General features: G+C 41.2%; 1 protein-coding gene across 1 annotated transcript; it reads right to left on the bottom strand.

Moving 5' to 3' along the window:
• Positions 1 to 17,602: 17,602 nt before the first annotated feature.
• LOC126100380 (mediator of RNA polymerase II transcription subunit 31-A) lies at positions 17,603 to 50,499 on the bottom strand. The gene is made up of 4 exons (XM_049910988.1): positions 50,264 to 50,499; positions 49,894 to 49,986; positions 34,651 to 34,747; positions 17,603 to 18,432 (listed from the first exon to the last, which is right to left on the bottom strand). Exons 1-4 carry the CDS (start codon positions 50,292 to 50,294, stop codon positions 18,192 to 18,194), a joined length of 462 nt encoding a protein of 153 aa, XP_049766945.1. The 5' UTR covers positions 50,295 to 50,499; the 3' UTR covers positions 17,603 to 18,191.
• Between the last annotated feature and the right edge of the window lie 21,590 nt (positions 50,500 to 72,089).

Here is a 72,089-nt window from a genome sequence, read left to right as displayed (position 1 = left end):
CCCCCCATGTTGATAAACATTCCTCCTCTCTCGCACACCAACCATGTGACTCGGTGGCCATCAGTGTTCCCCATGCAATGTCAATGCCTCTCCCGCCAATGCCTGTTATCCAAGGCAAGGCTGACAACAGACAGTTGCTGCGCGGCCCGACCTGCTCCGTGCTGCACACACTGCCAACCTCTCCAAACAGGTGCATGCCGTGCTCACGTAATAGGCATGCGATTATGTGATTTTCATGCTACCTTTTTCCACCTGTGCTAACGGTTACGCCTCGTCGTGCCCCACTTATCCAAAAACTTCACGTCAGGATGTTACACAGTCTCGTGTGCAGTTCTTAGTTTCTTCCATCACCGACAGAATGACACACAAGATAATTGCCACTGCCAGCCCTCCTATTAGGCACAGGATTAGGTGCCTCAACCCCATTAAGTTGTGCGTGGCTCAGCAGCACATCAACGAACTTTTGGAGGCAGGTACTCTATCACCGTTGGACAGCAACTGGTCTTCACTGACACACCTCGTCCCCAAACACAATGGTTCTTTTTGAATGTGCAGTGATTACAGATGCTTAAACGCTCCTACCATCATGGACAATTACCCTGTGCCAAACATAAAGGATTTCACTCATATGTTATCGGGTGCCACAATCTTCAGTGTGATTGACTGTAAATGTGCCTATCACCAGATTCCCCTAGTGCTGGAAGGCATTCCAAAGACAGCTATTATCATGCCGCTCGGTTTGTTCCAAAACAACTTCATGCTGTTCAGCCTGAAAAATGCGACACAAACATGGCAATGTTTCACCAACTCAATCTTACGACAGTTCAAGTTTTGCTTTGTATTTTCAGCAAATCAGCTGAGGAACACAAAAATCATTTATACAAGGTCCTCCAGACCTTGAATTCCAATGGCGTCGAGGTTAACAAGGACAAATTCCAATTGCGCCAGTCCTCTGTCACATTTTTGGGTTATACCGTCTCCACAGGTGGAATACAGCCTCCCAAATCTCGCATGCAGGCCATCACATCACTGCCCCCTCCGGCTACTTACAAAGAACTCCGACGTTTCTTGGGTACAAAAAATTACTACCATCGGCATCTGCCTTCTGCCGCCATCGCGCAGGCCCCGCTGACAGACTCACTGTTGGACAAAAACAGACTTCAGGCCTTAAACCAGTTCACTGGACTGAACTTATGCTGGAGGCCTTCAAGGCTTTAAAAACTTCCTTAGCTCATGACGTGGCACTCGTCCATCCCGACCCGTCATCCAAGCTGTTCATCACTATGGACACCAGCGACATCGCGGTGGGGGCTGTACTACAGCAACACAAGGGCAACACGGTTTCTCCCCTTCATTTCTTCTCTAAAAAACTGTCTACAGCTCAGAAGAAATATTCCGCTTTTGATAGGGAACTTCTGGTGGTCTATGAAGCCATCGAACACTTTCACCTCAACGTCAAAGGCCACTCTTTCTTCATCCTCACCGATCACAAACTACTAGCAGACGCTTTCTGCAACCCTACCGAGAACCCACCCCCTTGGTGTTTCCGCCACTTTGATTTAGTCTCTAACATGGCCAAGAGTTTTGTCTTCTCATGGATTGCCAGGTTCGGTTGCCCGACTACCATCACCACCAACAAAGGTCGGCAGTTTGAGTCTGCCCTGTTCACCATTTTCTGTAACATCTGTGACATTAAAAAAAATTCATACAGCAGCCTACCACCCACAAAGCAACAGGTTAGTTGAACAGTGACACCACACTCTCAAGACTGCTCTCAGTTGCCATGACTGCCTCTGGTCTGAGGTACTTCCATGGGTGTTACTCAGTCTCCGTTCAGCCTTTAAACCAGACTTACAGGGAACCATCTGTGAATTCATTTTTGGGGAGAACCCAGTCCTACCAGGGGAACTTATCCTGCCTCAAGTATCTGAGGATTTTTCCCCCTCCCCAGATTTCATTAGCTGTATGCACACTCACTTCAAACATGCACGGCTACAGCCGCCTATCAGCCATTCCCTGCCGGACACTTACATGCCAACTGCACTCAACACTTGCTCCTATGTTATGCTCAGGGATGATTCCATTAGACAACCCCTGCAATCACCTCACTTCGGCCCCTTTAAAGTATTCCAGTGGGGCGAGACAACATTTGACATTATGGTTAAAGATCGTCCTCAAACTGTTTCATTGCACAGGCTCAAACCTGCTTTCGTAGACTCCGACACCCCTCTGACGTCTGAGTCGGCCCCTCCTGATGACTTTTCCACCGCTGATCCTGAAAATGCTTTGTCTCATCTCACATTACTATTTTCTCCAACCCATGATTTGTTGTTGCCATTCGCAGGTTTCCCAGGCATGTCGCCATCCACCCCACGTGCGGGTTTCGCCACCACTTCACCGTCTGAGGAGACTCACTCTCCCACATTCAACCTGTGCTGCAACGTGCCACCACACCATGTGGACAACACGTCGATCATCACCTTCGATAACCAGGTGCTCGTGCTCCTAAGAGACACTGCAGCCTCGCCATCCAACGGGCAGTTAAATGTCAGGGTGGTGCACATCCCATCCCTCTCCTGCGAGTGTGACTCGTCAGAAATCCGCCTGTTCATCTCGTTGGACAGCTCGATCTGCATACAGGGCAGACATGCCTGCACCACGCCACAGGCCGTTCCACATACCTGCTCTCGGGCCGGTCGACGCATCATCCGGCCCTGCTGGTTAACCTACTACGAGGTGGACCTGCCGCCGGTCTCTCCGCCTCCGCACTCCGCCTCGACCGAGATGGAAATCCTGGTTGTGTTCTTCCCAACTCCCCCGACTACTACTGCTGCTGATGCCCACATGACTTCCACTCAAGCCTCACCAGTAGTACGTCATATCGACCACAATTAACACCATCTTTGGACTCTGATTGCTCTGCTGAGCTCCATGTTAGTTTTTAGTTCTGTTCTGTATCACAAACTGTATACACATGTATGACTTAATGCGAAATATATCTCTAAGTGGAATTTAATGGGGATAGTTATAGCATTCAACCGATAATTGTATCCCATCCCCATACACTTTACTATGCACAAAAATTGTACAGTATTAACAACACAGTCACACTAGGAAGTCACAGTCCTTTTTCTTTTTCTTTTTCTTTTTTTTTTTTTTTTACTACAATATTAACAGAACACAGTGACTGTGTAGAATTGGAACAGTGCACATGTTCAAAAGAAGTTTGAACAAAATCATACAGCATATCAAAGTTAATATGCTGACTCACACGTATATCTTGAGTGAATGGTACTGGTGACCAATTGCTACACAATGGCTACAAACTCGGACTCTTGTGAATATGTTACTCAGGTGTTACTTGATTGCTTGCTGGTCATGGACTGACTATTTTGGGGTATATGAGACACACAAAGATTGGTGTAGGAACATATTGCGATTTTGTAAACTATATTTTGATTTGAGAAACAGCTAGGTTAGATTTTACTAATTCAGATGCACTACATATTGTGATAGTAATTTCGTTTACAGGGTATGTAGTGGTTTAGGAAAGTATGAAAGATCATGCAACCATGTTATGCATTTGCATTGGGAATAAGAATAATCCATTTACAAGTACAGGTGGCATATTTAGATGTACAACCATTTACGCCAATTTACCCAATTCTTAATTAATAGCTTAATTACTTAGTTCAGGGCATTATTCAGTCCAGTAAATATAGCGACGAAAGCATCATGGTAAAAGTTCGAATCTAACAAGATTAATGGCTAAATTTGCAATGGAAAATATAGAAGTATTTGAACTTCAATACTTATTATCAATTAAGTTAGTTGGTTTCAGCAAAATACCTTACTATAAAGTTGGGATGTTGATATTTCTAGTGAGTGGTGTCATCATTATTAAATCTATCTATTAGCTCCAACTGTTTTTGCCATTGCATACTATAGTAGAATTATCAGTTAAGCATAACTAAACAAACATGATTTTTAAAAAAAACTGCTTACATCTTTGCAGTCCACTGAACTACGAATATAACTGGAATGTAACTGAATGGAATTGGTGTACATAATAATTGGATATATTTGTGTCAACTTGGTACTATGTATATGTTATAGAAAACCAGAATCAAATACCAACTAACAAAAAATTAATTATTGGTAGGTGTGCAATAAAAACATATTGGAGATTCCAGCTTGCTCTGTTTCAAAGCATTGGTGGCATATCAGCAAGAATTCTATCAGTTTCCCCTATTAGAACCAATTTTTTATTCTGAATGTTTTGATACAATCAATCACCAGTTTCCAGAATGAAATTTTCACTCTGCAATGGAGTATGCACAGGTATGAATCTTACTGGTCGATTAAAACTATGTGCTGGACCGAGACTTGAACTCAGGACATTTGCCTTCCATGGGCAAGTGCTCTACCAAATGAGCTACCCAAGTGCCACTCGTGACCCTTCCTCACAGCTTTACTTCCCCAAGTAACTTGTCTTCCACCTCTCAAACCTCATAGACGCTTTCCAGTGAAACTTGGAAGACTAGCACTCCTGGAAGAAATGATACTGTGGAGACCTGGCTTAGCCACAGCCTCGGGGATGTTTTGAGAATGAAATCTTCACTCTACTGCAGACCAAAATAGCTTGCTCATTTCCAAGAAACATTGCATATTGAAGTCACGGCCTGCCTCTGACTGAAATGTATCGAGCATGTGACTCTCGAGGTAGAAAATATGGATACTGTAAATAGTCATCATGGGATTGCTGCCAGATGAAATTGTGCAAATTCCGTAATATTTCCTCGGAGCAATTGTCTGACATCTTCAGGTGGTTCAACCTTGCTGGTGGCTAGGTGCGGCTGACAGTATCCGCACATTGATGCCCTGTATACAGAACACGCACACGAAAAATGCACAGGCATGGAAATCACACATGTGCTATGATTTGCACATAGATGGCGCCATACTAAAACACCCTCCGCTGAAAATCGCGTAGCAGCCCTCCTGCATGCGCGCTGTACACTATGTTTACTAACACTGCGGCCAGACATCACTCACTAAATACTGTATTAGACCAATGTTATGACGGATCTGTTATTGAAAAATCTTAGCTTCCTCATCGTGATTTAATAGCAGTCAAACTAGGGTTCCAGGCTGTACTCAGTTGGAATCCCACATCCCTATTGATGAGATTATTGGCTGTATAGATATGTATTGCTTCCTTAATAATGAAATCCCAGAAAGATGATGCTGGGGATAACAGACCCATCATAAAATTGGTCTAGTATAGTTTTTAGTGAGTGACTTCTGGCTGCACTGTAGTAAACATAGCATACAGCATGTGCAGGAGGACTGCTCTGTGATTTGGAATTTTAGTATGGCGCCATCAATCTGCAAATCATAATGCATGTGTGATTTCCACACCTGTGCATTTTTCACATGTCTATTCTATATAGAGGGCATCGACACATGGATACCATCAGTCACATCTAACTACCAGAAACATTGAACCACCTAAATGTCGGACAGTTGCTCCAAGGAAATATTGTGGAATTTGCATAATGTTATCTGGTGTCAAACCTATGAAGACTATTTACAACATGTAGTTGTTATTGTGGTCTTCAGTCCTGAGACTGGTTTGATGCAGCTCTCCATGCTACCCTATCCTGTGCAAGCTTCTTCATCTCCCAGTAGCCCGGGGTCCCGGGTTCGATTCCCGGCGGGGTCAGGGATTTTCACCTGCCTCGAGATGACTGGGTGTTTGTGTTGTCCTCATCATTTCATCATCATCCAGGAAAGTGGCGAAATTGGACTGAGCAAAGATTGGATAATTGTACGGGCGCTGATAACCACGCAGTTGAGCGCCCCACAAACCAAACATCATCATCATCATCATCATCATCACCATCATCTCCCAGTACTTATTGCAACCAACGTCCTTCTGAATCTGTTTAGTGTATTCATCTCTTGGTCACCCTCTATGATTTTTACCCTCCATGCTTCCCTCCAATACTAAATTGGTGATCCCTTGATGCCTCAGAACATGTCCTACCAACTGATCCCTTCTTCTAGTCAAGCTGTGCCATAAACTTCTCTTCTCCCCAATCCTACTCAATTTACAACATATCCACTGCTAAAACTTGAAGGGTCAAATATGGATACTGTTTACAGTGGACATGAGAAATGACAAAGCAGGAATATTTTATAACAAAGTTATTTATGAAAGAACCTAGTAATTTCATTTTCTTTACTTGTCAGTCACATCTTCAGCATGGACAGCCATGGGTGGTGTAAGAGAACAGAAAAAAATCCTTTTTTTTCCATAGACAGGATATATTCTTAATATGTCCCTCAGAAATCTTGGAGAGTGTCATTTGAAACAGTTTTTCAGAAAACTGAAAATTGTGCAAGTGTAGATACTGGAATACACACAGTCTCCTGTTCATTTCTTTCTCTTAATTGAGAATTTCAAAGATTTCCATTTCCATAGCATTTGTCAGAAGAAACAAATTCAATGGCACAATTCAAAAATTCGTGACCTATGCCTTCTTTAAAGTTCTACAAGACTTCCAGCCATCATTAATAACTTTGGCACCTGGCAAAATGAAGTGCTTTATAAAGGGCACTAAGAGTGTAGTATGAAGCACTTCTTAAACTCCCATTAAATTACTCCAAAAACCCATATATGCTCTATCCTGTGTTTTAGAAGACATCCTCCCCCGTACTTCCGAGTGGTGGTTTGTAAGTCATTAACTTCTACAAGTTAGCTCTCACCACTGACAGCGACACTTTCATTCATGACAACAGCAGCACACTTCATGACAAAAACCACAGTAGTCGCTAACACTATTATTCACAGCTCAGTTTGTGATGCAATGGCTTCTAAAGTGCACTCTATTTCACAGCATGACACTATAAACATACGTTCATTTCGAAGATGTCGGACCATGTGTTTTTCCTGATGGAGGTCCTTTTCGTGCATTCTGTGCAGTACAATTGAAAAGGGAAGTACATCAATGACCTTCTTAAAGAGTATCACACAAGTGACTCCATGACAGTCGACACAGTTCTGCAGTTCATGTTTTGGCGACAAGCCATATGCCCAACAAAACTTTAAACAACTGTCTACGCTACACAACTTCAGAATTAACTTCTGCCACATTAGATTATTTGAACTATATACTCTACTGTCAATGCAGGAAACAATATCCATATTTGCCATCTCGAGAGTTGTGCATTTGATACATGTCGGCTGGAGGCAGGTTGCAATTTTGATAAGCAGTGCTTCTTGGAAGTTACCAATAGCTTTTATTGAATTACCAATAAAATTATTGCTGATTGAAATTCTACCCAGAGTAACAGTGACTCCAGCAAAAAACCATACAAGAAATGTAGCTGTTCACATAAATGACTATGATTACAGTTATAAGAATTGATCTTACCCACTTACTTGATGTCTTCAGGATACTGCCCTTGAGGCAGTGATGTCAGGCTATGCCTTACCTGCTTGCACACTGCTGAAAGTTACATAAGAAAGATGGTCATGCTTATAGTTTGCAATGCAATGTCATTTTTAAAATTTGGGGCTATTTTGAATATTAGTCATGGCATTTGTAAGAAATAGCGTGGCCTAGTAAATGACAATTATTATATCTTAAATGTGCAACAGGCTACTAAACAATTATGTACATGTAGAAGGCAGTTGCAGGTAACTCCACATCATCTATAACTTAGATAACTTAAGGCAGTGCTCATTGACTTCTGTACCACTCCTGACTGGGTGCCACATCTTTGGCTGAGGTAAGAGCAAAGCAACTCATGATTTCTTCGTAAACTTTGCCACACTCAGGAACCTGCAGAGGACAGTGTATTTTGTAATGAGCCAGTGCACTAGGCGAAACTTTCTTCTCTATTTAAGAACGGTTTATGATGCATTTACACAAACTCATAATTTCCATAACTGTCTTCTTTTCCATGATTTCCCTTTGGCCTTAACTTATAATACTATATAGTTACAAACAGTTCTTGCAGATTGTGGTAATGATACTACTGTTTTTTGTTATGTTAAGCAGGAGTCAGTGGGTGGAGCTTCCACTATAATACCACAAGGAACAGAGCTCCACTCAGCAGTATTCCACACACTTCTTTCCATGCAATTGTCCCCCCCCCCTCCCTGCCCACCCCTGGCCCCCTCCAGCTCTCAGAGAAAGGAAAAAAATATAGTGTAGTCAGATGTCTTTCTTTCAATGATGTGTATTCTTGTACACTGAGGACTAGTATTTTAGTATGAGGACAAAGTTTTTAACAGGGCTGGAACTGAAACTCTTATGGCTACTCACAATTTGCTATTCATCTTCCATCATATTAAAAATATTCTATAACCCCAGGTCTAGCATCCCCCACCCACTCTCTACAAACTGTTATGTGGGCACCTTTCATGCCACCAGTTCCTGCCATTTATTTTATGTTGTTTTACTTCTGTGATTATATTCATTCCTCAACAACTTACAATACATAAGAGTAAAGAAATTCCGATGGTGGTCTTATAAGAGACTAAAACCAGGCACCAAGTGAAAGATATACAACTTACATATGATCTAGACTGTTTTGTTGAAATAATTTTCATACTGCCACAGCTGCTGTAAAGCTGCCACAGATGTCAGTAGGCATAAAGTGGGCCAAAGCACCATTACACCAGAAGCAGCAATACCTCCAGCTGGTTTCCACATTGCAGGCTAGGGGCCAGAAAGCAGGTTGACCAGCAAAGAGCAGGACAGTTGCCACAACTTATGGCCGCCACCTTGTTTTGGTGTACGAGATGGGAAGTGATGCCTTGGCTGAAATGGGCACCGAATCTGTATAAATACCCATCATTTTGAGCCAAAGGCATCTATCTGGCAGCACCTGCTATGAGGGGAGGTGCACACCATGGGACAGAGTGACATGATTGGGCTCCACTACTGATAAGTTGACTTCTTATTCTAAATCCACTCCCATGGACTTGAGGCCTTCCAGCTGGTTGACCATCTTCGGGCTCACTTTAGCTGCAGCTGGGCCTCTTCCTCGTCCCATGAAGGGCAGCCTTTCATTACCAGTGCAGAGCTTCCAGTTAACCCCTCTGTACTTGTGCAAGCAAACAGGTGCTGTACACCTCCGGTCGCAAGGGCTGACACTGCAGTTGGGGGCTGGCCTCCTTTGCAAGAATCACAGAGTGTTTCTGCATCTGCAGGTGCAACCTGCCCTTAGCTGTGCTGGAACGACAACACTATGAGAGCTGTAGCTCATTTTCTAATAAAATGTGTGGTGGCTGTTAATGATATTTTTTTGAGTTAACATCAGACAACACCCTGATGACAACCTGTTATCTCAACCCATCCTGAGCCTCTACAGCAAAATCACATTAAGTTGCTGACAAATTTACAGTTGGGATCTTCCATATAAAGCTTAGACATTAAACGTCTATTTGTCTCATGTTTCTGGCTGGAGTCTCCCAATCTGGCAGTTGATCTCTCACCAACGATGGCAGCCAGAAGGTGCGCATTGTTCGATACCAAGACGTGTTGTGGCACCCCACTAATGCCTCCACTGTTGCAGCAGATCGCTCTCCTTGTACTGTGCCAGTATCTCAACCAACCTCACAGCAGCATCTCTTTTGTTAGTAACATGCCATAGTGTTACTTTCTCCACCCACTCACCCACCAAGGGCACTACCATTGGTCAGTTTTTGACCTCTTAATTATATATATATTTTTTATCGCTTGCATGTTCAGAAAATTATGTACACCTAGCACCTGCAACCAGTGATTAATATCTACTATTTCCCTGTTTTTCCTTCTTAAATTTAATATTATAGGTACTCATGATTTACTACAAAACAGTGCTGGTTGAATCTCTCTTTCTACTTCTGCTCCAATGACAGCCATCTTGCTTGTTGCTGGGTACACCTTTCCCTGCCTTGGTTCATGAGCAAAAGCTATAGAGGCATCCATCTTCCAATCATTGGATGTCATATTGCACAACATTCATAATTTTTGTGAAAAATTTCTTCTAGCCACATATCTCAATTACTACAAGTGGTCATCTGAAACTAGCTTAGAACCAATCACAAGGATGTATGTTTGATAAAACTGTATGGTGATTGTATGTGGACCAGGGAAGAGCTTAACAATGGAACCTCAGGTACGTAATAGTTGTGCAAAGCAGTATGTTAACAATTATTGAAATGCAGGGATATAGAGAGATTAGAGGAGATAAAAGACAGAACTATAGCAATATGAGAATGTCCAAAATGTAAGTTAAATTTGGTAATAAAGATGAGTAGAGATACAGAAAAACTATTTACTGGAAAATAATCCAAATCTTAAACTATCTTTCTATGTAGCTCTCACCATTCTGTAGACACTTGCTATAGCAAAGAACAATTTTTTGTATGTTTTCCTCATAGAGTATTGTCAACCACGTGATAACATGTTCTTTGAGCTCATTGTCGCCAAATTTCAGACCATCAAGACAAGTTTTCAGGTGCAGAAATAGATGAAGCCACATGGGTGATAGGGCTGTACAGGGGGTAGTCAAACTAATTCCAGTCAAAGGCTGTAAGAGGTGCCATTTCTTGTTCGCATTGAGAGATCAAGCATTGTCATGAAGCAAAACAATACTGTCAGTGTGTTTTCTGCAGTGATTATTCCATATTGTGTGACAGTTTTATTAGCACCTCAACTGTTTCAACAGTAGTAAGCTGTGTCTGCAAAAAAAACTTGTGTAAATGACTTATCAAGGTGTCAAAAAATTGTTTATCATTAGTCTTTACTGGTGACGCCAAGTGCCTCCACACTGCACTAATTGTCATTTCAATGAACGGGTTTCGTAAGTGACTAAAGTGTCAACCTTGATCACTATCCAGCTTACAAAATCACCACCACTTTTCATGTGACATGTGAAAAAGCATAGTGCACTGCCCAGACAGTTTTTGCATCACTCTCTAAGAATTTTTGGCTTTGAACACGCACATAGTTTTTCCAAAAACAATTTTGTAAACAAGTGATCACAAAATTTGTGGGAAGTTCTTAAAACCATCAGATACTCTGAACTCAAAGTTTCCTTTCACGAGTTCAGCTGCATGAACTGTCAGACCTACCTCCTTACCACTGGACACTTCTTGTACTTCCTCTGTATACCTCTCAAAACTGCTGTTGAATGTCAATTAAATTTTTTATAAAACTTAACACAGTTTATTACTTCACTAGAAAAATTCTTTCTTGGTGTTCAGCAATTCACATTTATTGACATATTTTGAGATAAACTCATCATCAGACCATCTAAGAAGAAAGATGGAATTCTTCATACTCAGTTTAGTGTAATGCATAGCTAACTATGAAAGCTGCATTAGATGGCAGTATGTTGCATTTTAGGTAGTAAGGCATTTTGTCTTCTTACAGATCCAATCTCACAAATGGTGAGATTTCCAACCAACTCCACTATTATGAACAAGCACTACACCCTGTAAACGACACACAGAGAACCAAAATGGTGTGATGGTCTCCTCGACTCAAAACAGCTGTCGTGCATGTGCTGAACTGTGATTGTAGTGCTGGCATGGAAAGAAAGAAATACAAACGGAACTTACTTTCTGGACTGGCCTAATTTTTAAGCGAAGGAAGAGCTTGTGGAAATTTTGCTCTAGGACATTCTGGATTAGTTATTTGCCCTAGAAATTTAGTACAATGCAAAGGTGAGATTAGTGCATAATAGGACTACAGGACAGCATCTACAGCTGCCACCGTTATAGGATCATCAAATTTCATAAAGCTCTCGAACTGAAATCCATCAATAGCCTGCCATTTCTATTCAACCTTGCAACTTCAGTATGCTTATTCTGACCGAGTGAGGTAGTACACTGATTAGGACACTGGACTCATATTCGGGAGGACAACAGTTCAAACCTGCGTCCAGACATCCAGATTTAGGTTTCCTGTGATTTCCCTAAATCATTCCAGCTACATGTCGGGATGGTTCCTTTGAAAGGGCACAGCCAATTTCTTTCCCCATCCTTGTCACAATCCGTGCTTGTGCTTTCTCTCTAAAGACATCGATGTCAACGGGACGTTAGATCCAACCTTCCTTCTATTTATTCTGTAAGCCTTCCACTAATCATCTGAATTTTTACTTTACACTTACTTCAAGTGTTTCCAGCTTCTAAGTATGATCTAATGAGCTACACAGGAAAGAAAGGAGAAGGTTCTCCGAGAAACCCTGCAAATTATTCTTTAATAAAAAGTCTGTTATAATCCATAAATACATGGAAAAGAATCAATGTTAGGCATGAATTAGGAAATATGTTTTTGTCTTTATAGAACATGTTTGTCAGGCTCATAAGTAAATAAAAGAGTGAAAACAAAACAAAAAAGTGTACAGACATCTATAAAAGTTGGACTAAAGTACATAACTTTGCTGGAGGTCAAGCTCTTAATAAATATTACTTTAATAATGCTTTTCAAGCACTGCTACATGAAAGTTAAACCAATTAAAAAGGGAAAATTTGGTGTTCATTACAAATGAAAAGGATAATTATAAAGTTGTTTGGGAAAACTATTGTTGAATCTCTGTGACAATGCTCACTTAAGCAGATAATATATACTGATACAAATTTCATGATTTGTTAGCACAAAATACGTAATATTGAAGCAATCTTAGGTATTTATGGTATATTCTTTTTAAACAGTCAATGATGTGTGAGGAAGATGACGGAATGGGATGGTACACACTGGTATGTGCCTCTTGGCTGAATGTTTAGAGGGGGAAGGCGGAGGATGATGTACAATAGCTGCTTCTTAGGACAGCAGATGATATAGAGGACAGAGATTGCCAGTTCCACACACCACGCAAGTTCTTCCTTACTGCGAAACTTGACACACACTAAATCATCTGTCATTCCTGTGGGAGCAACGTAGCTATGACATCAATTGGGTTGGCATCCATTGAGGAGCCAGTGCAGAAAATTAGAAAAGTCAGAATGTCAAAAAAGATACACCAGCACATTCTTAGACACTGCTAAAGATGGGATGTACCATGCAGCCATCTCCATGAAGGGTGTGCATCTGTTCCCAACACGGGTCCCTGTACCACGTCACTGTCACTACAACAGACACACCAGTGTGCAGATAAACTGAGCGTAACCTGTGCACAGAAATGCATTATTTTACCATGATTCTTGTGTTTATAAGTTACTTTCTATGACCAGACTGCTAGTCTGCTTTTTTATGTTCTTGCTCCATCCATCTTGGATTATTTTGCTGCCTAGGTAGCAGAATTTCTTAACTTTGTGATCATCAATCCTGATGTTAAGTTTCTCATAGTTCTCATGCCTGATACTTCTCATCGCTTTCGGCTTTCTTCGATTTACTCTCAATTAATATTCTGTCTTCATCAGACCATTCATTCTATTCAGCAGATCATGTAATTCTTCTTCACTTTCACTGAGGATAACAATGTCATCAGTGGATCTTATCACTGATCTCCTTTCACCTTGAATTTAATTCCACTCTTGAATCGTTATTTTATTTCCATCATTGCTTTTTCATTGTTTATACGGAACAGTAAATGTGAAAGATTAGACCTCTGTCTTACAGCCTTTTTTACTCTGGGCACTTCGTTCTTGGTCTTCCACTCTTGTTATTCCCTCCTGGCTCTTGTACATATTGTATATTACCCATATCTCCCCAAAGTTTAATCCCATTTTTTTCATAATTTCAAACATCTTGCACCACCTGACACTGTCGAACACTTTCTTCAAGTTGACAAATCCTGTGATCTTTTCTTGATTTTCCTTAAGTCTCACTTCCATTACCAACATCAGTACTGACTCTCTGGTTCCTTTACCTTCCGTAAAGCCAAACTGATCATCATCTAAGGCATCTTCAATTTTATTTTCCATTCTTCTGTATATTATTCTTGTCAGCAACTTTGATACACGAGCTGTTAAGCTGATTGTGCAATAATTCTCACTCGTCAGCTCTTTAAGACTTCGGACTTGTGAGGATGTTATTTTTCTGAAAGTCAGATGGTACATTGCCAGACCCTCACATTCTACACGCCAACATGAATAGTCATTTTTCTGCCACTTTCTCAACGGTTTTAGAAATTCTGTGGGAATTTTATCGATCCCTTTTGTCTTATAAGATCTTAAGTCTTTCAAGTATTTCAATCAATTATTTCAACAACCCATGCAGGTGCAGTATGTGCAAGGAGTTCGAATTTGGTCTCTGGCAGAAATTGGCAGAGGGGTACTAAAACCAACAGAACAAACAATGTAGGCAACAATACCATCCATTCATTTTAAGTTACAGTGCTCCATCTCCACAAATAAAATAGTCTATATCTTTTTGTCACAAGCCCCTCATTTTCATGTATGGTGATTCAATATTTACTGTTCTCACTGTAATAATGTCGAAAAACATCCATGTCAATGTCAATGTCAGCAGCAAATGATGTGAAGGGATAAGTCAGTTGAACAAAACAATAAACACGTGTAATACTATTTACTAATGCACAAAAAATTCTCAGGCTTTATTGGAATATGAAGTTAGTTTGCCACAAAGCCTTGTGCAATTTTGATTGTTTTGTAGGGAACTAACAAAACCAGACTTCAAGCTACAAGAAGTGGTTGACTCTCACATTCTGCTACCCATGCACCTATGAGAATTGTGAATTTCATTGCAAGATAAGGCCACATCACATTATCACTACAATATAAAAGTTTACATCAATAGAAATGTCTCAGGACATAAAAAATATACAGCACAGGATCACAGTTACATGTTCTGTCAATGATAAAATCTGAGATAGAGCACACCTTTGGATTAGACTGGATTTGGTGTAACTAGTTAAAGGCAGACACTGGAAATTAAAATCTGCTGCACAGGCTTTTGAATCCGCTCCTCTCACAAAGAAACAAATGGCGTTCTGTGAGAATCAAAGTAGACGTTGAGAAATGGAACTAGAACAGCAGTTCACTCTATTCTGGGGTGGGAACACTAGTCTGTCACATGTTTTCAGGCAACAAATTGACGGGAACTGCTACTTTGGGGGGGGGGGGGGGATCATTATGAACAACAGTGCAAGTTCCAAGACTGGTACTCATTGTCGTGTTAGCATGACTTTAATATCATGTTACAGTTATTTCTTGTCCAGTAATGCAACTTCACACTCTGATGGACACACCATGGCATATTCACCACAAATTTTAGATTTCTGAGTGTCCACTGGCTGGTGCTAGTAGTAGGCTTGCATGGCACCTAGTATGCTATCTTCATTGAAGATGGGGCGTGTGTGACCTCATTTGAAACCACATTGGCCATTGTTTAGTTACAATATCACTGTTAACTTCAGTTCAGTATTTGATGTGTGATTACTGCCACATGCCTAATCCTGTAAGTATTTTTCAACTTTAAATGCTTACGATTTGTTTCATTATGGATACATTCATTCCAGGAAAAGTGATGATGTAAGGGATCCTGAAGAGATTGCTAGTGGACATTTTGGAAGATGAGTTGATGTGTGATGAATCTGATGAAGATTTTGATATAGAAGAGGAAATTATTGAAGCTGATGAACACAATAGTGAATTTAAACAGTTGCAGGTGGGAGACGACAATTGGGAAACTGCTGCACATGAAGTTACAGCAGGTAACTACAAATTTTATATTGGAAAAGACAATGAAACTCTTTGGATTAGTCAGCTCCTAACTACAGGAGAAACAAGTGCTAGGAACATTACTAGAATTTCAACTAGGAGAAAAGGGTCCGCCAAAAATGCACTTACACATTCAGATGCCTTTTATCTGTTCATCATTGAAAACATGATAGACGACATATCTTGTACTAGCAGATCAGTTGGAAGAAAAGGCAGTGGTACTAACCACTCTCGAGCTCATGATTGTAAAGACAGTACTGTAGAAGAAATTCAAGCACTTTTTGGGGCATTGTTTTTAATTGGCAGAAAGGAAATCATGCAAATTGCTGTGAACTGGGAGCATTCAGTTGCACTGGTATGACTTATCTTACAGGCAGAATGAGATTTTCACTCTGCAGTGGCATGTGCGCTGATAAGAAACTTCCTAGCAGATTAAAACTGTGTGCCCGACCGAGACTCGGGACCTTTGCCTTTCAAGGGTAAGTGCTCTACCATCTGAGATACCGAAGCACGACTCACGCCCGGTCCTCACAGCTTTACTTCTGCCAGAATCTCGTCTCCTACCTTCCAAACTTTACAGAAGCTCTCCTGCGAATCTTGCAGAACTAGCACTCCTGAAAGAAAGGATACTGCGGAGACATGGCTTAGCCACAGCCTGAGGGATGTTTCCAGAATGAGATTTTCACTCTGCAGTCTCAGTCGGGCACACAGTTTTAATCTGCCAGGAAGTTTCATATCTTACGGTCACTTTTCAGTACCAAATGTCACCAAAAATTTGTAAGTAACTGTATTCCTCTTTATAAAGTCAGTGAATTTGTTACAATTGATGAAATGCTGCAAGTTTTTAGAGGGTGTTGTGGGTTTGTACAGTGCATTCCAATTAAGCCGGCGAAGTATGGTATCAAAATATATACCCTTACTGACATGAAGACATGTACACCCTAAATTTTGAAGTGTAGTGTGGCAAACAGTTGACTGGGCAATACGTAAAATCAAATAAACCTGAAGATGTTGTCAGAAGACTGGTAACTCCCATAAAGGGTACAAACAGGAATGTTACAACTGACAGCACTCAATGGCTTTCAGTACAATTTCTGTTTATGTACGACTGTCACAAAAAAGACCTGTGATCCTCCTGTCTACAATGCATGACACAAATGTAATTGACATTTAAACTGAAGAATTGGCAGTAAATTTGCACAACAGAACCAAGGGAGGGTTGGATACTGTGGATCAGATGTATTATAGACACCAGCCAGAACAACCATGAGACAGCCGATCACATTACTTCACCACCATCTTTGTATTGCTGGACTAAATTCGAGTATCATCTTTACTCACAACAGCCCAGATAATAGAGATAGGTGACAGTTTTTTCTTAAAAACCTATCATACTGTCTTATGGGCACTCATCTAATACAGAGAGCAAAGCTGACAAACCTTCCTAAAGATGTACAACTACTTCTAGAAATATTCAGAGAAGGTGGGACCATTCATAAAAAACCTAAACCTGGAATATGTCACATACGTTGACACAAAAATGTCATGACAAACATCATGCAGCAGATGTGGACATAATGTTCCCAAGAAGCATTCTCGTCAGAAGGTTGTGTGTTTCTCCTGTGATGCCAATGACCAGCAGATGGACATTTGTTCTGATTGATGATGTTTACTGATGTGAACTACTTTAAAAAGTTTATATCTTTCTTACTTTTTTTACCTGAAAAATCACAGCTACAGGCTGTTTTATTTCAGTTTTTACCCTATGGTTTGTCTATAAATGATACTTACGTGAAGACGAAATTTTGGTGTAAATGTCACGGCATGCCACTCACGTGAAACGAGGAGATGCACCAACCATATGGTTAGTACATAGAAGGATGCAAAGTTTGATAATGACAAAACATCTGAGAATGCCAATGAAACAGAACATTTATTTCTCATTATAAGCTATGTAACAATGGAACATTCTCATTATACGTGGTGTGAAAAATAAAATAAATGTCATTTGAGCACTGAAAATGTAATAAATGTATGTTACAAAAATACATTTATTTTCATACTGACTCCCACACACAGAATTATTAGAGTTTTTGCAATTCATACACACAGATAAAAAGGAGCATAAAAGGTAACTCCACATTCCCAGTCACATAGGAATGTTCAGTAGGATGTGCAAGGTCTTAACATAATCACAAAATACTTAAAAATAACTTCTGAACTAACAGGAATCATAATTTACCTCCATAACTTAAGTCTCTGTCATTATATAAATAAAAAAGAAAGCATGTTCGACCACACTGAAAAATGGCTGTATTAAACACAGGTACGTACTTTGTCTGCAAAAGAACTTACACAAAATCCACACACGCTCTTCACTTCCTCTAACAAATTCTCTTATTTACAAACATTCACAGGAAAGGTCCTCCGACTAGTGAGTGGCCAAGTAAAGCCTCAATCTGGGGCCACGACGGGTGCCACATGGTCACACAAGGACCAGCCGTCACGCCTTCTGTGTCTGCCCCTGCCCGTTGGCCGCGATGGCTGCCGAGGGTGGCTGCTGACCTGCCACTTGCTGGGCATGTTCCGCCTGAGTCTGCAGAAGACGCGTACGCCGCCGTGTGTAGTGCTGCCACAGCAGGATCTGCTGGTCATCGATGAACTTGGCACACTGTGCACTCACAACTTCACGGCGGAAGTGTTCGTACTGTAGGAGATCTAGGAAGTGCAGGCACATTGGGTACCTGAAAATAAATTTATATATTACTTCATATGGAACACAGAAATCTTAACATATGCAACTGAAATGTTTCGAACCTTACTTCCTATTCTTTTGTTGCTAAGACGTAGCACATATTTACAGCAGTAGCAATAGTGAAATATTCCATTTCACTCTCCTGTTACCAAGAAATAAATGATACAGTTGAAGCGACATCAAGTTTAACTTCAGTCATCACTTTGCCAGTGTTATTTTACTAACATTGTCTTCAGAACATTCTCATACATTAATATTCTTACTGAATGGGAGCAGTTTCATACCAACAGAAACTGCATTGCAGCAACAGCAGGAATCAAATGTGGAACTTGGATGATCCAATGAAGAGGTAGAAAAACTAAAGTTATCAGATGTGAAGCAAGGAAGAAAATACAACATCAATGTGACCATCAGTCAAAAGCCTTAAAAACTACATTTTGCAGTACAGATTGCTGTTAGACATGCAGGAAGAGAGTTAGTGAGATTCTGGGTGGTACCGACAAGAATATGCAGCCATGCCAACTCCAGTGCCATGGCAATCTGTGCTTGGTTGCGGATCCACCGCACAAACAGCGCAATCAAGGTAGTACCACAGAATCTCAACTGGGTTTAAATATGGAGGGTCTGGTGGCCAGGGGCATACAGTAAATTCATCCTGGTGCTCCTTTCAACAACACATGTATAATGTGAGCTGTGTGACATGCTTCATTGTCCTGCCAATAGATGCCATGGTGCTGAAGGAAAACAAATGGTAGTACACCAATGAAAGTAAATTTTTGAAGCTGTAATGTAATTGGGCAGATAAAAAACAAAATCTACTCACCAAGCAGTCACAGGAGAACATAATAAAAATATTGAAATTTAGAAGCTTTTGGAACCAGTGGCTCCTTCTGGCAGAAAAAGCTGATGGGGAAGGAAGAGGGATGAAGGGAATGGCCTGGTGAGGTCTAGGAAATGGGGAGAGTTTGGAATAATCAACCAGAGCCCCAGGTCAGGGGAGACTTACCCAAAGGGCTGAGAAGGAAAGACATGATTGCTGGGTCCTTCACTTTATGAGATTTGAAACCAAGAGAGCCTGGAGGTGGAAGATAGGGTAATACACAAGTCAGAGATTACTGACAAAAACTGTGCAAAAGTTAGTAAGAGCAGAAAGCAAAGTGCACCATATGTGGTAGAGCTGGGGTGGGGCAGTAGTAGTAGTAGTAGTAGTAGTGGTGGTGGTGGTGGAACAGGCCATAACATGAAAGATACATAAAATTAAAAGGGAGTGAAGAAAAGAACAGTTACAGAGAAAAAAAATTCTGAGATCAAAGAAATTACCATACATTAAGGACAGGTAGGTGGCCAGAACCAAGGCCATGACGTAATGCCGTTTTCCACCTGTGCAGTTTTGAGAGACTTTTGTCTGACAGAATAATACAGATGGCACATGTGGTAAAACAGGCACTGAGGTCTTTATTCATGTTGTAGAGCATACTCTGCAACAGAATGTTTTGTGTTGGCAGTATATCCCTCCACCTATGAACAACCATTCTAACTGACAATTTGGTGGTAGTCATGCCAATATGAAAGGCCGAACAAGAGTCTCACCCCATCTGGTAAGTCTGCCCTGACCTGGGGTTCTGGGTGGCTTTTCAGAATTGTATCCCTTTCCCTAAACCTCTCAAGTTTTTTTCCTTCATCTCTCTTCCTTCCCCTTCAACTCTTCTGCCAATAGGAGCCACTGGCTCCAAAAGCTTGTAAACATTAAATCCTTTTGTGTGTATTCCCCTGTTGTCACTTGGTGATTAGATTTTTTTTTTTGTCTATCCATCTGCATTATAATTACATAAGAGCTGGTACACAACAGGAGTTGTTTCACATGTTGCTCTAACTTTGACAGCACATGTTTTACCAGTTACAGGGCTGGTATGGGGAATAATAGGAAAGTGCATAGGGCAAGTGTTACTGTGGGGACAGCACAGATGAAGTTATAGGTTAGGGAAATACGTGCAGAAGGAGTATAGGGTTCGACACAGATAATGCAGAGACTGGGAGGCTAACAGATGGTTGGTTGGTTGGGGTTTAAGGGACCAAACAGCAAGGTCATCAGTCCCTTGTTTCAAATAGGCTCCATTCCGCTAATGGGACATCTCAGTAAAGTCAGAAAAATAAAACGGAAAAAGGTAAAAAAGTAAAAGGGCAGTCATGTTGTCATCGGTAAAAAACAAAATGAGGGAAGTCGGCAAGAGAACGAACCCAACACTATGCTGAAGCAGCATAGGCAAGACCACCTGTAACGTAAAAGGTACAACTGCCTGAATGTAGAAAGTACGTATGGGAATAGAAAGACTAACCAAGCTTTTAAAAAAAGGGGTTAAAACAGAGTAAAAGGGGAAGAAAAGAGGATTTCGGTCAGGGAGGGGAATCGGGAATCTCCGAACACTGCTTACAGTGGGAGACACCCAAACACTCACCGCCCTGCCCGAACACCAGAGAGAGATTAAAAACCTTAAAACTGAGAATAAAAACCACTTTCCCGGAGGAAACTGAAAACCAGAGAGACCATCCGGGAATCGTCAGCCAACATCAAAGGTAAAGTGTTGGGGAGCCTATACTTAGCACGCAGAGCCATAAGAAGGGGGCATTCAACCAAAATGTGGGCTACTGACTGGAAGGCTCCACAACCACATAATGGGGGTGGCTCATCACGCAAAAGAAAACCATGGGTCAGCCTGGTATGGCCAATGTGGAGGCGACACAGTGTGGTCAAGTCCTTTCGGGAGAGGTGAAAGGAAGAACGCCACGGGCCTGGTGTCACCTTAATTGCACGAAGTTTATTAGACAGGGGAGTAGCCTTCCAAGAAGTGGCCCACGACTGTGCGAAGTGGGATTTGATGTGAAGCCGTAAATCCGCTGCAGGAGGGGTTACAGAAAACGGGGGTAAGTGACTGCTCCCCCAGCCAAACGATCAGCGAGCTCATTACCCGGGATACCCACATGGCCAGGGAGCCAAAGGAAGTCAATGGACAAGCAGCACGGTGAATATCAGCGAGATGGTCATGGATGGCAGAGACCAAGGGATGATGCGAAAAACACCGGTCAATAGCAAGAAGGCCACTCATCGAGTCCGTACATAACAAAACGTGGTTGTGTTGGGACTGTTTAATAAAGGTAAGGGCCTGGGAAATTGTCATCAATTCCGCAGTAAATACCCCACATGTAGGTGGCAGCAGATGATTTTCCGTTCCGACAGAGGACGTGAAGGCATACCCCACATGATCAGCAGATTTAGAGCCATCAGTGTAAAAAACAGCATCCCGAAACTCCCATAAAATTTGGCGGAAACAGGAACGGAACACCACCGGGGGGATGGAATCTTTCGGACCTCGCCGGAGATCCATCCGAATTCGAGGCCTAGGAACTAACCAAGGAGGGGTAGAGGGGAGGGAGCGAGGAAGACAGGACAAAGAAGGAAGCTGAAAATCACGGCAAAGAGACACAAGGCGCAGCCCAACTGGTAAACCCGCCCGAGGGCGGGAGTCGGGTGGGCGACGTCCATGGTCTGAGAACAGGATAGAATAGGAAGGATGAATGGGAGAGGAACGGATACTGAGGGGACCGCCGAACAGAAAAGGGGGGGTGGGGGGAATCCCAGCTTTCAAGCAGGAGACTATCAACAGGGCTAGTAGGGAAGGCACCGGTGGCCAAACGGATACCACGATGGTGGACTGGATCCAGCACGTGCAGTGTGGAAGGAGCAGCTGAACCATAAACTTGACAACCATAGTCCAAGCGAGACAGAACTAGAGCACGATGAAGACGGAGGAGGAGGGAACGGTCTGCACCCAAAGAGGAGTGGGCAAGGAAGCGAAGGACATTGAGTTTATGGAAACATCCTACCTTCAGGAGTCTGATATGGGGCAGCCAAGTGAGCTTGTCGAAAAGAAGACCCAAGAAACGAAACTGTGGGACCACAGGCAATCTTTGTGCAGTGAGATAGAGCTCTGGATAAGGGTGGATCGTAGTACGGTGATAGAAGTGGACCACTCATGATTTTAAAGGAGAGAATTGAAACCCGTGTGAGAGGGTCCATGCAGAGGCACGCCGTATAGCTACCTGGAGCTGCCGTTCTGCAGATGCCATCGAGGAGGAACTAACCCAAATGCAGAAATCATCCACATACAGGGCAGGGGCGACCAAGGGACCGACAGAGGCCACAAGTCCATCGATAGCAATAAGGAAAAGGACACTCAAGACAGAACCCTGTGGGATGCCCGTCTCCTGGGTCCGTGGAGAACTAAAAGCAGTACCAACTCTGACTCTGAATGACCGATGGATCAGGAACTGGCGGATAAAAATCGGGAGTGGGCCCCGAAGACCCCACTGATGAAGGGTAAGTAAGATGTGATGGCGCCAGGCCGTGTCATAGGCCTTGCGAAGGTCAAAAAACACTGCAACCAAATGGCAGCGCTGGGAAAAAGCCTGCCGAACTGCGGATTCCAAGCGAAGTAAATGATCGATTAGAGACCGTCTCTCTCGAAAGCCACACTGGTAAGAGGACAATAGATCCCGAGATTCGAGGACCCAATTTAGCCAACGGGCTACCATCCGTTCAAGTAACTTACAAAACAGTGGTCAAACTAATTGGCCGATAACTGTCAACAGATAGCGGGTTCTTACCAGGCTTAAGGACAGGAACCATGATGCTATCCCTCCACTGAGAAGGGAAGTCACCCTGGAGCCAGATACGGTTAAACACGTGAAGAAGATGTTGCCGTTGTGGAGCACTGAGATGTTGAAGCAGTTGGTTATGAATGGAATCTGGGCCGGGGGCTGTATCATGAGAAGAAGAAAGTGCAGAAAGAAATTCCCATTCAGTAAAAGGTTCGTTATAAGATTCTGACTCACAAGGGGTAAAACTTAAGGTGGAAGCTTCAGCCTGCTGTTTCAGGTGAAGGAAAGCAGCTGGATAGGAGGTTGATGCTGAGGCCACTGCAAAATGGGTCGCAAGATGTTCTGCAAGAACGAATGGGTCCGTGCAAAGGCCATCTGGGAGGTGAAGGCCTGGGAGGGTGGACGGCCGATGGCAACCTTGGAGAGAGCGAAGTGTAGCCCATACCCGTGACAGAGGGACAGTAGAACCAAGGGAAGAAATGAATCGTTCCCAATATATCCGCTTGCTCTGTTTGATTAAATAACGGGCTTTAGCGCGGAGGCATTTAAAGGTAGTAAGGCTGGCTACGGATGGGTGCCTCTTAAAGTGTTGCAAAGCTTGACGACGATCACGGATGGCAATGGCAATGGCCGTACTCCACCATGGGACTTGCCGGCGACAAAATGGCCCAGATGAGCGCGGGACAGCAAGGTTAGCAGCGTGAACAATCGCGTCAGACATGTCACATAGGACGTCATCAATACAACCTGACAAAGAGGCAGAAAACACGACCTGTGTAGTGTATAGAGGCCAATCGGCGCGTTGGAAAGACCAACGAGGTAACCTGTCCATCAGGGAGCGGGAAGGGAGCATGATAATCAACAGGAAATGGTCACTATCACAAAGGTCGTCGTGTGGCGACCAGTGTAATGAAGGGAGGAGAGAGGGAGAAGAAAGAAAGATCAATGGCAGAAAAGGTACCATGACCGGCACTGAAATGAGTAGGAGAGCCATCATTAAGAATGCACAAGTCGTGGTCTGCAATAAACTGGTCTATAAGAAGACCTCGTCTAGATGGAAAGGCACTGCCCCACAAGGGATGATGAGCATTAAAATCCCCAAGGAGGAGGAAGGGAGGAGGAAGTTGCTGAAGAAGGGCAGTTAAGGCAGCAGGTGTAAGAGTTCTGTCAGGAGGGAGATAAAGATTGAAAACTGTGACCGCAGAGTAAAGGTGGACCCTAACAGCAACCGCTTCCAATGTAGTTTGAAGAGGAATCCATGTGCTAGCAATGTCTGTACGGACCAACACCACCAGAAGCCCGCAGGGGTCTGACCCGATTTCGACAGAAAACACGGAACCCACAGAGGGTCGGTGAGTGAGAATCAGTAAAATGAGATTCATGGAGAACCACACAAGCTGCAGAGTAAGACGAAAGAAGGGATTTCAATTCTGGAAGGTGACTATAGTATCCATTACAGTTCCATTGCAGAACCCCAGAACGATGATTTAAATGGGGGCTGAACTCGCTAAAGCCAGTCATACCGCTGGATCCCCACCCGTCACTGACAAGGAGGGGGCGACATAAATGAACGACAGGTCAGAATCCGGTTGTGAAGTCGGGGAAGGGACCTCTGGTGACACCAGAGGCTCTTTGTCCCGGGACTTACGTTTCTTCTTCTTTTCAGGCTGAGATTGAGGAGGGCTGTGTGGCATAAAGGAGCCAGCTGCAGCAAGATCAGGAACAGAAAGAGACTGGGCGAACTGGGGGCCGACAGATGTAGGTTAAATGATCGAGGGACTTATACTCCTGTATCTTCTTTCCCTTCTTATATACTGGGCAATCTGGTGAATGTGGAGAATGACTACCATGACAATTTACACACACAGGAGGGGGAACACAGGGACTCCCCTCATGGAGTGGACGTCCACAGTCACCACAGAGAGGGGCCTGTGAACAGCGGGAAGCCATGTGTCCAAAATGCAAGCACTTAAAACACCTCATAGGAGGTGGGATGTACGGCTTCACATCACATCGATAAACCATAATCTTAACTTTCTCAGGGAGGGTATCCCCTTCAAAGGCCAGGATAAAGGCACCAGTATCAATGTGATTGTCTTTAGGACCCTTCTGGACACGCAGAACAAAGTGAACACCCCGCCGTCCGAGATTGTCCCGAAGTTCCTCATCAGTTTGAAGGATGAGGTCCCTGTGAAAAATCACACCTTGTACCACATTTAGAGACTGGTGGGGGGTAATGGACACAGGAATTGTGCCAAGATGGGTACAGGCACGAAGGGCCGCAGATTGGGCAGCTGAAGTAGTTTTGATCAGCAACGAACCCGACCGCATCTTGCTCAGGGAGTCCACTTCGCCAAACTTGTCTTCAATGTGTTCCACAAAGAATAAAGGTTTGGTATTGGTGAAAGTATCTCCATCAGTCCTGGTGCAAACTAGATAACGGGGGAAAGGTTTCGCCCCTAGCCGACGGGCCTGACCCTCTTCCCAGGGGGTAGCCATGGAAGGGAAGGCCGAAGGGGCAACAGAAGAAGCACTTGAAGAATCAGTTCCACGCAGAGAGACGGCCGCAGAAGAACGGCCAGAGCTCTGGACCCATATGCATTTCATTTGCATAGCGTCCACCCTGATACCACCCACTCCGATCAGGGGCTCTCCTCACAGGCGCCACCCAGCCACAGCAAGGGCCGTCTGGCACGGCGGCCATTGCCGGGAGTTCCGATGCTCCAGGATGACGAGCAACCACTCCAAAGCATGCATGAGGAGGTCACAGCTCAGGTATCAGAAGTGTGATCCCTGTGTGTTCAGGGGGCTCAGCCAACAGGGTACACAGCGACCCCACCACACGGGCTGGCTACCGTGCTGGCTATGCACCCTAGCATCAGACAACGACGTGAAAGAAAAGGTGGAATGTACTAGGAGGGCGCACGTCGGAGACACTAGGTAAGGTGCTCTTCCCCAAATGGCTCACACTACGGAAGAGAAATTTTGTAATTGAGGTCAAACCCCAGAGGTGGACCAAGGAATGCCAAAAGGAAGAGATGATTACGCAACAAAGCCGGATTGTAAAACCAACAGAACCAGGAGGATAGCAGGGGCCAACGTAAGCAAGGACACCAAGAGAGGGAGAGGAGAGGGCAACGGAAAAGAAGCAAGGAGGGGAAAGGAGGGGAAGGGGAAGGAAATGCAGCCCTGGAGAGAAAGAAGGCTGCAATAGCTCGGGGCCCCGTGCTCGCCACGCACGTACCCACAAAAGAGTTGTGGACCCCCTGGGAGGGGGGGAGGCTAACAGAAGGCTATTCTATTGTGGTGGGCACAATATTGGACAGAAAGGACCTCATTTCAGAGCATGATTTTAGGAAGTCATAGCATTTCAAAGTAGCTAATTAATAAATTCAAGGCCTGGATAATAGTGAGTCACAAGAGGTGTACTACTAAGCTGTTTATTGGAAGGATCAGCAGTATCAGGATTGGATGTGATGGCCCAGGAAATCTGCTTTTGAACTTAGGCAACAGAGTATTCATGTCTAGCGAAGGCTGGATAAGAATTGTGTTGTATTACTGTAAAAAGTCTCGTGAACAATGTGTTCTCTCTCTCTCTCTCTCTCTCTCTCTCTCTCTCGTGATCTCTGTCTAGTGTAGTCAGTCACAGTCAGTTTTTCCTTTTCATCCCTTCTTGTAAGTCCCCCTGACCTGGGTTTCTGCGCGACTTCCGAATTCTCCCCATTTCCTACACATCACCATTCTTTTTCCTTCGCCCTTCTTCCTTCACCTTCAATCTTTATGCCAAAAGAAGGAGCCAGTGACTTTGAAAGCCTGCAAATTTCATTATCTTTATATGTGTGTCCTCCTGCCGCTGTATGGTGAGTAGAATTCTTTTACACACATAAGAATGCATGAAGGAGTGGATGTGGTTCCAAGGATAGCTGTATACTGTGTTGATCCACTGCGCATTTCAGAATCACAGGATAACCCAGCAAATGCAAAGAAATGCATCAACCCTTCCAACAATTGTTGCAAGGTTCCACTTTCACATTTCATGCTGTACACACCAACTGGAGAGAGAGAGGGAGAGGGAGGGGGGGGGGGGGCAACAAACCTAACCACGCAAAGGACCACAGGGCAAGTTGAGGTTCTCTCAAACACAAGAGTTCTGTCACTTGTAACTATAATTCTGTTGAATTCACTGTTCTTTAACTGTTCGAGATTAACTGCAAGCCCTCATCATCTGACTGACTGTGCTTCTAAATGAAAGTTTTGTTTCTTTAACATAAATTTTCACACATTAAAAGTTAGTTCGATTTTAACTAACACACACTTTCAGCTACAACATAAAATTGTGATTCCAATGTTCTATTCTGGTCTCCATTCTGCATATTATGCCTAATTTTGGTAACACTTATTGAAAATCAGTATCACTTTCACTCATCAGTGGAATGAAAGCTTCCCTCACCTGGGGGTTAATAGGTATGGTGGGGAATACCAGCCATGAAGTAAGTCCTAGCCTGATAACACACTAGAACACTTATTTTATGCTCTTTATAAATCAGCCATTTGAAACAACTGAGCTCTCTCAGTCTATGCAGGAGGTTGAAACACCTCAACTCCAGCATGTAACTGCTAAAAAAAAAGTTTAATTTAAATATAAATTAAAACAAACCAAGAATGTAAAACTGAGTGGCAGAGCAGCTGAAAATGATTGGTAGTTTGAAATACCTGTGGTGTATGAAACAGGTAAATGGAACGAATGATAAGGAGAAACAAACTGGAAGGTGAGCTGTCAAGTTTCATAAGAAGTGAGAGGAGCGATATGAAAAAAGCAATCTCCAAAACAGCATCAAGGTGACACTGCCACTGTTGTGGTTTTCAGTCCAAAGACTTTCACAATGCAGCTCTCAATGCTCACCTACGCTGTGCAAGCCTCTTCGTTTCTCCAAAGCTACTGCAACATTTGTACCTGCTTGTTTCTAGTCAGCTTGTTTCTCGTCACTCTTCAGTCATTCTCTACTATCTTTAAATCCTCCCTCCATCTTCTCTCCAGTATAAAATTAAAAATCACTTGGTAGCTCACAACCAACAGATCACTTCTACTCAAATTTCACCACGAAATTCTTTTCTCCACAATTCCAATCAGTACCTCACTACAAGTAAAGCAATCTACCCACATAATCTTGAGCATTCTTTTGCAGCACCGTATTTCAAAAGCTCTCGTTTTCTTCTTGCTGACATGCTTATTGTCCACATTTCACTCCCATGCAAGTTATTTTGCTGCCCAAGAGACAAAATTAATCTAGTTTTAGTGTCTTCTTTCATAGTTAAGTTCTTCAGAATGATCCAATTTAATTCAGCTGAATTTAATTACTTTTATTTTACTTCTGATAGTATTAATTTTCTGAATTTGTTTTCATGGCACTATTCATTCTGTTGTACTGATCATCCAGGTTTTCTGCCTCCTCAATATTACAATGTCATGGACAAACCTTCAAGTTTTTATTTCTCTCTCCTGAACTTTAGCTCATTTTCTAAATTTCTCTGGTTTCCTTTACTGGATGCTTAATGTACAGACTGAATAACATTGGGAACAGGCTACAGCACTATGTCACACACTCCTGAAGTATTATTTTCTCTTGTTCTTCGTCTCTTAACTGCAGTAGTTTCTGTACAGATTGTAGTCCATCTTATGTTCCCTGCATTTTATCCTGCTTCCTTCAGGATTTTGAGGAATGTACTCCCAACAACATAGTAAAAACATTTCTCTAAATCTACGAAGACTACGGACAAAAGTTTGCTTGCTTTCCTTCAGTGCATCTTCCAAGGTAAGTCATATGGTTTAAACTGTCATGTATTCCTACATTTATCAAGAACTTGATCTGATCTTCCATACTGTTTGTCCTTCCATTGTTTCATAGATATTCTGCATCCATGACTTACTGAACTGATAGTTTGGTAATACTCACACATGTGAGCAGATTGACTGATTAATTGAGAGGGGGTTATGGGACCAAATGGCGAAGTCATCAGTCCCACAATCCCGAAGTGAGTCAAAGAAGAAAGAGGATCTGCTAAAAGTGGATGATCCAGTGATGGGAGTCTAATTACAAAATAATGAACATTAAACACACACAGTAAAGGCATAAAAAGTGAGACCAAATCAAAAAACTGAAAAAAGGGGGCAATCATGAGGTCACAGACCGAGAAGACTGTAAAAGAAGTCCCACCCACAACCAACCTACTCCTGCTCCAAGACTAAAGCAGAACCTTATATCTGGAAATAAAAACCACTTTCACAGAGGAAATTGAGGACCAGTTCAACCATCTGTGGATTGTCTGCTAATATTAAATTTAAGGAATCGAGAAGACTATACTTAACACGACGGGCCGAAAGAAGGGAACATTCCACCAATATGTGAGATTGTCAGTCTGCCTCCACAACCACATTGTAGGGGTCAAACGTTACGTAAAAGGAAACAATGGGTGAGCGGGGTATGACCAATGCATAAATGGCATCAAACAGTGGACTACTACTGAGAGAAGTGAAACAAAGAGTGCCAACTGCAGTAGACTCTCTGATGGTGCGGAGTTTATTACTATGAGCAATAACGATCCAGATGGCATTCCACTTTTGGGCGAAGAGCGATTTGACACACACCCGCATATCTGCAGCTGGAATCATGCAAAAAAAAAAAAAAAAAAAAAAAAAATGGAGATAAGTATCTGTTTCTCCAGTCAAACGGTCAGCCAGTTCATTCCCTGGGATGCCCACATGACTTGGGACTCAGAGAAAGATGACTGAACACACACGTGAGCAGCTAATATACCAATCATACTACATACCAGGTCCGTTCTACACTGCAGAAATGTAGGTCGTGAAGTACAGAGAAAAACAAGGTACAAGCAAGTGAAATGAAGGTTCTGAGAAACTGGGTGGATGTAACAAAAGTGGAAAATATGAGAAATGATAGAGTTAGTAGGGAGATAACTTGAGCAACCCCTAGAAGGGGAGATAGGTAAAAAAAGATTGATATAGTATGGGCACATGAACAAAATTATGAGACAAGGTTGCCTAAGAAGACGGAAGAGATGAAGATGGATGGTCAGAGATCAATGAGAAGGTCCAGGGACAAGTGGTTGAAAGGAATGTGAATAAACATTCAGGTGAGAGAAGAAGACTGGGTCATAGTAATGACATGGAGGTGACAGGAAGAATTGACAAAATGGAAAGGATGGAGCAACTTGTGTTCTAACGAAGTCCTTCCCGTGGCATATAACTGTACAATAGGATTGTTATGATTAATTAAAATAGCAGTACGAAGACACGGATTAATTTCCGAACAATGTTTTACCAGAATGATTCCAGATTCATACTGCCCAGATCAAATGCTACCTTATCTTCTATGTACGAAACAACATTCCATTTAATTTTCAGGTTGGCACTTCTGTGCTAAATTTTGTTTTTAGTACTTTATAATCAAATCAGCTGAAATGAATACCATAATGTGAGTGATTTCCAAGAAGACAGAAGCTGCACTCTACATGGGAGTCTTACTTCTATTATGACACTATAAACTAAGTAGAAATTTGGTGTTCTGTTTGATTTAACTTTAAGTAACAAGTAAATCAAATTCAGAGACGTATCATTATAACATTGTTTGGTCAACGCTGTAATAATTACATAACAAACCATCATGTCACAGTGGCTGCAGCCAAAGAGGAGCAGTGTCAGTCAACATTAAGAAGAGGCTGTATAATGTTGAAATCTTAATTATAATTACTGCTAGTGTCATTTGTATATTTTATCAATGTGCAAGTGTAAAAATAATCAATATTATGCTTTATTTTATTCATTATTAACATAACAAAAGGAAAATTTCGTCAGAACGTCAGTAAAAGCTGTGGACCTGCACTTCTCGATGAATTGAGAATGCCAAAAAGATAAGAATACCCACAGAAATTGCGGATTTGGGAGTCTACACACACACACACACACACACACACACACACACACACACACACACACACACACGGGTGAACACTTCTTGTACACTGCTGTACTGGACTCCTTTTTGCTTCTTTTTTTTTTAAATCCATTGCTAAATTATATTTTACTCATTTAAGGTGTAGCCCATATTAAAAACATCTGCTAAATGAAATACAAAGGCCATGAGAGCACAAACAATGTCCATTAGGCATTGCGAGTACATTATTAATAAATATTTAAAATAATCACAGTTATGTTGTCATGCAAAACAAAATGCCTACATACATAGTACAGCATCACCTAAATACATTTTCAATATAAGTTCCCAACTGACTGGGCTGCCATTACAAGACCTTGCTACCAATGTATGCCATCAGGTGGCTTAGTTATAAGGCTGTAAATGAATGGGAAATTGATAGCAAAAATAATATTAGAAAAATGTGAAGATAATAAGATAAAAACACCTATGAAGGAAACTACAAGGCAGTAGTTAAGAGTGTATAAACAAAAATACATAAATGAAGCACACGATTCGAGGGCTTGTGAAAAAGGGGTGAAGGGAGAATTGGATTGGTTGGTTGGTTGGTTTAAAAGAGAGGGGGCAAGGGACCAAACTGCTAGGTCATCGGTTCCTTGTTCCAATTAAAATAATTCCACACGGGTGGGAGTAAAATAATCGAGACATACGACACAGCTGGAAGAAAGGAGAAAACCACAAGAGTGACAGAAGGGCAACAAACACTAAAATGTACAAAGTGTGACAATAAAAATACAGAGAGACGTAGAAGACAGCAAATTATCATGGCTGGCTGACCATGGGAATAAAAAGGAGAGGCCAGCCGCTCTGCAACACATTAAAACCTCCACCCTAAAAGCACTAGGGTGGAGGGGACAGAGGGACAAAGGACATGCGCTTCAACTTAGATCAAATGATAAAACCCACCCTCACGAATAAAGAGTAAAACTAAAACTGTTGAGGCACTGTCGCCCAACACCGAAGGTAGGGTGCTGGGAAAGTTAAAAGTACACCACAGAGAGGCTAAAAGTGGGCAGTCCAGCAAGAGGTGATGACCATCCTTTGTGAGCCACAGCGACACCAAGGTGGGTCCTAGCGATGGAGGAGGTAACCATGTATTAGCCATGTATGGCCAATGCGGAGCCGGCAGAGGACAACTGAGTCCCTGTGACAAGACCACATGGAAGACTTCCATACATTTGTAGTGCCCTTAATGACACACTGTTTGTTGTGTGTACTGTTATGCCATTCCACCTCCCAAAGCTGAAAAACCCTGTGGCGTAAGACAGAACGCAGGTCAGTTTTGAGGACGCCCACCTCCAGAAGCTGTCTCCGTGTGGCCTGTCTGGCCAGCCTGTCGGCAAGTTCGATGACTGGGATTCAGTATCTGGGGCCGACACAAACACCACTGAATGACGGGACCATTCCAGGGCATAGACGAACTCCTGAATGGACGCTACCGAAGGATGGCAAGGGTAGCATTGGACGATAGCTTGTAGGCTGCTCAGGGAGTCAGTACACAGGAGAAATGACTCACCAGGGCATGAGCAGATGTGCTCAAGAGCACAAGATACGGCCGCCAGCTCTGCAGTGAAAACTCTGCAGCCATCTGGCAAGGAGTGCTGTTCAATATGTCCTCCAACATACGCAAAACCCACATGACCATTACCCATTGAGTCATCTGTGTAAACCACTTCATGGCCCCGGTGCATGTCAAGAATCAAGAGGAAGTGATAGAGAGCCGCAGGGTTAACGGAGTCCTTAGGGCCATGTGAAAGGTCCAGAAGAATCTGCAGCCTGGGTGTACACCATGGAGTTGTATGTGAATGGACCTCAAGGAGAGGTGGTAACGGGCAGGACTACAGTTCAGACAGAAGGGACAGGACGCGAACAACTATCGTAAGCCCTGACCTGGGCTGCTGAAGCGGGAGATGAACCGCTGTGGTTGGGAAAAGGAGACGGTAATTCAGATGCACAGGAGAACTACGAACATGGGAGAACTGGAGTCTTATAGTACAGAACAGATACGAGTACAAGGAAAATGTAATGTTAGCATATTTTTGTTAGCATATTTTTTAAGTTTCACAGACGTACATAATTTTACCTATACTTATCTTTTACATAGCATAAGATTTGTTAAACATTGTATAGCATTATCAGATCCAAAATTATGAAAAGTTAGACCCACCTTATGTTCTAAATGCTCTATATGTAAGCCCAAACGGGTAGAGGTAGGAGGGGATACTTCAGACATAGTGAGAAAATCATTTAATGGACATATGGTGCTATTTTACTAGCAATTTTTAATAAAACAATGAAATATCTAATATCTAAAGGCAGTATACGCATTTACAAATTCGATTGTATGCCACTGCACCAACAAAGTTGAAGTACAATACATAAGTGTAAAGGTTTTTCTGAACTTGTTTACGAAGAACTAAGCAGTAACGAGAAAGACAATGTTCAGAACAAGGCTTGGTATAGTACAGATGCATACGGAAACAATAAATGAATTTTTGAAATCTAAAAAGTACATGCTCGTAGTAAATTTTCCTTGCACTTATCTACTCTATAGCATATCCCTCTGTTTTCTCTTCATCCTTTTCCAACAAGCCCTTAAATGAGTAACATGATCTATTGATGTATTGTTTATATATTTCATTATTTCCTTTTAGTTTATCTCTCAGGTATTTTGCTCCTATTATCTTTACATTTTTCTAATACTGTTTTTGTTATTAATTTGTCTATTTACTTTCCTTTACACTTTTAACACCACTACAACCACATAAATATGCCACCTGCTGACATCTATCACTAGCTAGGATTTTTAATGGCAGCTCACCAACAGTTGAGCAGGTACGTAAAGAATATACTAAGGAGGGGCTACACTGTGTGTGAAGGAATTTTGTTTAGCACAAGAACTTAACTGTGAATTATTATTTTATATGTTTTCTATTTATTATTTTTTTTAAATTTTACTTTTAATGTCTAGTGAATGTTCTTCTTGTGCTCTCATAGCCTTTGTATTTTGTCTGGCATATGTTCCGAGTATGCATAAAATGCTTCCAATATAATTTAACAACAAGGGATCTGTTGTTTTTAAGCAACTCATCATTGCTGTATATAAGAGGGGCTCGCAATTTATCTTACAGTCACAGGCCTGACTATATCGCAACTTCAGTTTACACACAATGGGGTTGATACACCAGCCAAATAAAGATGTATATCTTTCACTCAAGGGTATACTCCATATTGTTTGTGCTTTGGAAGTTTTCTTCACAGCATATTTCAGACATGTAATGTGGGGGTTAACGTTTTGTGAAGACTGAAGTGGAGAGGGGTCTTAGGGCTATGGCCAACAAAACAATTGACTAAGAGCACTGTGCTTCACTAGTCATTATCTTTTGGATGCACTTTACTTCCTCCAACCTTTGAGTTACCTAGCTATTTATAAGGGGGTCTATAATTTAATGTACTTTACGAACCACAGAGAAATTCAGCACCTAGGTGAAAGCAAAACTTCCTCCAGAGAATATACACACAAGATGATGATTACTTACTTCAGGTATCTTGCATATTCCGGCTCTTTCCAATAGAGAAGGTATTTGAGATAGTTGATGAAAGCTTGATCTTTAAAATAACCTCGTTGAGCCAAAACTGAAATAAAAACAGTTGATTACTTATCAGACCTTGATACAAACACCGTAGTCATAGTTGACTGGATTCGAATATACCATTGCTGTAACACTTATTAGTAACTGTTACGTATGCCTAAAACATGCCGATGAATTCTCATTTTACATTTTACGTTTAAAGCAATTTACTGTTTCTTCCAACTGCTTGGTCCAAAAAATTGTCAGCATAGAAATAGAGAGATAAGGTGTTTCTCCACAAGACTAAACAGTGTAACAAGAGTTAGTTAAAAATACAGTAACAGTAAGAATACAATTCTAGCTGCTCCTCCTCTTTGTACTACCTGACTCTGCCCATGTTCATGAAGGTTCGTCTCTGCAATGGAAGCTAAGAAACGCAATCAGGGTGTCCTGCGATACTACAAAAAGTTTGCCCAAGTTTGCCAGGTTTTCCTAGCTAAGTTTCAATTTTTCCAGGGTCATATTGTGTTTCAACCCCAACCAGTTTATTCTGATTGATTTCTTGACAAAATCTACAAACTTTGTCAATATATAAGGAATGTAAAAGGTCTACACTCTGAGTTAGAAGGAAAAAAACCTTAAAATGAACAACTTTAATTCTACCCACAAAGTAAATGTACTAGAACCTGACAACAAAATTTTTATAATGTAATTTAAACAAAAAAGCTAATGGAAAATTAGAATGAGACAAGGTTTCAAAGGAAGTAAAGCGTTATTAAAACATATTTACACTGTGACCAATTAACTGTAGGGAGCGCACAGACACAAAACCGAGCATTATCTATTTTGGTCATAAACTACAAATTTTACAAAGAATTCTACGAATAAGTTTCAAATACAATTTCAATAAAATGATTGTGGAAGGAGCAGTAATAAGACTAGTCTGATGAGGAAATGTACTTGAACATTAAGTAAAATCACACAAAGGTGGTTATTAGTTTTAAAACTACTACTTCAATCTAAGAAACTTCTTTTTTAGCATTTTCCTCGAGTTTTGTTTTCATACTCTGCAACGCTCGTAGCTTTTCTCTGCACACTTTCTTTTCTCTCTCTCATTTTCCTTTGAGGTCTTCTGAGCTGCCTTTCCTCTGCTACTTTTTCACTGTACCTCCCCTGTGCATTTTGGAAACTGTATGAGCTGCTTTGTGATAGTCACAATTTAACACCCCCACAACCTTGAACACATCATTAACAGCACGAACAGTTACAAAAGAGGCTCCAATAAAACTTTTGACCAGAAAGCAGTTGTCAGAGAAACCTTTTTCAAGGCTGCCATTGCCATAGATGATACTGCAAGCAGACTCGATAAATCTCTTCGCATTTTCACATCCACTTTTGACCCCAATTACAATCACTGACTGATGTGAACACAATTCCCATCAAATTCTTTGATGAATTTCCTTACTGGCATGATCTGCACTCAGTTCTGAATCTCGTGGGCAGCATCAATATCATGACCACCAAAGCGATTGAAGGTACTGATATTTATCAATTCTATGCCAAACTATCTCCTCTCATTGTCAGCTTTAATTGCCCCTTCCCTTCCAAGTCAAAACGTGGAATGCCCTCCATAGAGAAATATGTCACGTGCCATTTATCCAGATACCATACACTTCAGTAATGTAAGGCACTCATTCTAGTATGCCACGTCATCTTCCTCTGACATGTCACATTGACACAGAGCTATTTTGGTTCTGTACCTGTTGTCCACTTTCTGAAGATGGAACTGATTTATAATGATTCAGATCTATTTGGAAGCTAGCCTATTTCTACAAACTTCTGGTTTGACAAATTTTCTTGTTATTTCTCTCACCATACACTGGAGACAAGTATAGCAGAATGGAGTTAAGGGGGCATCTGACAGTCAGAAACAACTCAGCCTGAGTAGCTAGTCTCAAAAAAGATGAGATCAACTAGCAGTAAATTATCCCTCAAAGACAATTACTGGTAGCTATGACTTACAAATTCCGATAGTGTCCTTAGGTTTTGGCTTTACCTGCTTCTGTTCCTTCTTTACTCTTTCTAGTTCCTTGACACATTTTAAACAGGTGTTAATAATTGCCAACTCGTCTTGACACCATTTTATTCGCTGATTCAAGTATTGTCTTGAGAAAAGTTTGATAGATTTTTATTTGGTCTATCTCAGCTGTATGAATATAGAATTTATTGCTGTAGTGTTAGCCAGTTTTGGGCCGACTCTCCCATACTCAAACCACACATCTCGTTATTAACTAAAAAAGATCCAACCAATGCTAGTACAATCTGTCAAAGTCACCATGCACTATATGTAAGCCTCATGTCCCAAAAAGCACAAGAGCCTCTGGATTACCCTCTAATGCACTTTGTTTTCAGCTTTCTTAGGAATGCATTATTAACATTAGGGCCATTCATGGACACTTTAACAACCTGCTTTTCAAATATACCTAAGATTGGGATTCATCTGCCTCAAATTCAACTAAATCTTTAGTAGCATTTTTCCTCCAAAAACAAAGTGCCTATGCACTATTCCAACAACATACAAACAAATCAAACTCAACCACTACCACATCATAGACAGCAACAGTATCCTGTAGTAGTTTACTGGAAAACATCCTCAATTTGAACAACACTTTAATTTACTTTTGACTTTCAAAGCTGCATTCTGGATGCAATGTTACTATTTGGGAACACATCTGGTAAGAGTGTAACAAAGCTGCCTTGAAGTAGAACCTGGTTGCTGAGACAAATCAGATGCACAATGCACTCCCTGCCAGTGCCACGGTGGACTAAAAATACATGGACTCTAATTAAAAACACTACTTTCATTCTGTGAAACTGTTTATTTTATTTTCCAGTGCAGCTGCCGAACCATCCTCTCCAATGACAGAGCTAAAGATCATTTTGAGTGCATCCAGGTGGCGAGCAACACCACAGAAGCCATGTATGATGCAGTAGCATTGAAGTCACGGCTATTAGTGGTGATTAGCATGGATACAGACAATGTAACCTTCCTTGTAGTCTTGAGACCAGCATGCTTCCTTCCCCTGGATTACTGGATAAGGCAAGACTGCTTATACTTCTGAGCAAGAATTTCATTTTATTGAGGAGGATCTGAACACTGAAATTTTCAGAGTTGTCTTTTGTGACCCACCACCTCTGGATCCTCAGTCCAGCAAGTGGAATGCACACTCCCAGGTCATTGAGTAAGACCTGACTTAAAATATGCATTAGGCAGGATTACACCTAAACCATATAGTGAGATGTGGCCAAGACTTCACGAAGATGGGGAGCCATTAAAAAATCTCAAGACATGCACTTTTTTCTTTCTTACGAACTATTTCCACCCAACACTCTCACCTCTCATTGCCTGCATTTTAAGGAAGGCAATAAAATTTTCTGTGTGTGCATCTAACTGGAAGTAGTTCATGTTGAATAATACCCACAGCAGCATCAGAAGCGTTAGCCAATGAGGACAGAAATGACAGTCTCTTTGCCTGATGCCCCAACCGCCTACCACCACATTCCTCACTCGCTCTCTGGCCACCTGCTCTGCAATATTCCTGTCAAAGGCTTTAGTTCAATCTTAACTAAACCAAAATCTGCTCTGCAATGATAGACTGCTTGTTAGTGTTCTAATAACACTATTTTATGCCTACCACCGAAGATCTATTATAAATCTTATTTGTACACAATGCCATCAGATAGATAGCTATTGGGATGTACAACAGTAATTTACAATTTGCTTATCACGTCCTAATACCCCTAGTTCAAAACAAATGGATTCAAATAGGCCACAAACAGCCCTAAAAGCACAAGACACATCTCTGACCTTATTGTGATACCAAACAAGGCAATACTTACATGAATGTAAACCACATCAAATATTCATCACAGATCTGTGCGGATTACATCACATCACAAACCCACAAAACCATGGCACAATAAAAAAACCAGGGTAGCACATTCAGGCTGCAGTGACAGGCATGCAAACCTCAGTCAGCTAGCTCGGCCTGGCTGCTACTCTGGACTGAGTGGGGAAACAGGTTCAAAACGCCAAAACTCTGGTGGATGGTGGTCACACAGCACCCGTTTTAAGGATGAAGGGTACACCCACTTTTGCACCAAGCCAAGCAGAAGGCAAGCAAATGTGTCTGCCCAAAATCAAATCATATACTATCCCCTTTCAAGAGCTTTGGGCTAAATGCAACAGTCTCCCAAGTTTCCCCGAGTTTTCACCCCTGTTTTCCAAGTTGTTGAACATCCTGACAATTATAGAATGAATGAGCATCAATATTCAGGGCTTATGAAGCACTTTGGAGTGTTTTATATCCGAAATACATTGAAATCCCCAAGACAAAGACAGTTATTTGTTTACCTAAATAAAATATATTGTTGGTGGGTATGAATAGTACTGCCGATTCTCTTACAGCAAATGTGTCTGCCCAAAATCAAATCATATACTATCCCCTTTCAAGATAGCTAACACTGTGAACCTAAATCAAGTATATTCTTTTTTTAATTTTGAAAGTTTATGTAAGGCCAAAGGAAGATAACACCCACCATGGCAGGTTTATATGTGTACTAGCTCTGCAGGTGAAGAGATTGAAAGAATGTATGAGGAGACAAAGGAAATTATTCAGATAGTTAACATAGAGGAAAATTTAATTGTGATGACAGATTGGAATTACTAGGAAAAGGAAGAGAAGGAAAAATAATAGGAGAATATTTGACTGGATGAAAAGAATCGAACAGGAACCTACCTGATAAAATTTTGCACATATTGTAACTTAATCATTGCTAACTCTTTGTTTAAGAATCATAAGAAGATTGAACAATGGAGACTATAGGGTGAAATATCAACAATATTATGAAATGGATAGACAGTTACCCATTGTAAAGGTGACCCTTTAGTTGCAGACAGGTGTGCGCACACACACACACACACACACACACACACACACACACACACAACTTAACACCAGCAGCTCTAACAGGACTCCAGAATTCCAGTCAGAGCTGGCGGTGGCAGCGGTCGTGTACACATGAGGTGTGCATTTTCTTTGCTGAAGAAGGCTTTGACCAAAAGCCATAATTTGTAACAGTCTTTTCATTGTGCCTATCTGCAACTCAACATATAAGAAGAATGTATAGCTTATATAGAAGAGAACTGGTCACAATGGAAGATTTCAGAGTGATTATATAGTGGTAAGATATATTTCAAAACCACATTTTAAACTGCAAGACACTTTATTGCTTATGAATTGCAGGTTGAAACAGAAGAAATTGCAAACAAGTAGAGAATTAAAGAAATGAGGCTTGGATGATGTGTAAGAATCAGAGTTTATTGGGAGCTTCAGTACGAGCATTAGGCAATGTTTGATTGAAGCAGGGAAATGGAATACTGAAGAAGATGAATGGGTAGTCATGAGTGATAAATTAGTAAAGGCAGCAGAAAACTAAGTACACAAAACCTAGTATAAATTCATGAATTGAACTGACAGGAGAAACTATAAAAAAATGTGGCAAAAAGAAGTAGGTGAACAGGAATGTCTAAAAAAATGACTTGGGCAGAATGACCAGAGGACAAATGCATACATAACTCGGGGAAAAGAGAGATATTACCGATATGAAGATCAAAGAGCCCTTTGGGAAGAGAGATGCAACTGCATGAATATCGATAGATCATATGGCAAACAGGTACTAAGCAAATAAATAAAAGTGGAAAGGTGGAGGAAACACAGAGCGGCTGTACAAGATAAATGAAGTTGCACAAAATATTAAATTATAAAACAGAAAGTGGAAGTAGATGAGGGTAACATAGGCGATACAATACTGCAAGGAGAATTTCACAGCACACTGTAAGATGCAAGTTGTAACAATACCCCTGACATAGATGACATTCCCTCAGAATTATTAGGATCCTTAGCAGAGCCAGCTGTGATAGAAGTATTCCACCTGATGTGCAAGATATGAGATAGGAGAAATGCACTCATATTTCAGGAAGAAGAAAATGATAATTTCTAAAATAGCAGGTACTGACAGATGTGAATATTATCAAACTATCAGCTTAAAAATTCATGGCTGCAAAATACTGACAAATCGTTTACAGAAGAATGGAAAAATCTAGTAGCAGCAGACCTCACATAACACACAACAAAATACTGAATACGACTTATCCTTTATGATAAAGTTAAAGAAATACAAATATATGTTTACTGCATTTCTAGACTCAACGGAAATTGGAATACACTGTCTGACATTCTGAAGGTAACAGGGATAAAATACAGGAAGTGAAAGATTATATACAGCTTGTATACCTGTCACACAGGAGTTGCAAGGGTTGAACATTCAATGAAAACAATATGGGAGATGGGACTAACACAGGGTGGTAGCCTGCCATCTATGTCATTCAGTCTGTACTGGAGAAGGAATTAAAATTCAAAGGGAAGAAATAAAAACTTTGTTGTTTGCAAATGACACTTTAATTCTGTCATCAGTAAAGGAGCTGGATGACCAGTGAAATGGCTGGATAAAGCTTGTTTTGAAAAGATATTATAGGATGAGCATTGCAAAGTAAATCAAGTGGTAACAGAATGTAGTCAAAATAAATCAGGCAATGCTGAGGGAATTCGATTAGGAACTACGATACTAAAAGTAGCAGATGGGTTTTGCTATTTAAACAGAAAAATAACTTGTGCTGCCAGAAGTAGAGAGGATATAAAATACAGACTGTCTATACCACGGGAAGGTTTTCTTAAAAGGGGGAATTTGTTAACATCGAATATAGATGTAAGCCTAAAGAGAGGTTTTATTGACAATGACAAGCATGTCACAGTCGATGGCACCTCTTACACCACAGCTTTCCAAACTTTTTCTCATGGTGGCATCCTTCTAATACATACAATTTCAGAAGATACACTTTCACTAACATTAAAAAAAAAGAGATATTATATCAAATGATACTTTACAGAAACATTAATTTTCAGGCTGCATTTCTAAGTACAGTATAATTATACACTAAACACCTTTTCAGTACTATTGTGAATTCAGTGAACCACATGGGCTTGATGGGCATTACATATCTCTCATGCTAGCTTGGGGGTGGAACACATGCATTTCCTCATACAACTTTCTTAACTCCCACATTTCACTATTTTTGTATTAGTCATAATAGAAAACAGTCTTTCACATGATTATGTTATAGACAAAACATTTGTCTTCTTTGTATTTCATGTTGGCAGGTTTGAGACACACTATTTGATGGTTGTTTTGTATCTACTGAAGTTTCAGGCATATTGCTTGACTGTTGCTCCACATCTTATGTTTCATAAACTGTCTAATGTCTTTTTCTAATACTAAATTACACAATTCGATGACATTTGCTGGCTGGCATGTCTTTGCCTTTCAGTAGGATGTGGTGGTCAATGAGTTTGTAAACTCTTTATATTCTACTAATTATCCCTGCACAATTCTATGAGTGAATTACGTTTCCTACTTGACCATCTATATACTCGCAGAATCAATGCACAAAGTAGTACAGTACTATTACTATTCCATGAGCGCATAATTACTCTTTGTAATATTCTCTCTAGTGTGTTGAGAGGACTTCTAGGATCTTCTCCGTGCCGAACAGCTGCATTGATTAATTGTAATTTTGTTATCAAGATTGCTGGAAGAAAGAGACTGAAAATATATTGTATGCTACTCAAGAAAGTATATACTCAGCATTTACATAAAGGTATGTAAGGAATTTCATTATATATGTATTCTCTAATTGGAAATTTGCACAGAGGTGTCGTTTCGTTGGTAACCAGAAGGGAACTTTCTATGAATTGAAACGAACCTGCAATTATTAGATCCAAGAGCTCCATTATTTCATCGGATAATTAAACTATCAAAGCCAACTTTCCGCTCGATCTGAGGTTTCCCGACTGACTACGCAACAAGAAAACCAAGACATTTTATTTACACAGAACTGCAGATCGCTACGAATCATCAAGACTGCGGACAAGGAGAGACATTGTCCGATTTTGATTTAAGAATTAAAGCTTAATTATAACTTTCTTGAGTGACTGTGATATGGCTGGTTATGAATGAGATCATTTATAAAATACTAATAACTAACTTTCCTCCTCACCAGCAACCAGTATAAACACGATATTATTTAAAATTATAGGTTGTCTCTCGTGCATCACTGGAAGGATGGTGGTGGCAGCGGTACAGTCATTACATGGGGGGGACTGTAGAGTGATGAAGTGTGGACTGTACATGGGGCAGGACATTAGGAAACGTGTATAAAAAGTGGGGCTAATGCAGTGTGTGTTCTGTGACTGACATGAAATTTGCAATGATTACTGTGGTTAAGTCTGTGGAGATTTTGAGCTGCTGCCTGCAGAGAAGAGCAAAGTCTGTATAGCATGATCATGACAGTATGCTGCTTTTGATGGAATGTGGTAGATGGGAGTAGCTTCCTGTCCTGTAGCACAGATGGGCTGAGTCAAGGGATAGTTATGTAGTATGCCTTCTAGGTAATTCCACATGGAAGAGAATTTGCTGCTCTGAACTGAGATTATTCGTTGCTTATTGTCACTGTGTTTTGCCACAAACTCATAGCCAGTATTCTTGGTCTTTGCCTTGTGGCCCCCTAAGCATTATAGAACTCGCATAACAGAACAGATGTCATTGGCGATTGTGGTACAAGTATGGAGTCTACAGTATAGTGATGTGGGGACTGGGTTATAGTGAATACTTCGTATCAACTCATTTTCACCTACCTGTGGAGTGCTAACCCTCTCATCAGATCTCATGTGAATTTTCTGTATGCTGCCAGGCAGCAGGAGCTGCACCTTTAGTGTGTCTGTTTCAGATTAATCTTCGGCTTATCTCCGTGGACAGAGTTTAGAGAGGCCCAAGCAGTTAATGGTGGTTACATGAGTGGAAATGTACCACACTAGTGATGAAAGATTCAACTACATGGGCAATTTTCTCGACATTCTTTAAGTTATGTAAATGTTTATTTTGAATCTTTAAGTCCTAAATTAATGTGCTTTTAAATTGTAGTTTTCACTTTAGAGATGCTATTACTGGTAGAAGCTGACCTCGGGGAAGATCAGTTTGGATTCCATAAAGATGTTGGAACACGTGAGGCAATACTGACCCAACGACTTATCTTAGAACATAGATTATGGAAAGGCAAACCTACATTTCTAGCATTTGTAGACTTAGAGAAAGCTTTTGACAATGTTGACTGGAATACTTTCAAATTCTGAAGGTGGCAGGGGTCAATTACAGGGAGCAAAATATTATTCACAATTTGTACAGAAACCAGATAGCAGTTATAAGAGTTGAGAGGCATGAAATGGAAGCAGTGGTTGGGGAAGGAGTGAGGCAGGGTTGTAGCCTATCCCCAATGTTATTCGATCTGCATATTAAGCAAGCAGTAAAGGAAACAAAAGAAAAATTTGGAGTAGGAATTAAAATCCATGGAGAAGAAATAAAAACTTTGAGGTTCGCTGATGACACTGTAATTTTGTCAGACAGCAAAGGACCTGGAAGAGCAGTTGAACAGAATGGACAGTGTCTTGAAAGGAGGGTGTAAGATGAATATCAACAAAATCAAAATGAGGATAATGGAATGTAGTCAAATTAAATCAGGTGATGCTGAGGGAATTAGATTAGGAAATGAGTCACTTAAAGTAGTAAAGGAGTTTTGCTATTTGGGGAGCAAAATAACTGATGATGTTCAAAGTAGAGAGGACATAAAATGTAGACTGGCAATGGCAAGAAGATCATTTCTGAAGAAGAGAACTTTCTTGACATGGAGTATAGATTTAAGTGCCAGGAAATCTTCTCTGAAAGTACTTGCATGAAATGTAGCCATGTATGGAAGTGAAACATGGACAATAAATAGTTTACACAAGAAGAAAATAGAAGCCTTCAAAATGTGGTGCTACAGAAGAATGCTGAAGATCAGATGGGTAGATCATGCAATTAATGAGTTACTGAATCCTCCCACTGCCACCTACCTAGTCCTGTCACCGGCAGTCCTATTCCATCAAAAACAGGACCACATGTAAAAGCAGTCATGGACCTACCAACTTAACTGCAATCACAGTGCTGCTTTAGTTGTAGGCAAGACCACTAACAAGCTGTGTGTCTATATGAATGAATGACAACTGCCAAACAGTGGGCAAGAGAAAGGTGGACCACACAATAACTGTTCATGCCACCAAGCACTACATGCAGGACTCACATGTGTTTTGGACTTCAATGATAGTTCCACAGCCTGTGCGATCTGGATTCTTCCCACTGACACCAGCTTTTCTTAACCGTGCAGATGGGAACTATACCTGCAGTATTTCTTCCATTTCTTTCCTGCTCCCACTTTAGCCCTACACACATCTGTCGCAACTGCATTCTCCTTTCACATTCTTTACTTCTATCCTCCCCCCTTTCGTCCTCCAACACCCCCCCCCCCCCACATATATATGCTCCTTAACACAACCTACCGATGCTGGACCTAACACCCACTACACTGTCCCCACCATATCCCTGCATTTTCCCCACAGGCAGCATTATCATATTCCCCACCCTTATACTGCTGTCCCTCCATCCCTTCTATAGACTCGCTACCCACACCAGCGAAGATCACTGCTGTCTACCTCAAAGTCTGGCCTTAGTCTTGTGTGAAGACGACAACTGCCATGTATGCATGAGAGTTAAGCATGTGTGAATATGTGTTTCAGTTTGTCTGCCTCTGATTAAGGACTTATCCAATAGGTAGTAACTTCTAGCATGTATGTGATGAGTAGCAATCTTATCCTTTTCGTGATTATGATAATTCACTTTCACAGGACATTTAGGCATTAATTACAGTCAGGTGCCATAACAATGCTCAGTGCAGCTAAACTTTACTATGAGCCATCTGCATGCTGCTCTTGTTTGTGGTATGGCACAAATTTTGGCATTGCCTGTGCTTTTATCATTGGTGGCAGGCAGATTGAGACAAGCTTCTGTAGAGCAAATTAGTTAGCCAGAAAATGAGAAAATATGAATGACTCAAGCTTTTTTTACACAAACATTTTTGGCGAGATGTCTACATTTATGACACAAATAAAGATCAGAATACAACATTTCACTTGGGGTGACAGACGGTCAAGAACTGTTCGTACTGTGGAGATGGTCCTTTCTTTAATTTTCACTGTTGCAGGATTCTGATTTATCTATTACTGACTTATTTAGCAACTTGTATGGTGAAATATCACTAATGAATTTTTTTTCTTAAATGTGGAATGTTGTGTTGGTGACAGACAGCAATTGATTATTCATTTTTCATTGCAGAATGTTTAGTTGGTGGAGGACTGGTATGAATAATACACATTTTATGGGCGGCCCATTATTAATTTTCTACTTCTGCTGTATTTTAGTGTTTCTGTTATTGATGTATTTAGGCAATTTGGCATTTTTTATGTTGAAGTTATCATGATCTCTATGTAAATTATGGATATTTTTGTTTTGTGACATTCTGATCAGAATTGCATACAGTAGTGGATTTTGGTTGCAATGAGAGATTAATTACAAGCACTGCACAGATGAACCGTTCTTTAGTTTTTTTCTGTTACAGCAAGTTACCATTTTTATTATGACCAGTGGCCTAGCCATGTCTAGATTAGGTGGGAATGTGAATGATTGCGAGTTGGCAAAGCCAACTAATGTGGAAGCAGAACTGGATATGGTGACTGACTAACCTGTAGCAAAGCCTGAGGTCTTTGTTAGGTTGGAATGTAAGAGTTTGGTTGTGAATTGTCAAAGCCAACAAATCAGAAAACTGGTTATGTTGTTGGACTGACATGTAGTGTAGCCCAAGACCCATGTGAGAGTGATGTGTCTGACTGAACTGTATGGGCAGTGAGAAACAGAAACTAATGTCAAGTTCCATTAACATTTTTTGTTTTGTTGCAGAGATTCTTTATATTGCACCACATCAAACAAGGGTGGGTTTGCGCAATGGAGGCTATTTTGCCCTAACCTAAGGAAAAAATTACTGAAGCATTGCCCTTTAACTTTCTGACGAAGCTTATTTGTCTCTAATCACCTTAGGGGAGCCCCACGCAACTGCATGCTTGGCAAGCACTCTTGCGTAAACATGCTTGCTCAAGCATGCTTGAGAGTAAGATAAATTTGTACTAGCATCAGTACAGTACAACCAGCTTGAATTTCAATAGTCAATGCTTGTGCCAGTGTTCAAGCATGTATACGCTTGAGCTTGTCTACCAACAATACGGAGGCATGTTTAAGCCTTTGTCAGTGATCTGGTTTGATTTAATTTTTATTTGGTCTACATCTACATTTATACTCCGCAAGCCACCCAACAGTGTTAATCCTGTTAAATTATGTTTTGCACAAAGGCTGTACTGCAATGCAGTTCAAATCAAAGAATACAATATTACATAGAGAGACGGAGGAGAGTCAACACTACTGTGAGATAGTTTCCACAGTATGTCTACCATGAATGCATCATCGTCCAGGTCCAACATTTCCTAGTAAACAAACTAATGCTTGTACAACCATGCTTGAACTGTGTTTAGGCGTCAGGAATTTGTGCACGACTGCTGCTCAAGCACATAAAAAAATAGTTATTTACATGGAAAAGCACTATCTACCAAAATGAGTTCATGATGATGTTATGTACTAATCCCTGTATGTCACACAAAGTAGTATGTATCTGGAAAGTTATACATACATTGCTGTAAATGGGGACGATTTCAATGAACCTATGGAATTCATTAACACTGCTGATGTGCCCTGCAGCCCATTATTTTGGCAACAATATATTACTATGTGGAACAATAGGTGCAATGAAACTGCTGCTTTTGGACTTATGTTCTCAGTGCGAACTTGCATAAGTAAGTGTACTTGACAACAGGTAGGAGAGGAAGAAATTGAAAAAGTCATGAAACCAATTAACTATAGTGTTACTTACAACTATGGTAGACCTGCATTAGATGAACTACTTTTCCTTGATGAATTAAGAAATATTTACACAGGTAATGAGCTAAGTTATTGTAACCAGACACTAATATAACCTCACTTATCACTAAAAAGTACACAAGGGAAGGTTTTGCTGCAGATGAATAATGTAAGATTTATGACTTCATTCATGGAAGTTAAAAACATGAAACTATGAAGAAAAATTTGGAGTAGGAAATAAAATCCAGGTACAAGAAATAAAAACATGGAGGTTTGCTGATGACGTAGTAATTCTGTCAGAGACAGCGAAGGACTTGGAAGAGCAGTTGAGCGGAATGGACAGTGTATTGAGAGGATATAAGATGGTCATTAACAAAATAAAAACTAGGATAATGGAATGTAGTTGAATTAAATCAGGTGATGTTGAGGGAATTAGATGAGGAAATGAGACAAAGTAGTAGACGAGTTTTGCTACTTGGGCAGCAAAATAACTGAGGATGGTCGAAGTCGAGAGGGTATAAAATGTAGACTGGCGATGGCAAGGAAAGCATTTCTGAAGAAGAGAAATTTGTTCACACTGAATATAGATTTAAATGTCAGGAAGTCTTTTATGAAAGTATTTGCTTGGAGTGTAGCCATGTAAGAAAGTGAAACAAGTACAATCAACAGTTTAGACTAGAAGAGAACAGAAGCTTTTGAAATGTGGTGCTACAGAAGAATGCTGAAGATTAGATAAATGGCTCACATAATTAATGAGGAGGTACTGAAAATAATCTGTGAAAAGATGAATATGTGGTGCAACTTGACTAGAAGAAGGCTTTGGTTGGTAGGACACATTCTGAGGCATCAATGTATCCCCAATTTAGTACTGGAGGGAAGCGTGAAAGGTAACAATCATAGAGGGAAACCAAAAGATGAATACACTAAGCAGATTCAGAAGGATGTAGGTTGTGGTAGTTTCTCTGAGCTGATGAGTCTTGTACAGGATAGAGTAGCATGGAGAGCTGCATCAAACTATTCTTTGGAATGAAGACCACCTACAACAACACAGACCGAACAAAATACGATCATGGAAAACAGCTGACCTTACACATAAAGAGTGTTGGTTTGTAAACAAAATAGCTGGAACTGATTATGTTTCAGCTCACTTTCTGTAAACCTAATAGCACTAACTTACTACGAGCAACAGCTTTAAATAAAGTAAATGTCACAAATTTATTTACAACAAGCTTTTCATCCCGATGGTTCAACAGAAGACTGAATATACAATCTGGATGTATTAGTTGGATCTTTGCATGCGCAACTGAACTGTGCAAATGAACTTTCCCTATCATGAGTGGAAAAAAATATCTTGTTTTGCACTGAACTAGAAACCGTTAAAAGATTGTCCAACAGTTACTAGGCTACTGGGTTAAAAATTGAATGTACAGATGGCAGAAGATAATGAAGACAAACCATAATAATAAACTCATGCTGTCTACTCTAGTTATCCTTTTTGTATTTTATACCTGTGATTTTGCTGCCTTTTATTCATACATACTCTTTAGATGTATTAAATCAATAATATAAATATATAGCTGACTTAATAATCAATAGTTATTAGGTGAATGTTTGAAGAGACATCTAGCACATCACTTTTTAAAGCAGTAGCCTTGGCAGGTGTACATTTCATCAAAAATATACTTCAACTGCACTATATTACTTGACCTTTTGTTTACTACTAGTAACTTTAGCAAATTTTCTAACTAGGTGAACATACTACATTAACTGATAGTGCTAATTTAAAAGAATAAAACAGTATTGAAGTGGGACTTTCACAGGAAAGATCTATAACCCAAAATTTGTTAGAATGTGTCCCCTCTGTTTGTATATTTATACTGTATGCAGTGACTACACTGAAAGCATTAAATGCATTTATTAATCAGCAAAATGATGGATAAATTATGTTATTTTCACTCTTTGATTAGACTGATATCTGCAGACCATTAACTAAAATAAAAATGTTCCACAGTTAATTTACTAAATATTTTATCAAACATTTGGTGACTTTAATGCTATAGCTGAAACTGATAAAACAATCTGCATTTTATATATACCGGTATCGACATAGAAAGCATTTAACACATAGTAATAATTTCTTTGTATCAGTTTATGAAGTAGGAGAGAACCAAAATACACAGTAAAGAACATTAATAAACTCACAGTTCAAATAATTAGGATTTGCGAGGCACTGAACAAATTCTAGTTCCACCTGAAATCTCAGGCGTTGTTGTTCCTCCGTTTCTGGACCGCCCACTGAAATTAGAAGGTAATTTCGTGAACATTTGCACTCCCTTAAAGAAACATGTTGACATACTTAGTGAGCTGACACGTAAAATATTAGTTTGTTATACTAAAACTCATCTTCATTACAACGAGTTCAGTAATAAGTGATCAAACGTGGAGGAATACTGAATGAATATATGAATCTACAAACATATATTGTGATAACTTCTACTGTCATGATCATATGTTCCAAGTATTAACTAAGAAAACAAATCACATTTCTACGAAAAATATAAATCGAATTCACCTGGAAGAAGATCAACTCTTCGATTATTCATAATCAACAAGGAATATAAGAACTCCCGCGCGGGAACTCAACTACAATTTTATTACGACACACCACCCTCCTCCCCTAAACTCGGCCGCAACATGGACGGCCATATTAATCCTCGCAGCGCGAAACGCTACTGCGATAGTTATTGTGCCGCGCTTCATGTATTGCAAAGATATGAGACACGCTCACTTATCCAAGGATTATCTTTATATTTCCAACGAACGAGAAACAAATGTGTATCACCCACCGAACGACGTAAATACAAACAGCTGCTCACTTCGCTGTATACGCTCCTCACATGCGAGAGTATTGAAATCCTAATGCTAAATTGGCGAAGCATTCGCACCGAAGTGCCAGAGTTTGAAGCGCCCATAAAAAGCAGTTGAGCTTACATAGTACTAAGTACAGAAAGCTGGTTGAATCCTAAAATTGATGGCAATGAGACTTTTACGGAAAATATAACCGTATATCGAAAAACTAGGCAAATGGGAAATGGAGGTGGAGTATTTGTCGAATTATATGAATCTATCGAGATAGAATTAACTATCTGCATAGATGAATTAGAGTCTTCAAACCCAGCTGACATAATCTGCCTCTCTGAACATCATGTGACCACTGGTATAGAACTTTTAAGTGTTACAGGTTTTAGGTTAGCATCTCACTTTTGTAGATCAGAAATGGAGAAAGGAGGAGTTGCCACATTCATCAGGAACTGTCTTAAATTTAAGAACATAGACATTCATAAATTTTGCCTAGAACAGCATAGGGAAGCATGTGCAACAGAATTAGAATTTCACAAAAAATCCTTCATAGTATTAAGTGTATATCGAGCACCTGCAGGTAACTTTAATCTGTTTGTAAACCACCTTGAAGCTGTACGGGCCCATTTAACAACCAAAAACAAAGAAATAGTGGTTGCTGGTGATTTCAATGTAGATTTACTTAAAGACTCTCCCAATAAGAACTTATTTGAGTTAGTAACACTATCATTCAACTTAATTCCCGCTGTAAAGTTCCCCACTAGGATAGCCACTTGCTCACAAACAGCCATTGATAATATCTTTATAGAAAAGTCCAATGAACAAAATTATGTTACAAAACCAATAGTAAATGGCCTCTCAGACCATGACATGCATTTCCTTCTGTTAAATGTTAATACTGAACAGGATATAAAATCTGTTAAATCTGAGCTCAAGAGGGTAATCAGTAAGCCAAAAATTGATTATTTTAGGACACTCCTCAGAGACATTCACTGGACTGATGTTTACAGTGCTCATGGCATGAATGAAAAATATAAAATTTTGCTAATAAAGTGCTTACCTTATTCGAACACTGCTTTCCCTCAAAACGTACCAAGATTAGAGCAAAGTCTATAAAGAAGCCATGGATTACTCGAGGAATAGGGGTATCTTGTAAAACAAAAAGAAAACTGTATCTGTCAACCTGAAAAATTTCCAATGTTGATGCTATAGCACATTATAAGAAATACTGTAAAATATTAAAGACTGTAATACGGATGTCAAAGCAAATATATTACAAGGAAAAGATAGTCATATCAGATAGCAAAATAAAGACAATATGGGATATAGTGAAGGAGGAGACCGGTAGAACCAGACATGAAGAGGAACAAATAGCATTAAGAGTAAATGATACATTGGTGACAGATGTGTATAGTGTTGCAGAACTTTTTAACAAACATTTTATAACTGTTACTGAAAAGATGGGGTTGTCAGGATCGGTAGATGCTGCTATGGACTACCTTAGACCAGACATTTCAAGTAACTTCCATAATATGAATTTGACCCTCACTACCCCAACAGAAATAATGTCCATCATAAAATCTTTAAAATCAGAAACATCTAGTGGGTATGATGAAATATCAACAAAGTTAATTAAAGAATGTGATTCTGAGCTAAGTAACATATTAATCTATCTGTGTAACCAGTCGTTTATCAGTGGAATATTTCCTGAGTGGCTGAAATATGCTGAAGTTAAGCCACTGTTTAAGAAGGGAGATAAAGAAATAGCATCAAACTTCCGTCCAATTTCACTGTTGCCAGCATTCTCAAAAATTTTCGAAAAAGTAATGTACAGTCGTCTTTATAACCATCTTATCTCAAATAACATACTGTCAAAGTCACAGTTTGGATTTCTAAAAGGTTCTGATATTGAGAAGGCTATCTACACTTACAGTGAAAATGTGCTTAATTCATTAGACAAAAAATTGCAGGCAACTGGTATATTTTGTGATCTGTCAAATCACAATATCCTTTTAAGTAAACTAGAATATTATAGTGTAACGGGAAATGCTGCAAAATGGTTCAAATCTTATATCTCTGGCAGGAAACAAAGGGTGTTATTAGGAAAGAGACATGTATCAAGCTATCAGGCATCATCCAACTTGGAACTAATTACATGTGGGGTCCCACAAGGTTCCATTTTGGGGCCCTTACTTTTTATTGTATATATCAATGACCTTTCATCAGTAACATTACCAGATGCCAAGTTTGTTTTGTTTGCCGATGATACAAACATTGCAATAAATAGCAAATCAAGTGTAGTCTTAGAAAGATCAGCCAATAAAATATTTGTGGACATTAATCACTGGTTCCTAGCCAATTCTTTGTCACTAAACTTTGAAAAAACACACTACATGCAGTTAAAAACTTGTAAGGGGTGTCCCAAGAGTATATGTCTAACATATGATGACAAGAAGATAGAAGAAGTGGACAGCGTTAAATTCTTGGGATTACAGCTTGATAATAAATTCAACTGGGAGGAGCACACCACAGAACTGCTGAAGCGTCTTAACAAATCTCTGTTTGCAACGCGAATTTTGTCAGACATAGGGGATATAAAAATGAAAAAGTTGGCATACTATGCTTACTTTCATTCCATAATGTCATATGGGATTATTTTTTGGGGTAATTTATCAAGCCAAGCTAAAGTTTTCCAGGCACAAAAACGTGCAGTAAGAGTTATATGTGGTGTGAACTCAAGAACATCCTGCAGAAGCCTGTTTAGGGAACTAGGGATACTAACTACTGCTTCCCAATATATTTATTCCTTAATGGAATTTGTCATCAAAAATATATCACTTTTTCAAACCAAGAGCTCAATTCATGGAATCAATACTAGAAATAAGAATAATCTTCACAAGGATTTAAAGTCACTTAGTCTTGTACAAAAAGGTGTGCATTATTCAGGAACACACATTTTCAATAACTTGCCAGCAGCCATAAAAAGCTTAACAACCAATGAAATTCAGTTTAAGAGAAGCCTAAAGGATTTATTGGTGGCCAACTCCTTCTACTCCATTGATGAATTTCTTAGTAAAACCAACTGATTTGTATATAAGTACAACATAACTTCTGCACAATTTCAGTGCAGTAATGTGTTCATTGAAAATTTGTGTGTGTGTGTGTGTGTAAGTTTAATCTAACTTCTGCACCATTTCAGTGCAGTAATGTGTTCATTGTAAATAAGTATTACAGTAGTTGTATTACATGTTTATTACCTTATAAATAAAAAACTTTTTTATTTTAAATTCAGTGCATTAGTATTTGTAAAATGACTCTTAGTGTTCATTAAAAAATGACGATCATTCCACTTGAGACCTGTGGAATGGTACATTAGCTTACTTGTTTTAGTCGTAAATATTTGTTGTGTATTGTTGTTTTTCTGACATGTTCCACATCCTGGAGGACCTCCTCACTACGGATCAATTGGAATAAAAGTAAATCTAATCTAATCTAAGAAACTGAAGTTGCATGTGAGACAGATTGGGCAAGACTCGGTATTAGGAGTAGGCATAAGATGATAATTGGATCCTTATATCGTTCAGCAGACTCGTTTCCTGATGTAACCGATAACTTTAGAGAAAACCTTAATTCACTTTTATGTGTCACAGAGTAACGTCTCTGATTGTAAATGAGGATCGCTTCTCCGCCAGGCGGTAGGGGTCAATATTGATCGTACGCTCCTAACGCTTACACCACGGTTTAACGGAAAACTCGCGACACTTCGCCTTGATTTTGTTGCCTATTGCGCTAGCAGCACGCCAAGGGGCCAGTAAGTAAAACTGTTGAGTTCGGCGCAATCGTGGAAGCAAATAGTAGTTGTTTATTTTTGTTTGTACAACGGTTTTTGCAAGTGGGGGCGTACTTAGCGCATTGAATTGCAGTAACAACAAGAATAAGATACCACATCTGTCTTTTTTTTTAGGTTTTCTGAGCAGCCTGAGAGGGTGTCGTGTTACTTAACTGTATCGTCAGGATTCGGTTGCAAACTACATGCATATTGATGATTAATGTTTCGTTTTAGGAGCATAAAATGGCTAGTGAAAAGCAGGTGAGAATATCTTATGAAATAAGACCCTGTTTACCTTTATAATAACGTTAAGTGTTGTTCGCTACACGTCGAGCAAAACTAGTTCATGAATGTAGACATTAATAAACTCGTGCGGAATGCAGTAACCACACTGTTTGACATCCCAAATAAGCCACCTCAACTGACGATATGAAGAGGAAACTGCCACAAAGATTGGACAATCCGTCTAAAGCTGTAAAACACTCATACGGCACAGAAGCAGCGAGTTCAACTCTCCATATTTCAGCGAAACATTCATCTGAATCGTCACTACAGACCTGCTTTGACGACGATGTGGTAAAATTAAGTGCAGTTAGTCGTGGTCAGAGAAAGCGTGTGGAGTATCAGAACGTGCAGATCGCTAGACTTTGTACAAAACTATTACGGGACAAGGAAAGTGCCTATCATATTAACTACAGACAACAACAGAAACTGTGACAGAAGGATCAAGTGCAGAAGGACAAACACATTTTGAAGACTATAGGATTCCGATATTTAAAAAAAGATGCCCTTGATTTGTTGTTAAGCCAGATAAGCATGCCATCTGTAAGATGGAAAGACGAAAATAAGCTGTTTGTGTTAATATTTACTATAATACATCACGCAGGCATAAAGATTTTGTCAGAATGTTTTATGTTTCTATCAGTGCGTACATTACAGAGGTATGTGGAAGGCATACAAATAAAACGTGGGGTAAGTGACAATACGTTCCAACTTCTAACTCAGAAGACACAGCATTTCTCCTAAACTGATAACCTAATGCATATGTCATTTGATGCAAAGTCTAATGGCAAATTTTACATAAGACAACACTTCTGACAGTATTATTGGCTTTGAGGACTTGGGGTTTACACTGACAGTATATTTCTCCCACTATTTGGCAGTTGCTTGTCCCACTTAGAATAATATAAAGATGAAGGTCGTACTTGTGGCAACATGTCTGTGACTCTTATGTGTGAATCTATGTGTTTATATTCCGTTCATATCAACATGGTAATCTGCAGTTCTATCCAACGTCACAAGTGTTTCTTTACGAATGTGTTGTAACTTGCCACTAGATTCATGATTTTTGTACCTAGTTGCTCTTATTTTAGAATCATTTTTAGAAACAGCATTAGAAACAAGGCGCCACGAGTAGACAACATTCCATTAGAACTACTGACAGCCATGGGCGAGCCAGTCCTGACAAAACTGTACCATCTGGTGAGCAAGATGTATGAGACAGGTGAAATACCCTCAGACTTCAAGAAAAATATAATAATTCCAATCCCAAAGAAATCAGGGGTTGACAGATGTGAAAATTACCGAACTATCAGTTTAATAAGTCACGGCTGCAAAATACTAACACGAATTCTTTACAGACGAATGGTAAAACTAGTAGAAGCCGACCTCGGGGAAGATCAGTTTTGATTCCGTAGAAATATTGGAATACTGACCCTACGACTTATCTTAGAAGCTAGATTAAGGAAAGGCAAACCTACGTTTCTACGTTTAGAGAAAGCTTTTGACAATGTTGACTGGAATACTCTCTTTCAAATTCTGAAATTGGCAGGGGTAAAATACAGGGAGCAAAAGGCTATCTACAATAACCAGATGGCAGTTATAAGAGTCGAGGGACATGAAAGGGAAGCAATGGTTGGGAAGGGAGTGAGACAGGGTTGTAGCCTCTCCCCAATGTTATTTAATCTGTATATGGAGCAAGCAGTAAAGGAAACAAAAGAAAAATTCGGAGTAGGTATTAAAATCCATGGAGAAGAAATAAAAACTTTTAGGTTCACCGATGACATTGTAATTCTGTCAGAGAGAGCAAAGGACTTGGAAGAGCAGTTGAACTGAATAGATAGTGTTTTGAAAGGAGGGTGTAAGATGAACATAACAAAAGCAAAACGAGGATAATGGAATGTAGTCGAATTAAGTCGGGTGATGCTGGGGGAATTAGATTAGGAAATGAGACACTTTAAGTAGCAAAGGAGTTTTGCTATTTGGGGTCGAAGTAGAGAGGATATAAAATGTAGACTGGCAATGGCAAGGAAAGCGTTTCTCAAGAAGAGCAATTTGTTAACATCGAGTATAGATTTAAGTGTCAGGAAGTCGTTTCTGAAAGTATTTGTATGGAGTGTAGCCATGTATGGAAGTGAAACGTGAACGATAAATAGTGTGGACAAGAAGAGAATAGAAGCTTTCGAAATGTGATGCTACAGAAGAATGCTGAAGATTAGATGGGTAGATCACATAACTAATGAGGAGGTATTGAATAGGATTGGGGAGAAGATAAGTTTGTGGCACAACTTGATTAGAAGAAGGGATCAGTTGGTAGGACATGTTCTGAGGCATGAAGGGATCACCAATTTAATATTGGAGGGCAGCATGGAGGGTAGAAATCGTAGAGGGAGACCAAGAGATGAATACACTAAGCAGATTCAGAAGGATGTAGGCTGCAGTAGGTACTGGGAGATGAAGAAGTTTGCACAGGATAGAGTAGCATGGAGAGCTGCATCAAACCAGTCTCAGGACTGAAGACCACAACAACAACAACTATGTCTTCTGATATTACACCAATTCTTGGGAGAGAAAAAAAAGACAAATATTTCGTAAATCACATAGGAAAGGGATGCAAAACAAGCATCATGCTTACGACGCAACTGACGTTCTCCTTTCTCGACGCATAGAGCACTAGTGTCGCTCCAGCTGTCCAACGGTTACAATGTTTACAGCAATGAATGTAGCGACTGTTATGTTAGACTGTGCTAACAGATTGTAATGTATATGTGCTTACTAACAAATATGTGGAAATTGTAACTCTATTTGTGTCACTATTCTACTATCACATGGCCGATACCCCATTTCCCACAGTGATGACCAAGAATTTCCACGCCGCGCCGTGATTTTGCTGAACTGCCGCGCCGGTTATGTCATCAAGAATGCTGTCGTTGCAAACGGTACGACCTCAACGTTTCTTCGTCAATGTCGACAACATCTATAAGTGCTCGTGAATTCCATGAACATCCTGTGTGCGGAGTCCCTAAATATCCACCAAGGCTCGGACGATACTACAGTGCCAAACGACATAGCCACAATGCCTTTATTGTTCGTCACATTTTTGGACCAACCTCGTGTCGCCAACGAATTGTGCCACGACGAGTCTCGAACTTACTGAGTGACTTCACGATATTTACATATTTGATACACAAAAAGCAATGGCCGCCCGCCTTTGTAACAAACATTAATCTAAGTGCCTTCGACTTTCGCACAGGAAAAAACATAGCGTGTTCCAGTTCCAAAGCCAGTGATTATGAACGTTAGGACATTAGCGTTAATGACCTCAATGATACGGACGCCTCCCGCAGTGCCATTATGGTTGAACAGCAATGGGTAGTGCCATACCACTATGTCTTTCCGTTTCATCATTCATCTGTCAGTGGACTGTGCGATCACAGTTTGCATCACCTTTCAGTACCTGTGGTTTCCAGTTTTCCAGTTACTATTCCAACCATTGCGACGAAATGCGAGTTCCGCGAAAGAGACTAAGACGTCACTCGTATTGCAGTTGCCCAGCTGCACTGGACATCTCAACCGATTTGCTTCCAGTCCAGCACCCAGCATCAAAACCAACTATGGACTCCGTGAGTGCATTTTCCAGGACATCGCTTCAGCGAGGCCAGATACCGCTGCCTTCCGGTTCGAGTGACGTCACACCCGCGTCAGCCGCGCCTCGGATGACTGCATGTCTGCACGAACTCCATGAGACACAGTAAGTGTTGCTGCATAATAAATGTACTATGCTGTCCTCCTTTATAATGGCAGAACCTCATGTACGCTGTCACATGTGTTTTCCGCCATTTCAGACATCTGACACTGGGAAAGTCTCATCTACTGCATCAGTCTCAGGACTTCACTCACACAACACAGCCATTCTTCGAACAGCCACCCGAAATTAATGCACAACGCCAGCGTCACCTACACCAAGACATGACCCACCTCATTATTCACCGCCCTGCACCAAACCGCATTTCCTGCCTGTTTCGCACACCGAAGCTCCCGCCCCTTGTGTGTCTCCTTTGCCGTGCCATGTTCACCTTGCGATGGTGCCTTACAATCAAATCACTGATGGCCACCACCATCCAAAACTACCGTTGTTCCACCCTGCTTCTCCCGTGATGTGTTTTGACCTCAGCGAGTGTTTGATGTCTGCCAGCGGCATCATTGGGGATGACGAGAAGTTCACCACCCTTCTTAACCACCTCGGAGACAATGTGGATCTTATTGGTGATTGATTTTAGATGTTTCCACTTCTCAGACACTACTGGTATGACCATCCAAAACTACCGTTGTTCCACCCTGCTTCTCCCGTGATGTGGTTTGACCTCAGCGAGTGTTTGATGTCTGACAGCGGCATCATTGGGGATGACGAGACGTTCACCACCCTTCTTAACCACCTCGGAGACAATGTGGATCTTATTAGTGATTGATTTTAGATGTTTCCACTTCTCAGACACTACTGGTATGACGACAGACACACACACCTGAGCAGCAGCTGCATCTCATCATCAATGAGAGTACTTTGAGCAACTACGGAGACGAATTGTGGGTGCCATCACATCACTACATGCAGCTCAACAGCACTACAGTGCAGTCGATACCCAGTATACCTGCACCAAAACCGATCTTGCATGATCCCAGCCAAGCAGATTCAACATTCTGTGCAGCCACGGACTGCCCGATGATGGCCGGACTGAGCCAAACCGGGTCCTGCCCTGGCCTCTACCACCCCGAACACCTTTTATGGCTCCAGCTGACAACAGTCGTCTACCGTGACAGCTGTGGTTGTCATTCTCCCAGTTGGCCACCACGACAAATCTGTCCAACCGAAAGCTGTGCCGACCAAGTGATCGCCTGCTTCCACACCCAACACACAACAACGCTAAAGCTGGTTTTAAACCAGATTTTGCACGATGCGTAGCACTGCAGACAACCCAGCGTCCACCCACACCAGTATGGGTCACCTGAAGTAGGAGCACCAGGCCACTCTTCATTGACAAGATGCCTCTGCACACCACAACAAAAGAACACTGATGCAGCATCTCAACAGGCAGATGGTCCCCAGCTATTCATACGTGACAGACGCCTGCACACGTATTTCCTCGTCGATACCGGGGCAGCCATGAGCACCCTACTGCTTGCTCTCGCGCCTTCTACACTGTCCTCGTCGCCACTGCAACTGCGCATTGTCAGTGTCACTGTAATCGCAGTTGCTGGAACTGCACACAACACACTCGACCTCAGTGCAGGCAAATACCTTGGACATTCCTAGTGGCAGAGACCGTTGAACCAATCCTGGGAGCCGACTTCCTTCGACACTACCAACTACTGCTGAATTAAAATCGCGCCCTCCCATTATGATGGGACAGCTGGCAGTTGATCCGTGGTGCAGTCAGTGATATGCTACTTGCCAGCGCTGCATCGCCCCTGGTCACGCTGACACCACTCGACACACCACTTGACCTGAAGCTCAAAGTGAATCACTTTTCAGCCATCTATGCTCAAAGAAAGATGAGTACTCATCATTACATCATGACAACGAGGTCACTCTCCTTCCACTGAATAACTACAGAGATGAATTGTAGGTGCCATGACATCACTACATGCAAGCTCAACAGCATCTCCAATCTCAACACCTATCACTACCATGGTGATGCTACTATGGACATTTCTCAGGTTAGTGAAGCATCACAACCCCAACTCAAGTAAGCTCCTGAGATAATGCTGTGTGACATTAACATCAAGGGAGAATCACGCCATGCCCCACTTCCTGGACTTGCTCCATGCTCCCCCTTTAGACCACATACAACCTATGCCATGCAGAACTGTACAGACCACCACATTACAACCACATCAGGTCCCTACAGTCGCAGGTTCGAATCCTGCCTGGGGCATGGATGTGTGTGATGTCCTTAGGTTAGTTAGGTTTAAGTAGTTCTAAGTTCTAGGGGACTGATGACCTCAGAAGTTAAGTCCCATAGTGCTCCAAGCCATTTTTGAACATCAGGTCCCCCTGTCTGGTTCTGAACACTATGGGACTTATCATCTGTGGTCATCAGTCCCCTAGAACTTAGAACTACTTAAACCTAACTAACCTAAGGACATCACACACATCCAAGCCCGAGGCAGGATTCGAATCTGCGATCGTAGCGGTCACGCGGTTCCAGACTAAAGCGCCTAGAACCGCATGGCAGCACCGGCCGGCCTCCCCCTGTCTGTTCTTTGCCCTGTTGCCTAGCTCCCCACAAACTTAAAGTGGCTAGAGCTGCCGTAGACGAACTTTTGCGAGGAGCAGGAAGAGGAGATTAGTGTTTAATGTACCGTCGACAATAGGTCATTAGAGACAGAGTCAAAGCTCGGATTAGGGAAGGATGGGGAAGGCAACTGGCCGTTCCCTTTGAAAGGAACCATACCTGCATTTGCCTGATGCAATTTAGGGAGACTACAGAAAACCTAAATCTGGATGACCAGGTGTGGTTCTGAACCATCGTCCTCCCGAATGCGACACAGTGTGATAACCACTGAATCACCTTGCTGCGTGAACTTTTGTGAGCTGGCATAATCAGGCCACCAGGCAGTGCTTGGGACTCCATAATTAAACTAGTTCCTAAAAAGAATGGTACTTGATACCTATGCAATGACTACCACTACCTCAATGCCCATTTGCAGCTACCCATTCTGAACCCTCATCTTGACCGGGGCAAAAATATTCAGCATCGTTCATTGTGAAACAGCATACCTGCAAATTCCCGTAGATTATGAAGACGTACCAAAACTTACGATAATCACGCCATTCTGTCTCTTTGAGTTTTCTGCATGCCGTACAGACTAAGAAACGTGGCACAGACATAGCAGAGATTTATTGATAGGGTACTGTTCAATTTGCCTTTTTGTTTTGTCTGTCTATATGACGTCATAATCGTTTTGCAAAACGAGCAAAACCATGACGACCACCTACGTGTCGTCCTTGATAAGCTGACCTCTCAAAGGGTCATGGTAAATGATGACAAATACCATCTTTGGCAACCCGATGTGACCTTTGCTGGACACCACTTTGACATGTCTAGGCCGGCCGCTGTGGCCGAGCGGTTCTAGGCGCTTCGGTCCGCAACCGCGCTGCTGCTACGGTCGCAAATTCGAATCCACCCTCAGTCCAATGGCCTCATGAAACAATGGCATTGGGCAGTGAAAGCTGCTCTCTTGTGCCACTCAAAATCGTATGTGGAAGCTCTTCCATAGGTTCTCCTGGGCATTCGCACGTCACATAAAGATGACCTTGACACGTCGCTCGCTGAAATACTATACAGCCAGCCCCTGACTCTACCTGCTGACTTTGTAGCACATGAAATGGTCCCCACAGATGAGGACTTAACAGACTTAGTCACGCGTGTGAGCACATACACACAAAACATCTGTATTCCAGCCCCGTTCCATCACATGACAACGAATTTTTATTCACGAATACCAGGTCACACGTCCTCATGCGACGTTATGTACAGACTCAGTGGAACCCGGCCAACAACCGCCATTTACAGGGCCATGTCGAGTGTTGAAGCATGATACAAACACTTTTGATATTGTAATTCCTGAAAAAAAAAAAACACCAGTCACATGAACCGACTTAAACGGGCTTGGACTTGAGCAGACCTGCCACAACAGACACTCCTGCCCCACTGGCTCCTACGGACGCGTCAGTAAATTTTCAAGCGCGTGTGAATCTCCTGGATTTTCTGCCTGACGACACATCTGTCATGTTACGTCTATACCGACCTCACGGTTACTCCTACCTACATGGGCAGGCAAGCACTGTCACACAGTTTCATGGACACCACTCGTGTCTCGCCAGAAGTTGACATGACAGGACTCACCTCCCATTTTTCAGCTGATGCTACACTCGCCTTCACCATCCCAGCTTACACCGCTGCCGGCCCCGTGACACCTCCTCTGGATGCAACAATGCAAGGCAACGCCGCCAACATGCTCCGCCTTCGAACACCGCCGCCGAACCAGCAGCAATTACAGATGTCGCTGAGACTACTTCCTTACCTGCTAACGCCACTGGCGGCAACCCGTTAGTCGTACCACAACGTCACACCCTTGGCATGACCTAAACTGCCTGGCACACTTTGCTAAGTACGACGTGTCTTCCATCGCACCCACTGTCACACAGCTGCCTTCATCACTTCAGCCCCTCCTCATGTGCTCTGGACTAAGGCAGTGCGGTGTGGCGGTGTAACATATCTGACTCTGTAAATGAGGATTGCTGCCCCACGAGGCAGTAGGGATCAGTATGCTCTGTATGCTCATAATGGTTATACATGTTATTTATATGCGTCTATTAATAAACAGTGTGGAAATCGCATCTCTACATTTTGTCACCGTTCTACTATCACACTGTCTGCACCCCATTTCCCAGATATGTAAGTTCCCAAGTCATACAGTAAACGTCAGTGGAGACTTTAAACACGCAACAATTAATTGGGAAGATAACAGTTTTGCTAGTGTGTCACTGTTCTACTATCACATTGTCGGTACCCCATTTCCCGCAAACATAAGTCCCCCGGTCGTGAAGTAACAGTCAATGGAGACTTTAATCATATAATAATTAATTCACAATAAAGGATGACAGCCAAAAACAGTTGCAGGATAAAATTTTTTATTAAAATTCTTGACCAAAGTTTCGGTACATATAAATATACCTTCATCAGAAGTAAAACTTCTAAAATTACATCATGCAATGGAGAATAATAAAAACAATTATGCCAAAGGCGTCGTCAGTAATAATTGGCATAATTGTTTTTATTATTCTCCATTGCATGATGTAATTTTAGAAGTTTTACTTCTGATGAAGGTATATTTATATGTACCGAAACTTTGGTCAAGAATTTTAATAAAAAATTTTTATCCTGCAACTGTTTTTGGCTGTCATCCTTTATTGTGAAGAATTTTAACAGTTGCTGCCGCAGCCATGTTTAAAATCATGTAATAATTAATTGAAAAATCGCAGTTTTGTTAGTGGTGGACGTGATATGACATTGTGTGAAACATTACTAAATGACTTCTCTGGAAACTACATAGAAGAGATAGCTAGGAACCCCAGTTATGATCTAACGGTAATAAATAGACCTCACCTCTTTGAGGATGTTCATATCGAAACTGGTATCAGTGATTGTGGCACAGTAATGGCTTAACGACCACTAAAGTACAGGAGCAACTAAATCAAGCACAAAGAGACGCATTTTCAATAAACTACATAAAAAATGAGTAGTCTCATATCTCAGTGAGGAACTTAAAACTTTCAGCACAGGGCAGGAGCATGTAGAGGAACTATGACTCAGGTTTAAAAAAAATTGTGACCATGCACTGGATAGATTTCAACCCAATACGAGGGAACATGCATGGTATACATTCACTGTAAAGAAACTTCTAAAGAAACAGAAATTACCGCATAATAAGCGTAAAACAAAGTGTAGGGCTATAGATGGAGAGTTGCTGAATAAAACGTGCGCCGCGCTGGGTAACCGCGTGGTCTTGGGCGCCTTGTCACGATTCGCGCGGATCCCCCCCCCCCCCCCCCCCCCCCCCGTTGGAGGTTCGCGTCCTCCTTCGAGCTTGGGTGTGTGTGTTGTCCTTAGCGTAAGTTACTTTAAGTCAGATTAAGTAGTGTGTAACCCTAGGGACCGATGACCTCAGTTTCGTCCCATATCAACTTACCACAAATTTAAAAAAAATCAAACACATAAATAAATAAAACGCGTTTGGCTGTCAAGAGGGGAATGCGTGATGCCTTCAGTGACTACCTAGCAGAATGTTGTCAAGTGATCTTTCACAGAAACCAAAGAAATTCTGGTCGTACATAAAGGCTGCTAGTGGCACAAAAGTTAGTGTCCAGTCCCTAGTGAATGAGACAGGAACTAAAACTGAGAGGAGCAAAGCAGAAGCTGAAATGCTTAACTCCATGCTCGAATGTTCGTTTACAAAGGAGAACTCAGGAGAATTTCCCCAATCCTCGAACCAATGAACAGACGAATTAAATAAGTACTTGTGTCAGTGGTGTTCAAAAACAGCTGAAATCTTTAAAAATGAAAAAGCACCAAGACCCAATGGAATCTCTGTCGGATTCTATACTGAATTTGCAGCTGAGTTAGCCCCTCTTTTTACTGTAATTAGTCATAGATCCTTCAAACAAACAAAAAATGTGCCCAGTTTCTGGGAAACAAAAACTGGGGTCACAACCTTTTTCACAAGAAGGGTAGCAGAAATGTTCCACAAAACTACCATCCAATATCCTTGACATCGATTTTTTGTAGAATCTTAGAACATATTCTGAGCTCAAACATAATGAGCTATCTTGAATGGAATGACCTCAATGCCAACCAGCATGGATTCCGAAAATATCGATCATATGAAACCCAATTCGTACTTTTCTCCCATGATATACTGAAAGCTTTGGATCAAGGCAGTCACGAAGGTGCAGTATTTCTTGATTTTCGAAAAGCATTTGACTCAGGACCACACCGACACTTACTGTCAGAAGTACCATCATAAGGGGTATCAAGGAAATTTGTGACTGGCATGAGAACTTTTTAGTTGGGAGGACGCAGCATGTTATCTTGGATGGAGAGTCATTGTCAGATGTAGAAGTAGCTTCGGGTGTGCCGCACAGAAGTGTGTTGGGATCCTTTCTGCTCATGTTGTATATCAATGACCTTGCAGACAATGTTAACATTAACAAGATTTCAGAGTGGTGCAAAGATTGGCAACTTGTTTTAAATGTTCAGACACGCACTGCACAAAACGAAAAGTAGTCTCCTATGACTCTAGTATCAATGAGTCACTGTTGGAATCGACCGACTCACACAGATACCTGGGTGTAAGACTTTGTAGGGATATGCACTGGTATGATCGTACAGACTCAGTCATGGGTAAAGCATGTGGTAGGCATCGGCCTATTAGAAAAATACTGGGCAGTTGGAATCAGTCTACAAAGGAGATTGCTTACAAACTACTCGAACGATGGTTTCTAGAATGTTGCTCAAGTGTGCGAAACCCTACCAAGTATAACTAACAGGAGATATTGAACATATACAAAGAATGGCTGCACGAATGGTCACAGCTTCCTTTGACCTGTGGGAGAGTGTCAGAGAGATAGTGAAGTAACTGAACTGGCGGACTCTTGTAGATAGATGTATCCCGAGAAAGTCTATTAACAAAGTTTCAAGAACTGGCTTTAAATGATGATTCTATGACTATACCCGCCTATGTATCGCCCACATGGGGGTCGTGAAGATAAGATTAGAATAATGACTGTAAGCTCAGAGGCATTTAAACAATCATTCTTCCCACGCTCCATACATGAGTGGAATGGGAGAAATCCTAATAAGTCGCACAGTGGGATTTACCCTCTGCCTTACACTGTCGGTGATATGCAGAGTATGATGTAGATGTAAATGTAGATATTTTCTCATTTGGTGAGATACGTCTAGAACTGCAACTACAGTGAGGAGAACTGTTTTTTGCAGTGTTTTATATGCTACAGTGAACAATGAAATCATGGACAGTTGACTGAGGAAAGTGGTCATCCCTATGCACAGTAGAACGCGGGCGAACTAGCAACTGCCAATGACGCGATTCAAGTGAGGCTGAAGTCGTAAGACAGTGTGCTGTGGAACATGGACGTTGACTCCACAAACTGTAACTGAAGAAGTAGGTGTTTATCTGAAGAGGCGGTTGCTGAGAAAGGTTAGCGGTAATAAAAATCAAAGAAATTACTTTATAAAACTGTCTAGTGGCTCCATGTATATTCTATTACTTGGAACACTCTGAAGATACAATTCGTTTATTTGTGTGTGTGTTATTAACGTAATAAAACACTGTAAAACTAATGCAAAAACTACCTGGACAAATCCTATGGTGAACAATGTTGTCGCAATCAGAAAGAGAGGCACAAAGTAAGTGCAAATGACATTTAAGGATTTCCCAGGCAATATAACATACGGAGCAAATGTTCGCCTTGCTGATGACAGCAACAGGATACTCACTCATAAAACACCAAAACTACAGAGTATGGAAACGAAAACTTAAGGAATGTTTAAGGTGGACAGTATCAGCATGTAATAAATTAACAATGAACATAAAGAAAACAAACAGCATGCACTTCAGCACAAAAACGAAAACATTCCTGTTGGGCTGAGCATAGATGATGGACACATAAAATGTGTTAAGCAGGGTTTCCACATGCTACAAACATGAAACCACTTGGTCACGACTCGGGTGGCGTCGTCGAAGCTGCATATGGAAACATCCAAATTCTTATGACGTCACTCGAGTGACATCATTTTAGCCATGTCGCAAAAATTAAAAACTCTTTAACTTGCTGACGCCCCTTGCTTCTCTCATCACCGATTAAAATTCGTTTCATGTAGGAAGGCGGCCAAATATTCAGCCGTGCTGCGCATCCAACTTCATTAATTGCAAGCTGCCAACAAGATTCATTGTCTCTCCCAGTCGCTAGCCGCGAGTTAAAACTACATTGCGAAAATCTCCCTCCCGCACGCTGCGCTGTTGTACTTCGCGACAATGTACACTACTGGCCATTAAAATTGCTACACCACGAAGATGACGTGCTAAAGACGCGAAATTTAACCGACTGGAAGAAGATGCTGTGACATGCAAATGATTAGCTTTTCAGAGCATTCACACAAGGTTGGCGCCGGTGGCGACATCTACAACGTGCTGATATGAGGAAAGTTTCCAGCCGATTTCTCATATACAAACAGCAGTTGACCGGCGTTGTCTGGAGAAACGTTGTTGTGATGCCTCGTGTAAGGAGGAGAAATGCGTACCATCATGTTTCCGACTTTGATAAAGGTCGGATTGTAGCCTATCGCGATTGTGGTTTACCGTATCGCGACATTGCTGCTCGCGTTATTCGAAATCCAATGACTGTTGGTAGAATATGGAACCGGTGGGTTCAGGAGCCGTGCTGGATCCCAATGGCCTCGTATCACTAGCAGTCGAGATGACAGGCATTTTATCCGCATGACTGTAACGCATCGTGCAGCCACGTCTCGATCCCTGAGTCAACAGATGGGGACGTTTGCAAGACGAGAACCATCTGCACGAAGAGTTCGACGACGTTCGCAGCAGCATGGACTATCAGCTCGGAGACCGTGGCTGCGGTTACCGTTGACGCTGCATCACAGACTCGACGACGAACCTGGGCGCACGAATGGCAAAATGTCATATTTTCGTATGAATCCAGGTTCTGTTTACAGCATCAGGATGGTCGCATGCGTGTCTGGCGACGTCGCGGTGAACGCACATTGGAAGCGTGTATTCGTCATCGCCATACTGGCGTATCACCCGGCGTGATGGTATGGGGTGCCATTGGTTACGCGTCTCGGTCACCTCTTGTTCACATTGACGGCACTTTGAACAGTGGACGTTACATTTCAGATGTGTTACGACCCGTGGCTCTACCCTTCATTTGATCCCTGCGAAACCCTACTTTCAGCAGGGTAATGCACGACCGCATGTTGCAGGTCCTGTACGGGCCTTTCTGGATACAGAAAATGTTCGACTGCTGCCCTGGCCAGCACATTCTCCAGATCTCTCACCAATTGAAAACGTGTCCGAGCAACTGGCTCGTCACAATACGCCAGTCACTACTCTTGATGAACTGTGGTATCGTGTTGAAGCTGCGTGGGCAGCTGTACCTGTACACGCCATCCAAGCTCTGTTTGACTCAATGCCCAGGCGTATCAAGGACGTCATTACGGCGAGAGGTGGTTGTTCTGGGCACCGATTTTTCAGGATCTATGCACTCGAATTACTTGAAAATGTAATCACATGTCACTTCTAGTATAATATATTTGTCGAATGAATACCCATTTATCATCTGCATTTCTTCTTGGTGTAGCAATTATAATGGCCAGCACTGTAGTTCATTCACAGAGCGACCGAATTATTCATTTAGCTGTCAATGTTACTTTATTTTAGCAGTATAGCTGTGAATGTCTCTCTGTAACGGCTTTAGTTCGATTTGCAAATACTTATGTCAGATAACGGCAATAAACATGGAGCTTCACAAACAGATGAGTAGGTTTGTCCTCATATTTACAACATTTTCGAGCGTGGGTCAGAAACGGGACTCATATTTTTGACATTTTGAAGACACAGAAACGAACTGCAGAAGTATGTGTCGGCAAGAGTACTGTACATAGAATGTTGTTGTTGTTGTGGTCTTCAGTCCTGAGACTGGTTTGATGCAGCTCTCCATGCTACTCTATCCTGTGCAAGCTTCTTCATCTCCCAGTACCTACTGCAACCTACATCCTTCTGAATCTGCTTAGTGTATTCATCTCTTGGTCTCCCTCTACGATTTTTACCCTCCACGCTGCCCTCCTATGCTAAATTGGTGATCCCTTGACGCCTCAGAACATGTCCTACCAACCGATCCCTTCTTCTAGTCAAGTTGTGCCACAAACTTCTCTTCTCCCCAATTCAATACCTCCTCATTAGTTATGTGATATACCCATCTAATGTTCAGCATTCTTCTGTAGCACCACATTTCGAAAGCTTCTATTCTCTTCTTGTCCAAATTATTTATCGTCCACGTTTCACTTCCATACATGGCTACACTCCATACTAATACTTGCAGAAACGACTTCCTGACACTTAAATCTATACTCGATGTTAACAAATTCCTCTTCTTCAGAAACGCTTTCCTTGCCATTGCCAGTCTACATTTTATATCCTCTCTAGTTCGACCATCTTCAGTTATTTTGCTCCCCAAATAGCAAAACTCCTTTACTACTTTAAGTGTCGCATTTTCTAACCTGATTCCCTCAGTTTCACCAGACTTAATTCGACTAAATTCCATTATCCTCGTTTTGCTTTTGTTGATGTTCATCTTATATCCCCCCTTCAAGACACTATCCATTCCGTTCAACAACTCTTCCAAGTCGTTTACTGTCTCTGACAGAATTACAATGCCAGCGGCGAACCTCAAAGTTTTTATTTCTTCTCCATGGATTTTAATATCTACTCCGAATACTTCTTTTGTTTGCTTTACTGCTTACTCAATATGCAGACTGAATAACATCGGGGAGAGGCTACAACCCTGTCTCACTCCATTCCCAACCACTGCTTCCCTTTCATGTCTCTCGACTCTTATAACTGCCATCTGGTTTCTGTACAAACTAAAAATAGCCTTTCGCTCCATGTATTTTATCCCTACCACCCACAGAACTTGAAAGAGAGCATTCCAGTCAACATTGTCAAAAGCTTTCTCCAAGTCTACAAATGCTAGAAACGTAGGGTTGCCTCTTCTCAATCTAGCTTCCAAGATAAGTCGGCGGGTCAGTACTGTCTCACATGTTCCCACATTTCTACGGAATCCAAACTGATCTTCCTCGAGGTCTGCTTCTACCAGTCTTTCCATTCGTCTGTAAAGAATCCGCGTTAGTATTTTGCAGCTCTGACTTATTAAACTGATAGTTCGGTAATTTTCACATCTGTCAACACCTGCTTTCTTTGAGATTGGAATTATTATATTCTTCTTGAAGTCTGACGGTATTTCGCCTGCCCCATACATCTTGCTCACCAGATGGTAGAGTTTTGTCAGGACTGGCTCTCCAAAGGCTGTCAGTAGTTCTAATGGAATGTTGTCTACTCCCGGGGCCTTGTTTCGACTCAGGTCTTTCAGTGCCCTGTCAAACAGAGAATAGTAAATGAAAGTGTCAAAGCTATAGAAACTGCATGAAAATATGGTTTCGGTAGCCTGGAAAATATCGAAATCGCAAGAAACCTGTTGCTCAAATGGATGGTTTTTGTCAACAGTATTTCAAAGCGCTCTGTTTGAAATGTATACAAGTAGTGAATACCCAACGTCACAAGAACTTGTTAAATAATGCATGTGAAAATTGGCTTTAGAGGTAGGGCTTCGTCAGAACAAAGAATTTTAAGACATTCGTTTCTGATTGAAAGAAGTGATGTAGGTGCAGCACGAACCATATCCCTTCTAATGATGCACGATTCATGAGAAAGATATTGTTCAAAAGTGTATTACTCTGATGAAACATAGGTGAATCAGAATCATTCCATGAATATCTGCTGGTAAATGAATGATGGTACTATCGATTTTAAAGTTCCCATGGGAGAAGGTTCTCGGATAACTATTCTCTTCTTTTCGGTTTGTTGCTGAGAGTAAAATTGTATTTAGGTGTAACATCAACAGCAGTGGCTATTATTCGGAAATGAACGCTGTCAGTTTCAAGAAGTAATTCAATGAAGAATTCTTGCCATATCTTGCTTTGAAGTCGGTCATTGTGATTACCTTGACGGTTATCATTCAGCTGTTACATAAAAAACGTGAAGTACAAACACCAGGATAGCGTGTATTGTGCTCTGGCTTAAAAATAAAAATATTCGACATTTACAAGCCAGACTCATGCCGAACTTCTCCAGCTCGTTAATTTATACAAGTCAAGTGACAGAACGTACATATTTGACTTTCTTTCACTTGAATGTGATCACACAGTTTTAAGTTTACTCACATGTCATATCAGTATAAACCGACAGAATTAATTTGGACGTAGGTGAAAAGACATATGAAAAAAAAGACTTTGAAGATAACAGGGAATCAATCACTTGTTCCCTCTTGGGCCCATTGAAAAGTTTCAGAAAGAATACTTTGATAGGGAGGTGAAGATGGATATAAGCCCTGAACCTATCATACTACATTTACCGTTAGGTGGTTTGGACACGACTCAGATAGCGCTGACGATGGTATTACGATGTAGACTTTGCAACCGAGTAAGGCAATTATATTTCTTGGTTTTAAAGATCCATGGTTAACAAAATGTGTTTCTCAACATATCAATTGCATACATAGTACGTATGAAGTTCCCAGCCTTTACTGATCACGAATTTGTACCTTGCGAATTATGCAGACTATAATATTCAACATTTTGCTTGAGGAGAAGTTAAATTTTCCCTGTGTACTGTATGCCCTAATTATTGGCGAGAATGCGGCTGGATGAATACGTCAAAAACGCCGGTATTGTGACAAGTAAACACCTGTCATTTCGAAGGCACGAATTGGAAAATGCGTTAAAATCACTGTGTGGGTTACCTGTCGAGATATTGGTGGTTTGCAATGTTATTGGTCAGTATTCCCTTGAATTATTCTCAGAAGATGGTTAGTTGTTTGCTTGTTTGATGGACCATAAAAGCGTTCTCTCACTGTAATGTCGAACGTATTTTATTGCCCTTAAAGATTTGAATGCATAGTGCGATGTAGCATAGGTAAATTAACCTGGCTGTTGACACTCATAGCGCCTATTGATAGTGAAAAATATATACTGACAATATTTACGATAGTCTACTG

The sequence above is a fragment of the Schistocerca cancellata genome, chromosome 9 (genome assembly GCF_023864275.1).
Source record: "Schistocerca cancellata isolate TAMUIC-IGC-003103 chromosome 9, iqSchCanc2.1, whole genome shotgun sequence".
NCBI lineage: Eukaryota > Metazoa > Arthropoda > Insecta > Orthoptera > Acrididae > Schistocerca > Schistocerca cancellata.
Note: the sequence above shows the minus strand (reverse complement) of the source record. Positions and strands in the feature narration are given on the sequence as shown.

Coding starts and splice junctions, on each gene's coding strand:
- LOC126100380 (XM_049910988.1), bottom strand. CDS start 50,294: ATGAATAATCGAAGAGTTGATCTTCTTCCAG. Junction 49,987..50,263: donor AAGAGTTGATCTTCTTCCAG/GTGAATTCGATT, acceptor TTCTAATTTCAG/TGGGCGGTCCAGAAACGGAG. Junction 18,433..34,650: donor GAATATGCAAGATACCTGAA/GTAAGTAATCAT, acceptor ATTTATTTTCAG/GTACCCAATGTGCCTGCACT.